Source organism: Saimiri boliviensis, chromosome 3 (assembly GCF_048565385.1).
Source record: "Saimiri boliviensis isolate mSaiBol1 chromosome 3, mSaiBol1.pri, whole genome shotgun sequence".
Lineage (NCBI taxonomy): Eukaryota > Metazoa > Chordata > Mammalia > Primates > Cebidae > Saimiri > Saimiri boliviensis.
This window is the reverse complement of record NC_133451.1, coordinates 164,894,275-164,966,363: the sequence shown is the minus strand read 5'-3', so window position 1 is coordinate 164,966,363 and position 72,089 is coordinate 164,894,275. Positions and strand designations below refer to the sequence as shown.

At 40.2% G+C, this 72,089-nt stretch overlaps 1 long non-coding RNA gene across 1 annotated transcript; it reads left to right on the top strand.

Annotated features, from left to right (window-relative positions):
* The first annotated feature begins 22,076 nt into the window (after positions 1-22,076).
* On the top strand, positions 22,077-51,361 carry LOC141583939 (uncharacterized). Its single transcript, XR_012516769.1, has 3 exons — positions 22,077-22,269; positions 49,555-49,775; positions 49,928-51,361. It is a non-coding gene; the product is annotated as an uncharacterized LOC141583939 (long non-coding RNA).
* Positions 51,362-72,089: the final 20,728 nt, after the last annotated feature.

The following is a 72,089-nucleotide window of genomic DNA, read 5'->3' as shown; positions in this document are numbered from 1 at the left end:
GTGGTATTCACGAATAAAATTCACTACCTTCTTAATTAAAACAACTAAACTTTCTCCACTGCCTTGTCCCTCCCAGTTCCTTACGATCTTGCTCTGCAGGATGGTGCTGCTCAGATATTTTACTGGTGACCAAAAGAAAACATCCCTGAAATGAAACCTTATCTCCCATGAGAACCTATTCTTAACCACTATCATTGTTTATTGACTGACTTTGCAAAGGGTATTTAATAACTTGCTGAGTAGAGGTAGAATTTTGAAAGAACCAACACAAACTTGTCTAACTGTTAATGAACCAGCCTCAAAAGACTGCAGTGGACTTTGTAGGTGATAAAACCTAGGGATAGTGAAGGAAAGATAGTTCCTCTATGGAGCTTGTTCCAAGCTATATCCTTTCATCAAATGGAAAGAATACAAGATGAGGGTCAGGGGAAATCAGATTTATTTTGTTGAAGCTCTGGTTGGACCACTGACCTTGTAAAGCTCTCTGAATCTTAGTTTCCTGTTTGTCAAGGCTTTTACTTCCTAACTTTAGTGGTTAACATGAAAATGCCACAAAGTACTAAGCCATATAAATAGAAGGTAATTATACTACAATGATCATGTTGGGAATTTGTGGTTGCTGTAATCACAATGAGAACATACATACCACAGTTGCAGTTAAGTGTTTATTTGCTTGTTCACTTGTTTATTGCCTTTCTCTCTTCTAAATTGTACATTCCATTAGGGTAATGACCATATTTGTTTTACTAATCATTGTAATCCTGTTATATATTAGTTTCTGACTCTGGGAGGCACTCTAAATATTATGTGGATGGATGGAATATGATTAATAGCTTCAAGAATACTGGCTTTGTGAAGTCCAAAGGCTGTCAGAAAATCCGTGTGCCATGGCTTATGAACATTTGTTGAGAAATGCTGAGTGTATGATAAAATTATATTGTTTGCTAAATTCTTTAAGCACGGGAAGTGTGACCCTGCCCCGGTGGCTCCCTTAGGGAGAAAGAATACTTTCTAGTTTGTCCTTGATCAGTGGTAAGCAGGCACCAGCCGCCTACCTAGTTCTATGAGAAAACACAGAACGCCTACTGTTAATAATAATCACCTGTTCAGAGAGAATAACTACGTGCGTCAGAGTCTTCTCGAGGCCCTCAGCCTGGAATGCTGTCAGTCCCCTGAGGCTCTCAGCTCGAAAGGCTGTTGGCCCCCAGAGAGTCCAACTTTGCTGTTATTTCTGGGTATCTGCTTCTTAATGCCTTCAGCGCCGCCTGGGTGGGGGCCTCTACCGCCTAGCTGGTCTTGGTAAACATTAATATTTATAGAATTTCCCAAAGCTTCACTTCAATTCTAAGTTCATTTAGAAATAGTTTTGTTTGTTTATTTTACAGACAGGGTCTTTACTCTGTGGTTCAGGCTGGAATGCAGTGATGAGACCACCTGCAGGAATTTGAGGCTGCAGATGAGACCGTGGCTCACTGCAGCCTCGAATTCCTGGACTCAAGGATTTCTCCTGCCTCAGCCTCTGAGTAGCTGGGAATACAAGTGCATGCCATCACACCTGGCTAATTTTACTTTTTTATAGAGATGGGGTCTTGCTGGGTTGCCCAGGCTGTTCTCAAACTCCTAGCTTCAAGTGATCCTCCCTCCTCAGCCTTCCAAAGTTCTGGGATTATAGGCATGGGCCACTCTGCCCAGCCTATTTTAGAGACAGTTTTAACAAATTTGGTTATCTCCTGTTTCAAGTTATATAAAACTGGAGACTGATAATCAGAAGTCTTTAGGGAGGAACCCAAAGAGGCACTGTTAGCTGCAAACAGTGACAGCCAAACAACCTGAAAGGGAATTAGATTGTAGAACAACTGCTGAAAGTAAATAGTATGGCAGTCTGGAACCACTTAATACAAATTAAATGCACCGATGTGTTCATAAGCGTTCTATGAACTGTGTCATATCACACACATACATGTTTTAGAAGGGAGAAGCAGCCTACCTGCTCCGAGTCCTGCTGCCATTGTAGTGAAATTGCGTAGTGATGGAGGCTCATGAGGAAATCTCTGAGCTGTCAGGAAAATTAAATTACGTTCACTTTCCTTATCAAGCTAGGGAAGTATGTAGGTCACTTTAGATTTAGATTTAGCAAGAGTTATCTCAAAATATATAAAATTGAAATCTCTTGTTTCTGATACTACTAGGTAAATGAGATATTATTTTATTCACTAAACCAATGACCTTTAAACATATATCCAAATCAACCAAAATCTAAAAGTTAGGAAGTCACACTTGCTATGTATTAAGACACCCTTAAGGTCTGCATAGGTAGACGCTGAATAAATTAGAACAACAGTACTATAGTAAAATAATGGGCCATGTTACTTAGTCGAGCTGGTCAGCTCCTTTATTGGCCTAAATTAATAAGATTTTATTTTTGCTCCAACACTATATTCCCTTGGTATCTGAGTTATGCCTTAAATAATAAATCGGGTATTTAAGATGTTAATATATTTTGGTGATGCTAGGTGCTTGGGTTTCCATTGTCATAGGGAGAACGGGGTTTTATTTTTGTTGTTGTTTTTTTTTAGTCTGCTATTCACAAGTGGCAAATTTTGAGAGCTTAAAGTTGATTTTAAATTTCATTTGGGCTGGTCATGGTGGCTCACTCCTGTAATCCCAATGCTTTGGGAGGTCAAAGCAAGAGGATGGCGTGAGCTCCAGAATTTGAGACCAGCCTGGGCAATATAAAGACTACAAAAACATTTTAAAATTAGCTGCGCATGGTGGTGCACACCTATGATCCCAGCTACTTGGGGGGCTGAGGTGGGAGGATCAGTTGAGCCCAGGAGATTGGGACTACAGTGAGCCATGATCATACCACTGTACTCCAGACTCGGTGACAGAGCAAGACCCTGTCTTTAAAAAAAATTTCATTTGATTTCAAAAAACATTTATTGACCACCCACTTTGAACTAGGTGGTACTGGAGACAGATAATGAGTGAGACAATATCCCCTCTCTCAGGGAGCAAATAGTTTTGGTATTTTCAAATAGAGAAAAAAGCCCTGTCTGGACTGGGTGCGGTGGCTCACGCCTATAATTCCACCACTTTGGGAGGCTGAGGTGGGCGGGATCATCCGAGATCAGGAGTTCAAGACCAGCCTGACCAACATGGAGAAACCCTGTCTCTACTAAAAATATGAAGTTAGCCGGGTGTGGTGGCACATGCTTGTAATCTCAGCTACTTGGGAGGCTGAAGCAGGAGAATCGCTTGAACCTGGGAGGCGGAGGTTGCGGTGAGGCAAGATCCTGCCATTGCACTCCAGCCTGGGTAACAAACTCGGTTTCAAAAAAACAGAAAAACCAAACCCTGTCTGAATCACTAGAATTTTAAAGTCTAATGATGTTTGGAGAGGCAGAAGAAAATGATGGCAGCTACTATTAGTTACACTGAACAAAGAGTAATTTTTAAATATTCAAAATTTATAGGCTAAAATAAATAAATAAATAAATTTATTTTTTAATTTTTTTTGAGATGGAGTTTCACTCTTATTACCCAGGCTGGAGTGCAATGGCACAATCTCAGCTCACTGCAACCTCCGCCTCCTGGGTTCAAGCAATTTTCCTGCTTCAGCCTCCCTAGTAGCTGGGACTATAGGCGTGTGCCACCATGCCCAGCTAATTTTTTTTGTATTTTTAGTAGAGACGGGGTTTCATCATGTTGACCAGGATGGTCTCGATCTCTCGACCTCGTTATCCACCTGCCTCGGCCTCCCAAAGTGCTGGGATTATAGGCGTGAGCCACCATGCCCAGCTAATTTTTGTATTTTTAGTAGAGACGGGGTTTCACTGTGTTGACCAGGATGGTCTCGATCTCTTGACCTCGTGATCCACCCGCCTCGGCCTCCCAAAGTGCTGGGATTATAGGCGTGAGCCACCACGCCCAGCTAATTTTTGTATTTTTAGTAGAGACGGGGTTTCATCATGTTGACCAGGATGGTCTCGATCTCTTGACCTCGTGATCCACCCGTCTCAGCCTCCCAAAGTGCTGGGATTATAGGCGTGAGCCACCGTGCCCGGCCAAAAATAAATTAATTTAAACTGTATATCACGTTAATTGTTAAACATGTTGGAGAAGTAACATTGATCTTTTAGAAAATATTTCAGTTCTATTTGCTGGTGGATTTTTTCCCCCTGATTATTTTCAATTACAATTACTTTTTTAAAACGGAAGAAAAATTCATAGCTTTTAATTACTAAACTCTCCTAAATTAAAAAAAAAAAAAAAGAATCTATGTATAGTTCAGTGGAAAAAAACTTAGATGAAAGTAACTGCAGAAAAGAATTTTTATATATCTTTACTTTTCATACTTAATATTTATTTTCCTTTGTTTTAAATTTTTAAAGTAGGTACATTCAAAGTAGGTGAAAGTTTTTTGAAGGTCCTTAAGAGTAAGCAATTCTAAATCTCCTCACGGGTTAGGTTTTGATGTCCTGGGTTTTTCTAATGAACTCAACCAAGAACAGAATGGAACGAACTGTGTCTGATTAAATGATAATTTCCTAAATTAAAAAAAGTTTGGCTACATCAGATAGTAGTTGATACCCATACTACTCACGATCAGATAGAGGAACTCACACATGTGCCATTCTGGGAAAGTTGCCAATGCTGCTGTCATCACTGGTAGCTAGAAAAAGGCATGATTAAAAGATTTGCTTGTAGTGTTGCTCATCATTAGTAATTTGTATATCCGGTGAGTAGACGTAAACAGAAGCAACTCTTTCACTGGTATTTTCATCCTCCATTCTCTCTGATCCCTTCATTACTGGGGCTCTGCTCAGAGGTGTGCTGGCCTGTTGGAGCTTCTATTTCAGCCTTTGCAGTTGTTACGCATTTTTGGATGCTTGATTTAAGCACACACCATAAGCCCATCCACCCCTCCACGACCATGTAAGCTAAAACAAACAAAAGCTTACTTCTAGCCTATATCACAATCTCCAGTTGTCTCCACCTAGAATGTATAATGTAATTTAGGTGTTATAGTGTTTTTCAGTCATAAGGCAGATGGAATAGATGACCACAGTGAGAAGGTCAGCTCTGCTGACAGTGACAAACATCACCCTAGAGGAGAGTGTTATGAGTAATTGAAGGGGAGAAACCTACGAGAAAGAAAATGGCCTTATTAAACATGAGAATGGAGAGACTGTGGTGACTTTAGAATGGCAAAAGTACACTATGACTTTTTTAAAAAAGGCATCCTAATGAAATTGAAAAAAAACTTATTGAGGAAATATGAGAAAAAGTTAAATGAACACACTGAAGAAGGAATCCAGCTTACACACAGCTTAGAGGATGAGGAATGAGCTAATGAACCATTCATTGCTACATGTAAAATGCTGTGTGTCGCACCAGGGAACTGCTGTTAGTCACAAAAGGGAAATTATGGTACATCTTTCAGGCTCTGAGGGTCCTGCTGGAGCCCATTAGCTGTGTGCCAGGCTCCCTTGTGGGAGGCAGGAGGCAAACGTATTTAGAATCTTTTTTTTTTATTTTTTTATTTGAGAAATTGGCCCTTGGGACAAGGAGTCTCAGCTCCTCCTAGGCACAGTGGGGATGGACAGGAAGGCGTTGCCTGGCAGTGGAGCACCTTGTGTATTTACTTCCAACACTGCTTTCTGACACAAAAGGCAGTTGGGGTACTTCTCTGAGTCCACCTAAAATCTAAGTTCTTAGGAGGATATCTGAATGAAGATAAATAAGTGTAAATTTAGTAACAGTAGCTTCAGTAGCTCAGGTTCCTTCCTCAGCAAAATAAGGCAACCAGCACGAGGAGACTTGCTTTCTATACCTTTTATATATGTATATATATTTAACTTCGAAAAGGTCAAAGTCCTTTTCAGAATACTGTAGCCCATTGTTTGAAACCATTGTACCTCCATAATCCGCATATATATATATATATATCTATATCTATATATATATATATATATTTTTTTTTTTTTTGAGACGGAGTTTCGCTCTTGTTACCCAAGCTGGAGTGCGGCTCACCGCAACCTCCGCCTCCTGGGTTCAGGCAATTCTCCTGCCTCAGCCTCCTGAGTAGCTGGGATTACAGGCATGTGCCACCATGCCCAGCTAATTTTTTGTATTTTTAGTAGAGACGGGGTTTCACCATGTTGACCAGGATGGTCTCGATCTCTCGACCTTGTGATCCACCCGCCTCGGCCTCCCAAAGTGCTGTGATTACAGGCGTGAGCCACCGCGCCCGGCTTCTAATCCGCATATATTAAAGTACTAAAGTTAGAAAGGATGGACTTATGATTGGACAAATACAGGTTCAAGGCCAGTCTCTGACACTGGCAGGGAACACGATCTTCTTCTAGTATCCCGTTTAGACCTAGGCAACCAGGCTTTATCCTGGTGCATTGACCCTCCCTGCTTTAGAGGACCCTGTGCTCCCCTTTTCTGACTTTATCTTTCCTATGGGGCTGGGAGTCTGCAAGTCCAAGGTGACATGGTCCGCCCTCCCAGGCCTGTGCCTCCCCATGTTCTAGGGATCCTGGAACCCAGAATTTTAGATCCAAACAGCAGGGCCCGCTTTCAGGGCCAGTACAGGACTGTCTCTCAGATTTGTCTTCATGGCGGGGACCGTGGTGCCGTCATGCTGCCACTGACAGAAGGGATCGGCAAAGGAGGATGGAAACCAGACGGAGCAGGGCTGCTGAGGGCTGTAGCGTTCCCTCCTGTGTGGGAGATGCCCGCGGCACTGGACAGTGCTGGATGTGGGAACGGGCCCTCCATTTGTGCAGTGGCTCCCACCTGCAGATGTTAGAAGCACACCTGTCCCTCTAATGAAGTGATCGAGATGTTTAAATAAGCTGATGTTTGGAAAGTGCTCAACGCAGAGATGGGTAGATTGCAGGCATTCTGCATGTTTTTGTTCTGGGGTGGCTTCTGTTTCAAATTAAATTTGACTTAGCCTCTTCTAAATTTCCATGAAAAACATGTACCCAGAGGCCCCAAATAAAATGAAACCTCTTTAGCAATACTGAAAAATAAGACTAATAGCCATCCTCTTGCCAGAATATGAGAGGAATTTACAAATACCACAAAACTTATAGAGCAAAAAGAAGGAATCAAATTGATGTTTGGGGTCATTTTACATTGATAAAAAGCACTGCCTATGCTATGGAAAAAGAATCCATAAATTTGCATAAACTGAATAATATATAGGTATTATAATAATAGGAATCAAACTCAGTATACGTAAAGAAAAAACTGGAAATGCATAGAGCAGTGGACACATATAAATCGTTGTGGAATATAATACTATTCCACAGCTTTTTTCAGCTTTTGACACATCAAGTAGGTAATATATAGACATGGAAATTTTGCATGTAATCAAGTTGAGTTTACAATTGTTGAACTTTGTATAATCAAAGAACACACTTTTTTAATGCTTGTGAAATATTTTCCAAAATCGATTGCATTGAGAAAAGAGAATCTCATTAAGTTCTTCCCAGGTAGAAGCTGAATAGACTGGATTGTCTAACCTCAATGCCATAAAATAAAAATGAAATACAAAACCTGAAACAATTGCTTGGTTGGGTGTGGTGGCTCACATTTATAATTTTGACACTCTGGGAGGCTGAGGTAGGTAGATAGCTTGAGCCTAGCAGTTCTGAGAACAGCCTGGGCAAAGTGGTGAAACCTTGTCTCTACAATAAATACAAAAAATTAGCTGGATGTGGTGGTGTGTGCCTGTAGTCCCAGCTATGGGGAAGGCTGAGGTGGAAGGATTGTTTGAGTCCAGGAGGAGCCAATATTGCATCACTGCACTCCAGTCTGGGCAAGAGAGTGAGATCCTACCTTGAAAAAAACCAACGACAAATGATTAATTGTAATGGCAATAAATATCTGGCATCTGTGAAATGGATACACCTTTGGTTTTCAGATGCATCTCAACTTCAGAGTTGTCAAATGTGCAAAAAAGTGTGTTTGACAATTCATGAAATGCTTTAACTCTGGGTAAAATGAAAATGAAAAATTTACCAATTTTTAGAAAAAGAAACAAAACTGCTATCAGGATGATGGTATATGAACAAAGCCATACAGTGAGGCATATTAACAATCTTAAATTGCTTTTGTATCAACAAGAAAGAAAATAAATGAATTTTAATAAATACTTTATTCAAGACTAGTTTCATTTTTGTGGTGGAACCACAATTCCTTTTCCTCAGATACTGTGATTAAATCCGGCCCCGGCCGGGCGCGGTGGCTCAAGCCTGTAATCCCAGCACTTTGGGAGGCCGAGGCGGGTGGATCACGAGGTCAAGAGATCGAGACCATCTTGGTCAACATGGTGAAACCCCGTCTCTACTAAAAATACAAAAAAATTAGCTGGGCATGGCGGCGCGTGCCTGTAATCCCAGCTACTCAGGAGGCTGAGGCAGGAGAATTGCCTGAACCCAGGAGGTGGAGGTTGTGGTGAGCCGAGATCACGCCATTGCACTCCAGCCTGGGTAACAAGAGCGAAACTCCGTCTCAAAAAAAAAAAAAAAAAAAAAAAAAAAAAAAAAAAAAAAAAAAAATCCGGCCCCATTCTTTCTCTTTGTGAGTTCCTTTTTCTTTTTCTTTCTTTTTTTTTTTTTTGAGATGGAGTCTCACTCTGTTGCCCAAGCTAGAGTGCAGTGGTGCCATCTCGGCTCACTGCAACCTCCTCCTCTTTGGTTCAAGTGATTCTCCTGCCTCTGCCTCCAATGTAGCTGGGATTACAGGTGCCCACCACCGCACTTGCCTAATTTTTGTATTTTTAGTAGAAATGGGATTAAACCATATTGGTCAGGCTTGTCTCGAACTCCTGACTTCAGGCGATCCACCTGCCTTGGCCTCCAAAATGCAGGGGTTACAGGTGTGAGGCACGGCACCCAGCCTAGTTTATTTAATCTCAGGGCTCCTACTTTCTCTTCCAGAAATTGAGTTTCTGTTGTTTAAGTTTTGCTCCTCCCAATCCAGTCCTTCAAGCATATTTGTATATGGTTAGTCTTAATTATATAAATGGTTTAGTTTTTTAAATGAGGTTTCTAGGCCTGATATAAATCAGACAGTGAGGTTGGATACCATCATAGAATGACTATTGTTTAATACCACATGAACGACTTTTCTGAGTTTTGGTCCTGAATCTGTCAGAAACCCTAAATGATAAAGAATATCCATTCTAACTTAAAATCAAGATTGAATTTAATAAACCACTGGGGAGAAAATCAGGAATAATATAAGGATTGCATCTATAACTCACTATTTAACATTATTTCATCTGAAGTAGAAATGGGAAGTATAATAAATAGAAAAGAAAGAGGCCAAATTATTATTATTTATGATGATAATTCTTATAGTAATCATATTAATTATTATTATAAGAAATAATACTAATTCCTGACCTGGCATGGTGGCTCATGCCTGTGATCCCAGCACTTTAGGAGGCTGATGTGGGCAGATTGCCTGAGCTCAGGAGTTTGAGACCAGCCTGGACAACATGGTGACCTGTTTTTACTAAAACTTAAAAAAGTTAGCCAGGCTTGGTGGTGTGTGCCTATAATCTCAGCTACTTGGGAGGCTGAGGCATAAGAGTCACTTGAACCCGGGAGGTGAAGTTTGCAGTGAGTTGAGATAGTGCCACTGCACTCCAGTCTAGGTGACAGAGCAAGACTGTCTTAAATAATAATAATAATTTCTTATATCTAGAAAAATACAGAGTATCAACTTAGAAACATTTAATATAGGAAATTTCCATAAAGTGGCCAGGTAATGAATCAATCCAAAATCAATAGAATTCGTATTCGGTGGCAATAACCGCCAAGGAGGAAGAACGGGGGAAAAGATTTAATCAATAATAATAATAATAAATATTTACTTGAATGTTATAGAAACATAAAGATGCACTTTGCTTCTGATGGAAAGACTGAATGTGATCAAGTCGACAGTCATTTCTGAATTACTTTATAGATCTAACGCATTCCTAATCACAGTATCAATAGTTTCCTGTAGGAACTTGACCAAAATTATTCCAAAGTTTGTCTAGAAGACTAAACATGAAAATGTCATGACTTATTTTTTTCTGAAAACAGTGACTAATGACTTTATAATTCTCCCAAGTGACAAAAATTAAACTGTGTGGTACCAAAATAAGAATAAACAAGGCAATAGTAAGGTAGACAGCTCTGAAGAAGTTCTTCATATTTATAATGATAGTTTATATATATATATATATATATATATATATATATATATATATATATATATATATAAAGCCTTGAAGGCTGGTCACAGTGGCTCACACCTGTAATCCCAGCACTTTGGGAGGCCAAGGTGGGTGGATCCCCTGGGGTCAGGAGTTACAGACCAGCCTGGCCAACATGGTGAAACCCTGTCTCTACTAAAAATACAAAACTTAGCTGGGCGTGGTGGCAGGCGCCTGTAGTCCCAGCTAGTTGGGAGGCTGAGACAGGAGAATTGCTTGAACCCAGGAGGCAGAGGCTGCTGTGAGCCAGCATCATGCCATTGCATGCACTCCAGTCTGGGCGACAAGAGTGATACTCCATCTCAGAAAAAAATAGAAAATAAAAGTAAAAAAGCCTTGGCTAAAGGGCAAGTTGGTTGAGATACCTGACCAAGTAGTTGTAGAAAAAGAGTTTCACTCTTTTACTATACAGTATAATAAATATTAGATTAAAACTCTAAAAATTCCAGAAAAAAATATGTGTTTCTCACATTTTGAGACGGAGATGAACTTTCTTTTCTTTTCCTTTTTTGAGACTGGATCTTGTCTTCCTCTTTTGCCCCGTTTAATATAAAGTCAATTTCTCACTTTTTTCAGTGGTGTCCATTACGGTTACTATTCGTAGAAGCTGAATATCAAGTAGTTAAAAAGATAGCAACTGTGACTTTAAAACTGATCTTTAATAAAAGATATTTTCCTCTATGACAAGTTCTTGGATTTCATTAAGGATGAGGGACAATTTAGATATCAGCCACGTGATGCATAATGACACTTCAATGTGGGACCACATGTATGACGGTGGTTCCATACATAAGATTGTGATGGAACAGGAACACATGGCTGAAGAAGAGGCAAGAGAAAAGAAAACTGCAGGAGAAGAAAAAGAAAAACCCACTTGAAAATTCACAGTGAAGCCTTTAGCAGAAGCTTTTGCAGACCTCAACAAACTCCTTTAAGCATTTGAAAACATAGCCCCCCACCCAATGCTGGAAGGTTTTCATTCGTAGAGAAGAATGTTCATGGTGCATCATTATCTGTTTACAAGCAAATCTATCGTGAAAAAATGAAACAAACCAAGCAAACCACAATGGATGTATGTCTGAAAAGAGTGACACCACAAGAAGAGCCTCAGGCGGGTCCCTCGGGAGGTATTCCAAAAGAAGGCATAGTTATTATAGGAGACGATGGCTCCATGCGTGTTATTGCCCCTGAAGAACTTGCAGTGGAACAGCATGTGGACGTGGAAAATAGTGATATTGATGATCTTGTTCCTGTGTAGGCTTAGGCTAATATGTATGTTTGTGTCTTCGTTTTTAACAAAAAAAGTTTAAAAAGGAAAAAAAAAGAAATAGAAAAAATCTTACAGAATAAGGATATAAAGAGAGAAAATAGTTTATGACACTGTACAATATGTTTGTGTTTTAAACTAAGTGTCATTACCGAGAAGTCAGAAATTTAATAATTTAAAACGTTTATAAAGTAAAGAAGTTATGGTAGGCTAATGTTAAATTTATTATTAAAGAAAAATATTTTTTATAAATTTAGTGTAGCCTAAGTGTACAGTGTTTATGAAGTCTACAGTAGTGTACAGTAATGTCCTAGGCCTGCATATTTACTCACCACACATTGATTCACCCGTAGCAACTTCCAGTCCTGCAAGCTCCATTCATGGTAACGGTCCTATACATGTGTACCTATTTTTATTTGAGGCAGGCTGGAGTGCAATGACATGATCTCAACTCACTGCAACCTCTACCTCCCAGGCTCAAGCCTTCCCACCTCAGCCTCCTGCGTAGCTGGGATTATAGGCACCACCATGCCTGGCTAATTTTTTGTATTTTTTGTAGAGGCGGGGTTTCACCATGTCGCCCAGGCTGAACTTGAACTCCTGGGCTCAAGAGATCCACCTCCTTTGGCCTCCCAAAATGCTAGGATTACAAGCATGAGCCACCAGACCAAATGTACTATCCATTTTATACTGTTTATTTTGTTTGTTTGTTCTTTGAGATGGAGTCTTGCTCTGTCACCAGGCTGGAGTACAGTGGCACTATCTCAGCTCACTGCAACCTCCACCTCCTGGATTCAAGAGTTTCTCCTGCCTCGGCCTCTGGAGTAGCTGGCACTACAGGCATGTGCCACCATGCCCAGCTAATTTTTTTCTGTATTTTTAGTAGAGACAGTGTTTTGCCATGTTGGCCAGGCTGGTCTTGATCTCCTGACCTCATGATCCACCTGCCTTACCATCCCAAAGTGCTGGGATTATAGGCACCCAGCCTGTTTTTTTTGTTGTTTTTATTTAACACTGTATACTTTTATAGTTATTTTTACTGTACTTTTTCTATATTTAGTTACATTTAGATATACAAATACTATTATGTTACAACTGCCTACAGTACAGTCACATGCTGTATAGGTGTGTAGCCTAGGAGCAGTAGGCTATCTCATATAGCTTAGGTGTGTAGAGGGCGTACGCTAGGTTTGGGTAAGGACACTATGATGTTTATGCAACCACAAGGTAGCCTCATGACACGTCTTTCCAGACATATCCCTGTTGTAAGGCAGTGCATGACTATATTACACTTAATTTGTGAGAATAGAATGTGGTGAAGCATGTTCTGGGCTCAATGCAGCCAAACTTTGTGGGTTCCGCTTCAGTTTACAGAAGCTCTATCAAGTTCAGATATGGGGCTCCTAGGTGCTTGAATACGTAGGTATTTATGACGGTCTTTGAATTTGTTGCAATAATTTCAGATAAGTTAATGGAATCATACATTTCCTCAGGGGAGGGTTGCTTTTTTTTCCCTCTGCTTTTGCTTTTGGTTAAAACTCAAGATAATCTTATACTAGACACTCTGACAACTTTGGGTGACTGTGATTAATAAAAGACTAAACTACATCATTTCAATGTGGTAGGCAGTTTTAAAACCTGTAGTCATTGGAGGAGAGTCAAGAAGAATCTACTACCTTCACCCCAAACCTCATGTCCCACCATAGCATTTCAGGACAATTCTTCACTTAAAGAGTTTTAGCTTCTCTAGGGTAGGTTTGATTTTGATTTTTTCCATGGTCAAATGTTCAAGAATCTTAACAAACAATTTGTGTAGAGATGAACCTCCCTTTATGTATGTCTAATGTATTAAAATTGGAATCTATGCGGCAGATATGTTTTCCTTGGACTTCTTTGAATAACCGTATGCATGCAGGCCTCTAGAACTTACTTATGCCTCTAAGAATTCTTTGTTTTGGAATAAACCTGTGTTGGTCTAGCTTACTTTGGGAATGTTGTTAATAGACATACACGTCTCAGCTGTATCAATGAAGGCACAAAATTTTGGAGCTGGAAGGCTCATGAATTTTCAGAATTATGCAATGGGCTCGCAGGCAGTCTCCTTTTTGATGAATGATGTGGAAATCTTCAAGAGGTATTGGTGGATACTGAAGCAGCTTGTGACAGATTTCCTCTTCCAGGTGCCTCCAAATTTTACTTTGGTATCAGATGCTTTGGTCAGCTCGTTTAATTTTTAATTTTTATTTTTTCGAGACAGGATTTTGCTCTGTTGCCCAGGCTGGAGTTCAGTGACACAATCATGGCTCACTGCAGCCTCGACCTCCCAAGATGAAGTGATCCTCCCTCCTCAGCCCCCTGAGTAGCTGGGACCACAGGTGTACACCACAACCCCTGGCTAATGTTTTATTTTTTTGTAGAGGTCTCACTTCTTTGCCTAAGTTGATCGTGAACTCATGGGCTCAAGCAGTTCTCCAGCCTTGGCCTCCCAAAATGTCAGGATTACAAGTGTGAACCACTGAACCTGGCCAATTACTTTAATATGAAATGAAAAATTGGAAGAGAAAATGTTATCATTATTCTATTATTAATTATTCAGGAGACAGATGGGACAATTTGTAAGTAGAAATGCCGATGACAGTGATTAGGGACTAAGTTTTAAAAAATATTGAGAATTTGTATATATCAAAATCAGCATGTCCAGATCTTTATGTTACTTCCCCCATCAACTGCATCCTTGGTTTTCTTCCTATGACAAAATAATGTAATGAATCCTTAAAAATAACAAACAATAGAAGACATTTCTCGTGATTTTTTGACTCACTTCTTGCCATTATTATTGTGCCCTATTTCCAATAGTTGCTTCTTTAAGCTTTTAAGAAAATAATTCATTGAAATTTATCATTTTTTCTTAAACCAGTTCAAAATGTGTGTGTGTGTGTGTGTGTGTGTGTGTGTGTGTGTGTGTGTGAAAAATGTCCCTAGGATCAGCTCTATTTGCATTGGTATTTCCAGTGGAAATGTCAAGTGTGACCTTTTCCTTGTTTGGGTGTCTAATCCTATTTTAAAGCCCTGTCACGCCCCTGCCGAGGGTCAGTGCCCTTGTGAATAGAACTTCAGCACCTGCTCCCCCTTTCTTCTCCTCTTCTTCCCCTCTGAGTAGAACTGTAGGATGTTCCGGATGGCAAACAAAACAATACTATGCCTCAATGACTGCAGTGACAGAAAATAATTCCAGACTTGGGAATTTGGTAGGGTAAGTTTTGAAACCATGAGAAAATAAACACAAAAATGCAGGAACATTGCATTTCATTGCTGCAAATATCAGGGCTAACACACCCTTGAACTTTTCAATTGATGAGACAAAGGCTCTGAAAAAAGACAGGCTCTAGCAAATACGGGCTGCTAAAATAAATCAGTGTCATCGACATTTCACCTTTGGAAAAAGTTATAAACAAAAAAAATTGTAGGAAACGTAATGGAGGAAATCCAGATTACCATGGTAACTGGGTTAGGGTTCTCCATTTCCTAAAGTAGAATTTTGAAAAATGATGCTTAGCAGAGCTGAAGTAAGCAGTAAATGAATGTCGACAATTTGAACAGAAAAGGGATTGTATGTTCGTTCTTGCTATCATTTAATGATGGTGTTCTATAAAAATCGGCTCTTTGCCAGTGCTTCAGTTGAATTATAATTTCCCGTCACAGAAATTATTAGGAAATTAACGAATTTTGTGTTGGAATATAACCATATTTAAACGTGTACTTTCCATTATCAACTGTTTTATCTGACAACATATCGCCACAAAATTCCTAAGGGAACAGTCTTTTCTGTCCTCATTAATGTTCTCACTGTTTTTCCTAAAATCATGCTAATTTGCACTTTTCCACGTGAAATAAAGCCTTAGTAATGTTTTCTCAGATTGAAATTCAAGTGAATTTTCTCTTTGACTTTGTACCATAATACACATGGCTGCTTTTCCTTCATCACCTAATGTCTTGACCCTGCAATAGTTTCTGCTGTGCCACCACGAGAGTAACTGTCCGAAGAGATCATATGACACACATCCTCAAATACCTCCAAACCCGACAGTTAAATATAAACATGTAATTGATTTCATAAGGCATACTCAAGCTAGTTTGAAGGGAATTGCTTAGAGATAGGGAGTACCGTGACCCAGAAAGCTCAAGAAGCACGGGATGTGGGAATGACCTAGAACTGGGGTGAGGTGGGGCTTGAAACAAGCCTTGAAGAAATGGGAGTATATTCGGTGAGAAGTGACGAGGGAGCATGTGTCCTCTTTTAGGGAACAGTGACCAAAGACATATAAGTATTTTCAAGCAGGGCTGATACAGCAGTTTGGCTGGCACGGCGTGTCGTAGGAGATGAATCTAAAACGTAGGTTAGGATTTGCTTGTGGCTGGACATCATTATCCGTTTACACATCTTTGCCCTCTAGATTTTGGGAAGCCGTGAAAGACATTTGGGCAGGGTAGTGATATTATCATCTAGGAAGTTTCACTTACTGGAAATGTGCAGGACAGACTGGCTGGGGATGGAATGCCCGAGGCATAGAAACTGGTTAGAAGATGGTTGCTGTAATCTAGGTGTGTGTATTCAGGTCCTGATTAGGGTGAAGGCAACAAGAAAAGTGGAGATCCTGGGAAGAAAGTACTTAGAGAATTGGGAAATTAAATAGGTATGAGGGGAAGGATTAAAAACTTACTCTAGAATTTCAAGTTTGAAGACTGGGAGAAAGAGAGCAGCCAGGAGAAGAATCTGGGGTTTTAGATATGGTGTTTGAAATATCTGTAGTTCGTTTTCTTGAAAATGTCACGTATGTAGTTTGGAATGCAAGATTGGAGTTCCAGAGAGAGTCCTGGCTAGAAATGTACATTTAAGGGCCACATTAATTGAGTGCTAGTTGAAACCTTGGAAATGAATAAAACTACTCAACAAGAACTAGATTTTGCCTAGTACTCTTATTTACAAGATGAGGGAGGAAAAGGAGAAAGCAAGGAAAGATGAGTCAGGTGCAACCCAGGTGAGAATTGTTTCATAAAAGCAAAGGGGGAGACAGTGCCAGGAAGGAGGATAACACCAGCAAAGAACGCAAATCTACAGAGGAGTTCACAGCAAAGCAGATGAAGCCTGAGACTAGCCTGCTGGGTTTGTAAAGTGCAAGACTATAGTTGGCTTTTGAAAGCATGGGGCCTGATGCCACATTACACATTGTTGAGGAGAGAATGTGTCATGTGAAAGTAAAGGGGGTTATAGTAAACTCTTGTGAGCTTTTGTGCTAAATGGAAGGAGAAAAATGGGGGTGGGCGGGACACCCAGCCTGTGTGAAGGACATCAGATGCGACAGGCATGTTTCTGTTAAAAGGCAGAGAATCAAAAGCCAGGAGAAGTGAAGGACTGAAAGTGTTAGAGAGAGTCATGGGGTTGAGAAAGCAGGAATGAATAAATGACTGTTTACTGCATATGAGTAACTGAAAGAATGTGATGTTTGAGGTGACTATTGAAATTTGGCAGGACATGTCCTTGCAGGGGTGCATGGGTGTGTATTTTAGTAAAAGCATATAAAATTCATATTAAATTCAAGCAAATTATTTTATTCACTTGTTTTTTGAGACAGGGTCTCCCTCTGTTGTCCAGGCTGGAGTGCAGTCGTGTGATGATGTCTTCACTGCAGTGTTGACCTTCCAGACTCAAATGATCACCCCACCTCAGCCCCCCAGTAGCTGGGACTACAGGCATGTGCTACCATGCCCAGCTAATATAAATTTCCCCTTCTTCTCCTTCTTTTTTTTTTTTTTTTTTTTTTTTTTTTTTTTTATAGAGACAGGGTGTCCCTATGTTGCCAGGGCTGGTCTCAAACTTCTGGCCTCAAGTAATCCTCCTCCCTCAGCCTCCCAAAGTGCTGGTATTATAGGCATGAGCCACCATGCCTGGCCCAGGCACTTATTTTAAAATTCAGCTGAGACGGTAGCTCTTCTGAATAAATCATTGTGGAATGTTTAGTGATAGGTGGAGCAGGTGTCCTAAGCTTTGAAGAGAGACATCATTTGTAGCTACAGATGCCAGTCCTCAGTACCTTGTGACAATGGCAAGTCTGATGTGTCCTTAGGCTGCAAACAGAAGCTGAGTGAGTGGAGGACCCTCAAAGGGAAAAACTCATTTGTAAGTGATTTTGTTTTTTGGGTGTGATAAGATGAAAGGACAGAAAATCATATTGAATCTCGGTTTGCTTTTTGGTTCTCTTAGGCTCCCATACTTTCTTATGCACTTCACTGTGCGGTGCTGGTTCATTTCCTTGCCAATCTGATCTCCCCAAAATAACTGTGAGCTCCTCAAAGCCTAGGTCGCTCATTTCTGAATCAGAGCACATTATATGTTCCTGGCACATAATAAGCAATCAATATTGCCTTCGAAATAAATTAAGGAAGGAGTGGGGGGATTAGCTCTGGAGAGGAGGATAGCCCTGCCTTTTAGCAAAGCGGTAGAAGAGAGGGGTGTGGATTTATAATTTTAAAAACTCTAATCAAAGGAAGAGGCTATTCAGGCAAGATGATTTCTTTCTTTCTTTTTTTTTTTGAGTCAGTGTTTCACTCTTGTTGGTCACTGCAACCTCCACCTCCCAGGTTCAAGTGATTCTCCTGCCTCTCAGTCTCCCGAGTAGCTAGGATTACAGGCATGTGCCACCACATTGGGCTAATTTTTTTGTATTTTTAGTAGAGACAGGGGTTCTCCACGTTGGTCAGGCTGGTCTGGCACTCCCAACCTCAGGTGTTCTGCCTGCCTTGGCCTCCCAAAGTGCTGGGATTACAGGTGTGAGCCACCAGGCCCAGCCAATGATTTCTATATCTTTTCTTTTCTTTCTTTCTTTCTTTTTTATTTGAGACAGAGTCTCACTCTCTCACCAGGCTGGAGTGCAGTGGCACGATCTTGGCTCACTGCAACCTCCACCTCCTGGGTTCAAGTGATTCTTCTGCCTCAGCCTCCCAAGTAGCTGGGACTACAGGCATGCGCCACCATGCCCATCTAATTTTTATATTTTTAGTAGAGATAGGGTTTCACGATGTTGGCCAGGATGGTCTTGATCTCTTGACCTCATGATCCACCCTCCTCAGCCTCCCAAAGTGCTGGGATTACAGACATGAGCTACCGTGCCTGGCCGATTTCTATTTCTTTAATAAAGTAGTATGGAAGCAGATTTTCTGAGTAGGAGGGATGGCAGGGCCTGAAGAAAGCTGTTGAAAGTCTCCTATGAGCAAGGTACTGAACAGGCACTTTGCATACGCGTCCTTGAAACCTACAATAGCACTATGAAGTTGTTAAGATTATTTTCATTTTGCTATAGGAAAACTGAGGCTGAAATAGCTATACACTTACTTATAAGCCCATATTAAAATTCAAGTCTCTTGATTACAAAACCTATACTTCCTTCTGTATGCCCCATTATTGGAGTAGTTGTAGGAAGTGTTTAGAGGATTTGAGAGATGAAGACAAATATTTAGCAGCAGCAAGGGTCTAGTGAGGGTGAATGAACTTGAGTTTGCTTAAACCCAAGGTAGTAAGTTCTACAGCTCTGGGAAGAATAGAGCAAGCAAAAACAGTGGAAATCCAGGCTTTGTACCTGATACGATAGAGAAAGTTTAAGTGAGGAGCATATAACCAAGGCCTGTTGCATTGAAAGGGGCATTCATTAATTATTTCAGGTTACTAAATCTAGTCTCTTTAACAAGATTGGAAACCTCTCCCTGTGCCTTGCAAAGTGTTAAGGACTGATTCAACACTTAGTGACTGCTTGTGAACGGGCCAATACAAAACAATGTGGGAACTGACAGTAAAACGGAGATCTGTGCTAACTAAATCCAACATTGTATTGGTGTTGATGCACTTTGCCTATTAAGATGCTTTTAAGCCAAAGGAAGATTTAATTAATAATAATAATAATGATGATGATAAAGCTCTTTGTGAAGGAAAATCTGGCTTAATAGACATGCATGGATCCGTCAACTGCAGGAAATCAAATAGCCAGTCTTTGGTGAAACAAGACTTTTGGCTAATTTGTTCCTTTATATTGTGTTGCTCTAGGAAGGAAGATAATGATTATGAGCATTTTGGAGGACAGTACTTAGTTGTGCCAGGCAATGTTCTAAGTACTTCACATGCTCTAGTTCATTCAATCCTCTTAAGGACCCTAGAGGTAACATGATTCCTATTGCACAGACAAGGAACTGAGGAGAAAACAAGGTAGGTATTGTAGCGTGCCCAAGAGCAACAGCAAATTAGTGCACATTTTAAATTTACACATGATGGTTAACTCCCGAGTCCACATTTCTAACTATTTTGCCATTCTCCAAATTCTGACATTTTCCATGTTACAGTCTAGGTAGCTTCTTAGCGTTTGATGAGAAATATGAGTAACCCTTAACAAATCGGAAGTGCGTCCATTCTTGGTGGTCAGATACGTTTCCTTGTATTTGACACCTGTCCTGTCAATTGTGCTCAGAAGGAAATCCTCTTTCTTACTCATTTGTGTGACATTTGTACCTCAGTGGCTCTTTGGAAAAAATGTTCAAAACCTAAAGAAAACTACGATGACAAAGGCTGGCTTCATATGTGTTTTCATAAACAACAGTGAGGCTAAGTCTGCACACTGTCAGATTTCCCCCCTTTCAGCTTTGACCAGTTTCCCCTCATTTAGCTTTAGAAATGGCATTGGTGAAATCTTTAAGAAAGGAACTTAATCTGCTGACCATTGTAAAATAATTCCTTATCAAAAGAATAATGAAGCATGTCATGTTTATCTAGGACTTAAATTGGAAGAGATATTACAGTTGGATTATCTTTACATTTGTATACTCAAAGGCAGAAGACACACTGGAGTAGTTTTGAAGGAGCAATACTGTCTCATGTTTAGTTTCTCATATCAGTAAGTAGAGGCCAAGAAATAGCTCCTGATGTCTTCTTTCTGTCTTAAATATATTATTCAGAGACTAAGAGAGACTTAGATTCAGTATAGAACGTTCATGTTGAGTTTGTATTTTGTCATGATAACCTATGAAAGTTTGCCTTTATAGACTGGACAGTAGGAGGCATAATATTAATAAAATTTTTTTCTTAAAGAATAATTCTCTAGGACTTTTAAAAGCTATCATTTAAGTTTTATCAAATATTCTTAAATACCTAAGCCAGTGTTCACAATTCTGTTCATTCTGATTTAAGGACATTGATTTTAATTGTTCACACTACCTTACAGAATGATTGATACATATAAAAATGTATTCCGATTGTAATTTGCATGTTGAGTTTCCAAACCAGAGCATTACATCTGACATACATAAGGATTTGGTCAGCTGTTATCTAGTTAAGTATTTAGGGTGGTCCTGGTGACTCATGCCTATGATCCCAGCACTTTAGGAGGTCAAGGCTGGAGGATCAGTTGAGGCCAGGATTTCTAGACCAGCCTGGCCAACATGGCAAAACCCCATCTCTACAAAAATTAAAAAAAATTGTTAGGCATAGTGGTGTGAGTGTGCTTGTAGTCCCAGCTATTTAGGAGGCTATAGATGGGAGGCTAGTTTGAGCCTGGGAGGTCGAGGCTGCAGTGAGCTATGATTTATGCCACTGTACTCCAGCATGGGTGACAGTAAGACCCTGTCTCAAAAAAAAAAAGAATTTATAATACCCATAAAATTAAATTCTGTTGGCCAAATCATTGCCCAACAAAAAGTATCTTTTAAAGACATTTTAACATCTCTTGTTTTGTATTGGTAAGTTTGTACCCTTCTAGAGGAATAGTATAAGACAGGTCCTTTTAACGATGCAAATATCCTAGTCAATAAGCCCACATATGCACATATGTTGCTATATTTCCAATAGCTAGATGTGCACATGCATAATTCTCTCATTCTGCAGTGTTAATGCATACATTTATCATTTCTATTTGCCCATGTACTTACAATCTCACGGTGTAATCAATATAATACATCTATATGCTAAAGTTTTGTAATAAGCATTGTAAAGTTTAACATGTACTTAAAATTTTTCTTTTAAAATTTCTAAAAACACAAAATGTTTGACAAATGGTGCTAAGTAATAGATGGGTAAAGTAAACCTTGAGTTGCCTGACAAATAGGAATTCCCCACTTCAAGTTTCTGAATTTTATACTAGAATTATTTTAAACATATGTGGTTATAAGCTTATCAGATTTCCAAAAATGAACCTTCTATAAAAATCACACTGGGCCCCTCAGCTGTGTTTTCTTCCATTATGTACAGACAAATTAAAAACAAATGCTTTTTTCAAAGAAATACAATGAACTGAAAACAGCTTTCAGAACGTGCTTTTTCTCTAGAATTCATCTGTAATACAGAAGTGTAGTAAACCAGCACTTAAGTCTCCTGAAATCATGCCATATTTAATGGTTTTAGCATTAATTCAGAGATGTATTAATGCTTGCTGCAACAAGACCAAAGTGGCTCATTTAACTCAGTGAAGATTATGATTAAAGCAAGTGACATGGGGCAAAATGCAAGTATTTCATTTTGGAGTGTCTTAGTTGCAAATCTATTTTACAAAGAAGAGACTTTTTGAAAATTCTTTTGAAGTGTTTTAATGAGTATTGTAGAGATGCTTCTGGACATTTCTCTCCACAGCTACTGAAGCCTGGAGTGAATGCCTGACCACTATACAAGATCACAGAAAAGGTAATGAGCAGAAAAGCTCAGAAAATATATGCATAAAATGTTGCATGGCTTATTCATCTGCTGTAAACGTAAACATTTATTTTATTTCATAAAGACATTTCTCTTAATGTAGTAAAAACGTATTAAATAACTAAGAACTTATTTTAAAATTGAACACTTAGTCTATGAAGACACTATGAACTTTTTCTAACCTAAAATAAAATCATTATTTTTAAATGTGATACCTTAAGAAGGATGTTACATCACTTACATGGAATTATTGCCAGAAACGCATAATCTGAGTTTAATCAAAAGAAAATATCAGACAACTCTAAATGAGGAGTATTCCACTTAAAAAAGGAGAGAGAAAATGAATTCTTAAAAAATGTTCATACTGGTCAGGTGTGATGGCTCACACCCCTAATCCCAGAGCTTTGGGAGGCTAAGGTCAGAGGATTGCTTGAACTCACGAGTTTGAGATGAGCCTGGGCAACATAGGGAGACCTTGCTTCTATAAAAAAATACAAAAAATTAGCCAGGCATGGTGGTGCACACATGCAGTTTCAATTACTCAGGAGGCTGAGGCGGAAGGATTGCTTGAGCACAGGGGTTTGAACTGCAGGGAACTATGATTGCACTACTGTTCTCCAGTTTTGCACAACAGAGTGAGACTCTGTCTTAAAAAGAAAAAAAAATAAGTTAATGTCATGAAAGACAAAGAAAAGCTAAGGGAATTTTCAAAATCAAAGAACATTTAAGAAACATAACCACAAAATGTAATACATGATCTTAGACTAGATTTAATTCTGAAGGAAAAATGTTATAAAAGACATTGTTGGGTAAAGCGACAAATTTGGACTACACGTGACTGATTAGATAGAAGTATTGCATCAATGTAAAATTTACCGAAGTTGGTAATTGCCCTGTAGTTATGTAAGGGAATATCCTTATTCTTAGGAAATACACGCTGAAGTTGGGGTAAAGGGCCATGATGAATGCAACTTAGTCTCAAATCTTTCAGAATGATAAAGGAAATGAGGCAAAATGTTAACAAGATAATGTGGGTAAAAGGTGTATGGGTGTTCTTTGTACTACTGCAACTTTTCTGTAAGTCTGAACTTATTTCCAAACAATAATAAATAAGTCTGAATTTATTTTCCATTAAGTCTGAATTTATTTTCAAATATAAAATTTAGCTTCCTTGAGAAAAACTGATTTCTGGGGACCATAAACTCTTCTGAAATAAATGCTGTTATAGAAAAATTTTGCTAAAACCACTGGGCATTATTAAATATTAGTTGAATGATCTCTGACTGAATGAAAGAATACAACCGGTGTTTTGGATTACTTTAGATTTTGGTTTCAAATTCCATAGTAATGGATATGAAAAAATAAGCAGACTCATTGGCTAAGTCTTTCAGTGATGAAGCGTTTATTGTACTGTATACCTCATTTTATTGTGCTATGTTTCAAAGGGTTTCTTTTGTTTTGTGTTTTGTGTGTGTGTGTTTTGTTTTTTTGAGCTGGTGTTTTTCTCTTGTTGCCCAGGCTGGAGTGCAGTGGTGCAGATCTCAGCTCACTGAAAGCTCCACCTCCTGGGTTCAAGTGATTTTCCTGCCTCAGCCTCCTGAGTAATGCACCACCACCATACTCAGCTAATTTTTGTATTTTTAATAGAGACAGGGTTCACCATATTGGCCAGGCTGGTCTTGAACTCTTGACCTTGGGTGATCCACCTCCCTTGACCTCCCAAATTGCTGGGATTATAGGTGTGAGCCACTGTGCCTGGCTGGATTTTTCTTTTGTAGTCTCACTCAGTCTGTCATCAATCTTGAAAAAGTTTAGTAGCCCACAAATTTCTCTTCATGAGAAATGGGTAAATTTTTTCTTATGGTCACATCTTCTTTGCAATTTCATCAAAGTTGTCACCTGTAACATATCATGACAGCACATTTTAAATATTTTAAATTACTTTGGAATTGCCAATTGAGGAACCCAAAGTCTTTTACTTTACTCTCTCTTCCCCTAAAAAACATATAGCGTTGTTCTTATTAAACGATGCAAGAAGTGAAGCTGTCCGCCTAGCTTCCTTCTTTACCTTTGTGTTATCAATTGCTCCATGCTCACCTCTCTCCTTCCCATCTCTTTCCTATTTGTGATAAAATTGCTTATAAAGATTCAAGTGCATTAAACAGTATTTTATGCTTTTTATAAAATTAGCTTAAAATGAGTGATGAAAGGGCTATGGAATGGGAAAACGTTGTTGTTCTTGATCATGCAATTTTATTTTATTGTGTTTTTCTTGACTGGATGGGAAGATCATGATGACATGGTCTCTTCTAAAACTTGCTATACAAAATATGTCTATAGACTAGCAGTATCAGCATCATCTGGGACCTTTTTAGAAGTGCAGAATCTTAGGTCACAAGCCAGATGTAGTGAATAGGAGTCCACAGTTTAACAAGAGCCCTACATCTTCTGTATGTACATAAAGGTTGAGGAAGACTGATTAAACTTCAAAGATATTCTAAAACAGGTGTTTTAGAATCTAGAGGATTCAGTGGCCAAAATTGTCTCACTACTAAAATCAACTTTGAGAAGAATAAAAATAATGGGTGTTGTGCCTTGTAATACCTTACTTTCTGATTATTTGCTACATTTTTTTTCCATTTGAAGACACCCCAGTCTTTTTAGTTCTTTTTCTCCCCCCGCCTTTTATTGATTGTTTTTATTGTTTATCCTAATCTTGGTGTTGTGTTTTTCCTAGAAATTGTTGTCTTGGATTTTTTTCATCATCTGCCCAGATAATTACTCAATTTTTTCCCCATTGTAGTCACGAAACATGTGCTTTAAGATTTAAATCCTTTGAAATTTATTGAGTCATATTTATGGCTCAGCATACAGCCTATCTGGGTGACCATTCTGTGTGCACTGGAAAACAAATGTGTTTAACAGTTGTTGGGTGTGGTATTTGGTAAACATCAGTTAATTTGATCAGTTGTGTATTTAGATCGTTTTTATCTAGGATGATTTTTTATACTTGTTCTATAAAGTACATTTAGAGAGGGGTGTGAATTTGTCCTCCTTCGAGTCTTTGCTTCATGAATTTTGATATTCTCTTATTACATACAAACATATTTAGGATTGTTGTCTTTCTGACAGATTTCTTCTTTCATTACTACATATAATGTCTTTATTTCTTATGATACTTTTTTTTTAGTAGAAATCTACTTGGCCTGAAATAAACATAGCCACTCTTGCTTTTTTAGGCTCACTTTTGCATGGTATGTTTTGACCTCCTGTTGCTTCTAAGTCATCTGTTTCTTTATATTTATATTTAATATGTGTCGTTTGTAGATAGCATATAGTTGGGTCTTGCATTTTTATTTGGTTTGACATCTACCTTTAAATGGGGGTGCCTTGTCCATTCCATTTACGTGTAATATGATTATTGACATGTTGACATGATTAGGGTTAAGTCTATCATCTTTCTTTCTTTTTTTGAGATGGAGTCTCACTCTGTGGCCCGGGCTGGAGTGCAGTGGCATGATCTCACCTCACTGCAACCTCTGCCTCCTGGGTTCAAGCAATTCTTCTGCCTCAGCCTCCCTTGTAGCTGGGACTACAGGCATGCACCACCATGCCTCGCTAATTTTTGTATTTTTAGTAGAGACGGGGTTTCAGTATTAATCAGGCTGGTCTTGAACTTCTGAGCTCAGGCAATCTGCCTGCCTTGGCCTCCCAAGTGCTGGGATTCCAGGCATGAGCCACGGCACCCGGACTTGTCTTTCAATTTGTCCCTTCAGTGTTCTTCTGTTAGCCTTTTCCTACTTCTGTTTGGTTAGCCAGAATACCATGGTTGGCCTGGACCCTTTTTCTCTTCGCCTACATCAGGAAATTTTCCCTAGGCGAGAGCTCGGTGATCATAGGACTCATGCTGTAGGTTTCTATCCCCTCAGAGATCACTGTCTTGCACTGCTTGTTGACCATTTCCTGAAAACAAATTTTGTTCAATTTTCAGATCGTGTTCATAGGAGTTAAGGCTACTTTGGTTCCAGTTACTCCATCATGGCCGAAAGGTCCTGTAGTTTTTATACGGAGGAATAGAGAGAATGAGACACTTCTATTTTTATGCTTATTTAAGAATGAGTGACTAAAAACTGGCTGAAGAAGTTTGTTCATTAAAACTCTTATTTAATGTCTAGAGTTTAATAATTTCCTGTTATTACATATTTATACTCCACTTAGGATATGAGCTTTTCAAAATAATTATTTTATTATCATGTTGTTCTAATATAAATAATGTTCTATCTAGGTTATTTTTGCTGTTGTCCTCATTGTCTTCGAAATATTATTTAAGAAAAAGTAGTCAAATATTTTTCATTAAGCAATATTTGTTCTAATTTATTGATAGCAAATAAAAATATCACAGTTTAATGAGCTGTCATCGAATATTGTTAGAGGATAAAAAGAATGCTTGCAATTTGCATTTGTACTTCCTTGGGAAGCTGTCAATGGCTCTGCGAAGTCTAATGTCAATCTTACAACTCATTCTTTTATAAATAAAGAAGGGCTACAGTTGAATACATATATATTGCATAATGTTTGCAGTTGGGTAAGACACAGAATTTCTGATGCTAAAGTATCCTAAGTACTTCTCATCAAATTATTTTTCTTTTGTTTCTGGGAAAATTTGCAGCCTTACTGTAAAAATGAATCTCTTTAGTAAGCCATTTTTTCCCCCTGCCCCTCAACTTTCTCCAGAGAAAGGGAAGTCTTTTTATTTTTCTAAAAAACCTGAAATTTTGTGTTATGGACCTAGTATCAGGAGTTTTTAAATCTTAATGAAGTATGGCCTAACCTCGATTTGTAACAATTAGGTTTGAATTAGGACTATTGCCCCAGAGTCTCTTCAGAGATAGATGAAATAGAGGACTCCAGGGCAAGGCAGGCTCTTCCAGTAGTTTTTCAACCAGGTGTGGGAGATAAATCTATTGAAAAAGTGTTTAGCTTCACTAGTAGTCAAAGATATGCACATTAAAACAACAACGGAATACCCTTTCCCTGTAAAACACAAGGGCAAAAAGCTTTTAAATGCTAATACTCAAACCAGCTGAGGATAAAATGAATGGAGTAGCTCTGGCAGGCGTGCAACTTGGTATATATTTTCTGGCAAGCAATAGAGTTTCAAAAGTGTTTCTGTCTTGGTATGTTCACCACAGTTATTTATGGTAAAGAAAAATCAGAAACAACTAAATAACAAGGGAGCATTATATTTTCTGATATTTTATTTATTTTTTGAGACAGAGTCTTGCTTTGTTGGCCAGCCTGGAGTGCAGTGGCGCGATCTCGGCTCACTGCAACCTCCGCCTCCCAGGTTCAAGCGATTCTCTTGCCTCATCCTCCCAAGTAGCTGGGACTACAGGTGTGCGCCACAACGCCTGGCTAATTTTCTGTGTTTTTGTAGAGACAGGCTTTCATTGAGTTAGCCAGGATGGTCTCAATCTCTTGACCTTGTGATCCGCCCGCCATGGCCTCCCAAAGTGCTGGGACTACAGGCGTGAGCCACCACGCCCAGCCCTATTTTCAGAGAATTTTAAATAACATAGGAAAATGCTGTTGATAAAATACTCTGGTAAAAGCCAAAAACTGTATATTTAGAATTAGAATTTTAATAAAAATTCAAAGTAACATTTTAGACTATTATGTCATATATTGTAATAACCAAGCGAGTTAGAAGGAATGTGCCACGCACTGAGTTCCAAATTAAGATTCCTTTATTAATTAGCCGCCGACCCAGAGACGGCTAATGCTCAAAGTTCTCTCTGCCCCAAGGAAGGGGCTTGATTTTCCTTCATAGCTTGATTTAGGTAGGACGGTGCGGTGGGGAGCCTAACGGAAGCGGAATTTTACAGAAGCAGAACAGGCAAGTTAGCTAGTAACCCGGGGCAAAGAGGTTCCCAGGACTGTTGATTGCTAAGGGTATTTCCAAACAATCACCAAGATGGGTTCAAAGAGAGTTATACACAACAGCAGGTGCTCTTGCCAAGCGGGATGTAGTTACATCGGTTATATGGTAGGATAAGCACAGAGTCAGCGCGACATAAGCACAGCGTCAGTGTGGCCCAGTTATGCACCCAAAGGGGCTGTGGTAGGAAGGGGGAGGCTAGGTTGGAGTTTACAGCTAAGATGGAGTCAGTGATGCTAGCCCAGTGTAGGTTATTACGATATAGATATGCATAAATATGTAAAAGTAGATTTATAGATACATATTTTTTTCAGTCTTAAAATTTTGAAAATATTTGTTTGTTTAGCAAGAAATATTCCAAAATACATAGGACGAATAATTATCCATTTGAAGATCTACCAGGATGGAAATTCCAAAACTATTAAGAACAGTGTTTATAACTCTGGGGGCTAAGAATATGTTTTTCCTTAAGCTTAGTTGGAATCTTCCTAATTTCATTTATATCCATGTCTTCTTGTCTGGTCTTTAAAATTAAGAATAAGAATATTTTTCAACACTCTTTTCCTTAAAGAAAAATGTGAAGAAACTACTAAAACCACATTAGCCATATCTTTTATAAGATTAATATCTTTATTTTACTCTTATGAGTTACGATTTTACCAATTTTTAAATGTCATTTTCTCCTTTGAAAGTCTGCTGGTAACTGTACCTTAAGAAGCATCAGGAGGAACCTGCAGCAGAAAAAATTTCCTCTGTCATGAACCCCTTTCCCTGCTTATTCCCTCACATTTATTTCTCACCTTTGATCCAGTATTAAAGACTCTCAGGGGATCCCAGGATTAGCTGCAGTTTTCTGTTTATCTTGGGTGATTGAACTGTCAGAGAGAGACGAACATATTTACATATGCCCGGAACATGCCATGTGGTAGCACTGTCCAAGGTGCTTGACATGTATTACTTCATAGAATTATACAAAAACCCTGCCAAGAAGTGATCATTGTTCCTATATTAAGAAAAGGACGTTGAGACTTATACAAGTTAAGGAATTTAGCAAATTCCAATAGTGTGTATATATTAGCTTGATTCAACTCCTGATCTCTCTGAGCTCTTTCTGCCACACAATGTAGTTTTTAAAAAAGAATAAAAGCTCAATTGATTCTTTTTTAGCTTGATCAAGCGTATTAGAATTAGCATTTTTAGTATGTCATTAATGCTTTCACTTCAGCAGAATTTACTTTTCGTTGACTTGGATTATAATGAGTTAAAACTCTCAGAGCAATGACAGTTTTCTGTTTGTCTGTCATGGCAGTTACTTAAAATTCTGAGGTTCACACAGAGTTACCTACAGTCACCTTTCATGGCAAATGGAAAAAAATAGTGATCAACCAGTAGGATCTGAAATATGACTCCTAACCAGCCTGACTGCTGACCTACCAGGAAAGGTATGACTAAGTTCAAGGTCAAGGGTGTCACAGATACCAAAGCTCTAGAATCCCCCTGATTTTTCAGAAGGGGGTCATGGTGGTGGAGATAGCAGTGAACAGTGGGGTCCCTCCCAGGCCACAAGACCTGTTCCTTTTCTCTTTTTAATAATTGAGGATGACACTAACACTGCAGAAAAAGTGCCTTAAAATTATTTTTTAAAACTTACTGTGAAATGATGAGGCATCTAGAAAAGCATAGGTAACATAATAAATCAGGAGTGTCCAGTCTTTTGGCTTCCCTGGGGCACACTGGAAGAAGAATTGTCCTGGGCCACACATAAAATACACTAACACTAATAATAGCTGATGACCTAAAAATGAACACTTCACACAAAAAAATCTCATAATATTTTAAGAAAGTTTATGAATTTGCGTTTGGCTACCTTCAAAGTCATCCTGGGCTGCATGTGACCCACGGGCCATGGGTTGGATAAGCTTGCAATGAATGTTGGCATTCCAGAATTCTGCTTAAGAAATAAAGCATTAGAAATACAAATGAAACTTTTTCTATATCCACCCCAATCTTATTCTCATCTTCCCTCTTCCCCAGGGGTAATACGTATGTGAGATTTATGAATGTTAACAATCATGGTTTCAAGTCATTTATTTTCACTTCTGTGTAGCATTCCACTATATGAATATACTATAATTTATTTACTTACTTTCAAATTGATACGTGCTTAGAAGATGGGTGAGGTTGGTGGGGAATGTGTAATTAGATGTGAGTTATTTTCAGGTCCTTTTTTATCCTTGGGCGATAGGTACACAGATGTTTATAACATTATTAAATATAATTAAATATAAGTTGAACATTCATAGCCCAATGATAATAGGTGCCGTAAACCAATGAGCATGATTAATTGAATTAACATACAACAGACTGATACTAAAAATGGCAATTGTATTAGTTTGCCAGGACTGCTGCAACAAAGTACCACAGACTAGGTGGCTTAAACAACAGACATTTCTTTTCTCGTGATTCCGGAGGCTAGATGTCTGAGATCAAGATATTGGCAGGGTTGGTTTCTTCTGAGGCTTCTCATTGGCTTGTAGATGGCTGCGCCTCTTCCATGTGCCTTCCCACGGTCTTTCCTCCATGTCTGTGTCGCGATCTCCTCTTCTTATAAGGACAACACTGATACTGGATGAGGGCCCACCCTAATCACCTCATTTTAACTTACTTACCTTTTAAAGGCCCCATCTCCAAGTACAGTCACATTCTGATGTACTGGGAGTTGCGACTTCAACATACACATTTTTGGGGACCCATTTCAGCACATAGCTCTTATAAACAATGCTTCAGTGACATCCCTGTAAAGGTCTCCTTGTGCAAATAAGGGAAAGTTCCCTGGAGAATCCAGCTAAGTATGGAATTGCCAGATCATATAACAAAACACTATGAAGTGAATGATGATGTTGATGCTTACACAGTGCAAGTTTGAAGAAATAGCAATAGTAGTAGCTAGCACTTTTAAAGTGATGATAACTGATAGAGTTAGGATATCTCCTCCAAATCTCATGTTGAGATGTAATCCTCAATGTTGAAGGTGGGGCCTGGTGGGAGGTGTTTGGATCAAGGGAGCAGATCCTTCATGAATGGTCTGGGCCACCTCCTCGGTGGGAAGGGAGCTCTCGCCCTCAGAGCTGGCCATTTAAAAGTGCGTTGCACCCACTCCCACTCTGTCTTGCTCCTGCTTTCGCCATCATGATGTGCCTGCTCCTCCTTCGCCTTCTGCCATGAATAGAAGCTACTGGAGACCCCCAAAAGAAACATGCCACTATGCTTCCTGTACAGCCTGCAGAAACATCAGTCAATTAAACCTGATTTCTTTTTCTTTTTCTTTTTTTTTTTTTTTTTTGAGATAGAGTTTTGCTCTTGTTCCCCAGGCTGGAGTGCAATGGCATGATCTTGGCTCACTACAACCTTCGCCTTCTGGGTTCAAGCAATTCTCCTGCCTCAGTCTACCAAGTAGCTGGGATTACAGGCGCCTGCCACCATGCCCAGCTAATTTTTGTATTTTTAGTAGAGATGGGATTTCGCCATGTTGGCCAGGCTAGTCTTGAACTCTCGACCTCGTGATCTGCCTGCCTTTGCCTCCCAAAGTGCTGGGTTTACAGGCGTGAACCACCATGCCCAGCCAAACCTGTTTTCTTATATATTATCCAGTCTCAGGTATTTTTTTTATATCAATGCAAGAACGGCCTAATACAATAACACCATATACAATTATATTTAAAGTCTGTAACTTTTTGTGAGGTAGGTGTTACCATTGTTCTCATTTGACTGATAAGAAAACTGAGGCTAATGGAAGTCAGGTTGTCCTTCCCAGGGGCCCGAGGAACCAGTGATGAAGCTGAGATTATAGCCCAGAACTGTTGGATTCCAAAGCTCATGTTTTTATACATTATAGCAGCTTCTATAGTAGCTTTATTTGGAGAATGTGTGCATGCCTGTGTGCATGCGTGCTCGCGCGTGTGCACACACACGCGCGCGCGCACACACACACACACACACTTCCTATTTTTATAAAGTGCTGCCCTAGGGCACAATTAGCCAATAGTTTGAAAACTCATTCATCCAGCTGCAGTAGATACTAGATGTGGCTGGAAGATGAATGACAATAGTATGTGAGAACAGCCTAGGAAAAAAGGAAGGTCCAAATTCCCAGAAAAACAACTCCCAAAAAGGCAGCATCTGTGTTGACTTATAAAAATAGAAAAGTGGGGAAACCTTGTGGTTTAGAAGCAGAAACATGACATCCTGTGACGTGAAGAAGTGGTGGCTGACGTCCCTGTGAACAATGGCCACAGATGCCCAGCCACAGAGAGAACACTGCAGGAGGGAAGAGCCATGTATCACCAGCTGTGGGACGTGCACAGGAAGGAAGCGTGGGCCAACAGCTCGGCCTCCGAGGCTGCTGTGAGGCGTCAAGAATTTGATCAATGCAGGATGCATAAAGTGGCGCCTGGCACGTAGGGAGTGCTCGGTACAGGTTGTTACTACTGTGAGTATTCTCTTCATGTGGACCATTTCTCCCAGACACAGGAGACAGAAACAGTAGCTTTTTTGAAGGAGGAGGTAAGGATCAGATTAACAAGCCCTCCATTTATGGTGGAGGTGCCTGCTCCATTAATCCAATCAACTCAACCTTTAAATAACACTTGTGCAAATACGTCCTGGATGACATTCGTGAGGAAAATGTGGTATTCTTTCTGGACTTTTATAACACAAAAAATTAGAATGCATTTTATCACGCTAGAGCAGGCTGGAAAGGGTAATTTGGATTTCACTTGTGGCATGCTCCATGGTAATTTTCCGTAAATGAAGATCCAGGTTTTAGGGTGGGGACACTAAATATACAACATCCGATGACTTGAAAAGATGGTTTTTTTTTTTTTTCTCCACGCCTTCCATTTTTTCAGCCCCATGAGAATTTCTTCCCTTGAACTGTTCTGAAGAATCACAGCATTAGAAATAGAAATTATTAGGTTATTTAAACCATCTTTCTGCTGATGAGGGGATATTCCTGTAGTCCAGTTTATAATGCTATTCTGAGTGTGGCTTTGAACAATGTGGCTTTTATCAGATGAACTGTGGTGGAGGTGGAGGCCTCTGTTTGTGTTCAGAACAGGTCTCGCCCAGGGAGGAACGAGGGAGACCTCTCAAAGGCACACCTCCGCACAGCAGGCCTGATCAGCTGGCTGGAACTCAGAAGGGCAAAAGGGGAGTGAGGCCCCACTTTGATGTGGTTCGCTTGCAGCCCCGTTGCTGTGCTGTGGTGTGCATATGTTGGGGGCAGGGCAAGGGTAATAAATACCCAGGACAGTTTTGCAATGCGTGCCTGTCAGCTGAGCACTGGACAAACATTTTTTTACCACTGGCTATTTCCCTGAGGCTTCTGACAGTTTGTGCAACTTGTGTAAGACATTCCTGAAAGAGAGGAGCATTTGTTCAACTTATATAACTTCTTTTTACATCATAAGACTAAAGCAGTCCTTCCGGGCTCGTGTCCTGTTGAATGTGGTCCAATTGAAACTTCTTTCCTTTGTATACTCAGAAGCCAGACTACCTGTGTAAATTCCTCCTGATAGCATAGCTTTCTGTTTGCCCTCAGTCCTTCTCTGGCCCTTGCAGACACCCAGATTCGTAATGACATTCTTCCTCTTGTAATTCTATTGAATCGTTAAAAAAAAAAGGAGTAATAGCTGTGATTGCTTTCTACAATGTGTTCTTAAATTGTGTGTGTGTGTGTAAAATCGGTGTGTGTGTGTGTGTATATATATATATATATATATATATATTTTTTTTTTTTTTTTTTGAGAAGGAGTCTCAATCTGTCACCCAGGCTGGAGTGCAGTGGTGCAATCTCAGCTCATTGCAACCTCTGCCTCCTGGATTCAAGCAATTCTTCTGCCTCAGCCTCCTGACTAGCTGGAATTACAGGTGCACGCAAGCATGCCTGGCTGATTTTTTTGCATTTTTAGTAGAGACGGGGTTTCACAATATTGGTCAGGCTAGTCTCGAACTCCTGGCCTCGTGATCCGCCCCCACCCCCCCGACCTCCTAAAGTGCTGGGATTACAGGCATGAGCCACTGCATCTGCCCAAATGTATATATTTTTGCACTTGATCTTAGCCAAAAGCCAAGAAGTGACAAAAGGCATGTATTTTTGAATTGCTATATAGGAGCATAGGAGCTGCTGTGTGATTCTGGAATTTCAACAGAGGAGTAGCTAATGAAGTTTTGAGGGATATTATGATGTGCATGTAACTGCGGACAGTGGATGCTTGGGAGTGTGAACCTTCATTCACTCACTTCCTGCTCCCAGTAGGAGATTAAGAAGGCATGTGCAACTTCTTGTATTTGGTATAGCTTTTGTTTCCTGCCAAACTTTTTTTTTTTTTTTTTTTAATAAAAAGGCTGATTGGTTCTGCCTTGATTTATTTTTATTTAGAGGTTTTCCAAATGAGTTGGTTTAAGGCATTATGATTAAATACAAGTTAATTGATAATCACTATTCTACACCAGTTCTTCCTAATACTTTTTATCCTGTGGCCCTGTAAAATTTCCAGTTCACCAAAGCAAGCTTGGTTGGTTAAGGGAGTGACTCACACAGAATCTCTTTTGTTTAGGGGTTTGCAGCTTACAGTGCGCCTTCACGTGGGTCTTCCCATTTAACTTGCACAGTAGCCCATGAGTAAACAGGTGTTACTAGATTCAGCTGACAGATAAGGCCACCACAAGGGCTCAGAGAGGTAGTCACACAGCTAGGAAGTGGCATAGCAAGTCTACTTTTCTGTGAAAAGCATTTATTGCTTAATCATGATAGTTTCTGTTATTGTGGTTGGTTTTTGTGTTTGTTTTGCTTTTGGAGACAGGGTCTTGCTCTGTTGCCTAGTCTGCAATGCAGGGGTAAAAATATGGCTCATTGCAGCCTCCATCTCCCAGCTTAAGCAATCCTCCTGCCTCAGACTCCCAAGTAGCTGGGACTAAAAGCATGTGCCACCATGCCTGGCTGATTTTTAAATTTTTTTTTATAGAGACAGTATCTCACTTTGTTGCTCAGGCTGATCTCGAACACCTGGACTCAAGTGATCCTTACACCTTGGCCTCCCAAAATACTGGGATTACAGGTGTGAGCCACCACGCCCAGCTATTATGGTTGTAATCCACCTGTGCCAGCCACTGTGCTTGGTGTTTTATGTACATTATTTCAATTCATAGCCACCACTATTGTAAGAGTTGGCATAATTACAACAGAAGAGGAAACTGAGACTTAGGTCACCCGGACAGAATCTTCTCATTTGGAATTGGGGTCATCTAATGTAACTCTGATGCTTCATATGCTATACCACATTTAGGAACACCCATCTGCATCGTTCACGAAATGTTAGATGCCTTTCCTGGTTCTTAGATTGCCTGTTGGGACTGAAATGGGCTCTGCTTTAGCATAACAGAGATGGAAGAAAATGAAGAACATGGGCGTAACTCATCAGTGGTGGAGCCTTGGCTGTCACAGAGGTGCTTGGTAAGGAGCTCTGAATCATATGCACGGGGAAGAAACCACAGCAGAGCCTACAACAAGAAGGTGAGGAAGACAGCAGCTCCCTAGGAGAAGAGGCCAGTGCAGACTCCAGCAAAGCCAGGTTCTCAGTGCTGCACTGTTCTGTGTTTGTAACGCCCTGGTGTTCTTGACACACCACCTGGAGAAGCCTACTTCTGACATCCATGAAGGGAAGGCCATTCAGCTCTTAACTTGGGGCAAGATTTCTTTTTAATAAATTATTGTGACTGGGCGTGGTGGCTCAGGCCTGTAATCCCAGCACTTTGGGAGGCTGAAGCAGGACAATCACCTGGGGTCAGGAGTTCAAGACCAGCCTGGCCAACGTGGTGAAACCCTATCTCTACTAAAAATACAAAAATTAGCTGGGCGTGGTAGTACACATTTGTAGTCCTAACTACTCAGGAGACTGAGGCAGGAAAACTGCTTGAACCTAGGAGGTGGAGGTTGCAGTGAGACAAGATGATGCTACTGCACTCCAGCCTGGGCAACAGAGCAAGATTCTGTCTTAAAAAGAAAAAATTGTAGCTACTGCTGCACCTTTGGCATTATCTGTGAACAATCTTAGTGGACTTGGCAGAGATTAGGACCAACATGCATTGGGAAAAACCAGAAGTGGAAAATTTGAGTAAAAATCTTCAGGAAAATACAATAAAATGTTCCTGAAAGTTAGAATTAATCACTTGAATATGTGTGGCTTATATTTTTAAGTTTAAAGTTAAGTTTCAAGGTGTGGCCCCTTGTAACATTCATGAGGCTGGCTATAAAAAATTGCCATTATTTTTCAAACTTTCTATTTCAAATAATGTTGGTTTGTAAGTGTTATTCCAAAGTAAGGAATGTGATATATCAGACAGAGCTACTACTGGCTCTGACATGTCTAAGCTTTTCCATGGGAGGAAAAACGTACCTGCTAAGAGGTATCATTTTAAGTCATTGGAGATGCTCCAAAAGCCTATCATCTTAAAATTAAAATGCATGATTTTCAGAAGTATAGAATGTTTACAAACAGAACTAGCTTTATATCTTAAAGAATAATTGACTGAAAATCACTTGGCTTATGTAAAAATAAAAAGTCGCAGCCGGGCCCGGTGGCTCATGCCAGTAATCCCGGCTACTTTGGGAGGCCGAGGCAGGCGAAGCACTTGAGGTCAGGAGTTCTAGATCAGTTTGGCCAACATGATGAAACGCCCTCTCTACTAAAAATACAAAAATTAGTCAGGTATAGTGGCAGGTGCCAAGTAGCTGAGGCAGGAGAACTGCTTGAACTCAGCAGGGGAAGTTTGCAGTGAACCAAGATCAAGCCACTGCACTTCAGCCTGGGCAACGGAGTGAGACTCCATCTAAAAAAACCAAGCAAAAGAATAAAAAAGTATTTCTCTATGTCCAACTGGCATCTTTATGTACAAAAGGAAAGGTAATCTGAAATTGCTCAAATAAATTATCCCAGAGATAGAGATTATTCAGGTGAGTATGATCAGATGTAGGGACAGGGTAAACTCACACTCCCTAACTGAGTGGACAGATCAGGGCTTGCTCAGGAATATAGAAGCCACTCTATGCGTTCCAGATATAAAGAGTTTAATTCAGAATTAGGAATTTACACAACCTTTGGAGTAGCTGGGAGGGAGGGCTGCCCTGGTGCATGGGTCATAAAGCTACTCCTGAAGGTCAGGGGAATAGCCCCAAAGGTCAGAGTGGTTGGCACTGTAGCCCGCAGCTCCAAACACTTGGAGTAATTTTCCAGAGCGTGTCTGCAAGCTGCTGCACCTTTTGAGAACCTCTGGGAAGTTCTCACTAAATGTCGCAGCCTGCCATGCAAATTTGCCTGTGCATTTGTGTGCACATGCCTCCAGAGAATGAGCTTCACACCCGACATCTACCCCAAGTCCTCTCCCATGAAGTGATCCTGCAAGATGATTGTGTGGCAGGGGGTGGTGGTGCTGAGTTAGCAGCAGAAAATCAAGCAACAAGGCCTGCTTCTCTAAACTCTCACAGAAAAATGAAATGTGATATGATCACTGAACAAAAATAGACCCTGCCATAATTTCATTCCTTCACTCATTCATTCATTTAACAAAGTATCCTTTGAATAGCTAGGCTGTGTGGTATGCACTGGGAGAATGATTGTATACAGATAGAGTCATCCCTGCATATTCTACCTGGGGAGACAGTGAATGTACAAGTAACACCCACAAAAATAATGATAACTTTTGATGATAGGGAGGACAGAGGAGGTATGGGGAGCATTTTGGAAGGAGTGGCAGCTCTCTGGTATATATTTCTCATAGCGCCTTTTATTAAACTTATCTGGATGTGTTATCTCCTCTGTGAGGTTTTAAGCTCTTGGAGAACAGGAAAGATAGATCACTTATAACTATATATTTTTATAAGTCTTGTACAGAGTAAGACAGTAGGCACCGAGTACATATGAGTTGGACAGATGTGGCCCACAGTTCAGGATTCCATGCAGAGGCAGCTGCTTTCATATGAGTCCAGACTGTTTTAGTTTTGCATGTGATTCACTGCTCATGTAGACAAGGCTGCATTGTAGGGACTGGGCACAGATTCCTCTGATTCTTTTGTCTGATAGTTGGGATCTAGGCCTTGACACTCTGGTTCTAAGAGTTCTGATAAAGCCACCCTCCTTTGAGGGGATGGATTTCTCCAGTTGAACTGCCTGAAGAGGGCAGGGTCAGGGGTAACAGGACTATCAGAAGGGAAAACATGTCAATTAATATATGCAACTAGTATTACATTACGCTTGGCATCCATCCAATCTGCACAGAAAAGTTTTCTTCCCAGAGAGGCTTTCCCCAAGCAGCTTGCTCCTTGAAAAAGATACATGTGGAAAATTAAAGCTCATCACAAATTCCAGAGAATAAATATTCTGGTTCAAGTTATTCAAATTAAAGGTCTACATTGACTGCAGTAATTAATCTATTAGTGCAGTAGTTTCAGAAAATGACCCATAGGGTAAAAGTGATGAATAGAACAAATACGGATTTTTTCAAGGTTATCTTTTGGGGATGATGCTGGAAGTCCACATCTTCCTGAAAATCGGATCGTATAATGAATCACGTCAATCATATCTTCTTATGAGCTGTAAGAATCTGTACAGATGTAAATGAGATTTACTGTCTCTTACTATTCTCTTGTATTTTATCAAAATTGAAATAATCAGAAGGGAAACTATACCAACTGTTAAGTTTCTAGTATCGCTCCATTGAAACCTATCCCAAATTGGCTGGACACAGTGGCTCACACTTGTAAGCTCAGCACTTTGGGAGGCCGAGGTGGGCGAATCGCTTGAAGTCAGGAGTTCGAGACCAGCCTGGCCAACATGGACAAACCCCGTCTCTCCTGAAAATACAAAAGTTAGCCAGGTATGGTGGCATGTGCCTGTAATTCCAGCTACTCGGGAGGCTGAGGCAAGAGAACCGCTTGAACCCAGGAGGCAGAGATTGCAGTGAGCTGAGATCATGCCACTGCCCTCTAGCCTGGGCCGCAGAGTGAAACTCTATCTCTAAAAACAAAACAAAGCAAGAAACGTATCCCAAATTATGTGTTCTCCCTATGTTTGAGTCCTCTTGATAAGAAACAGTCCTGCCTGTAATCCCAGCACTTTGGGAGGCTGAGGCAGGTGGATCATGAGGTCAAGAGATCGAGACCATCCTGGTGAACATGGTGAAACCCCGTCTCTACTAAAAATACAAAAAATTAGCTGGGCATGGTGGCACGTGCCTGAAATCCCAGCTACTCAGGAGGCTGAGGCAGGAGAATTGCCTGAACCCAGGAGGCGGAGGTTGCGGTGAGCCGAGATCGTGCCATTGCACTCCAGCCTGGGTAACAAGAGCAAAACTCCGTCTCAAAAAAAAAAAAAAAGAAAAAAAAGAAAAAGAAACAGTCCTGGTCCCAGATTGACTGGAGAGTTGAGGTAGCAAATTTTGCTGCTGCCCGTCAACATACAGTTAAGTGTTAGTAGTCAGAAGGCAGCTAATTCTAGGGACCTTTCTATAGTTCTCCATTTCCCCTTCCTACTTCCCACCTCCCTAAAGCTGTTAATGGCACATTTTGCCCCAGCCTGTGCTGCAGCCAATGTTGAAGAGATGGATCCCAGCTGCAACCTGAAGACCGAAAATCTGTTTGGGCATAGGAGGGTTCAGATTCTTCCCCGGCTCCTGATTCCATCTTTATAAAGCCTGCTGAAAATTCAGGTCTTCTCATTATAATCTAGAGGATGTGTTCTTGGCTTTTTTGTTCCTTTCTTCCACTGTGGCTGTAAATTATTTTCCCATCAGTGATTTATGTAGTGTCTTTAAAGAAGAAAAATCTGTCCCAGACTGAAGAGACAGTCTGGGAGAGCCACAAGAGCTCCCTCTGTGCCACTAGGAGAGGGTCTTGGAGCATTAAACCATGGTTTTCTTTGATTTTTTGACTGTGAAAGAAAAAAAGCTTATTCCCTCTCCCACATCTTTCTCCCTACTTCAGTCCAAAGTGCGTTTAATTACCTCTTAGTGTCATGTTAAGACGTGCTGATAATTATGCTGAAAAAGATCAGCTTAGACACAAAAGCAGTATGTCACTTGAGTAGGCCCTTGCATCCCTGTGCTGTGTGTCTCATTAAACCACGACGAACCGTTTTGTCTATTCATTTGGCTTGACTTAATCTGTCTCTACCAGGCATATAATGGGGGTGATGGTAAGGACACATCCTGGGGAATTTTAATATAAAAAAATTATGGAGTGCTGGTTTTATGATGTTTGCCCTGACAACCAATTAATCAAAATATTTATCAGGCATCTACTCTAGGCAAAGCACACTGCCACATGCTGTAGTGAAAACAGCACCAACCCCCAGATCCCTGGAATGGCAGTGATCATTTCATTATTTAGTAGATTCTTTCCTTTTTCTCTATGACATGTAAAAACTCACACTCCCTGCACTCCCAACTTTGGAACAGGGTCTAGCACATAGTTAGCATTTTGATTGGAAAGTGCCATACAAGATGAAGAAATAATCTTCCTTTATGTAGATTAATATGGGAAGCTGAGTTTCAAATCAGAAGGACAATGACTAAGCATGGAATTGGCACAAGGGGAGTTAGTTTTAAAATGGGGGCTCAAAAGTGGGGAAGTAGAAGAGTAGCTTCCTGAAGAAGATCTAATGGCTGTCTGTCAAGTGGCCGCACAGGATGGTCTTTACTTTCATGAATTCGTATAAATTCATCATGACCTGATCTTGTAGGATCAGAAACTTAGATTTATCAGTGAGTAAAGTGGTTCCTTCTATAGGTGTTGACTCATTAGTCAAGATCATACAGATTGATGTATCACCACAGTGTCAGTTTATTAATTAACGTTAAGAAATAATTGCTGCTGGGCCCGGTGGCTCATGCCTGTATTCCTAGCACTTTTGGAGACTTGAGGTGGGAGAATCACTTGAGCCCAGGAGTTGGAGACCAGACTGGGCAGCATGGCAAAACTCCATCTCTACAAAAAATTTTGTAAAAATTAGTTGAGTGTGGTGCTACGCACCTATAGTTCCAGCTACTTGAGAGGCTGAGGCAGAAGGATAATTGGAGTCAGAAGGTTAAGGCTGCAGTAAGCGATGATTGCACCACTGTACTCCAGCCTGGGTAACAGAGTGAGACCCTGTCTCTACAGAAAAAAAAAAGCAAGAAAAAAAGAAATAATTAGCTGGGCATGGTGGCATGTGCCTGTGGATCTAGCTACTCAGGAGACTGAGGAAGGAGGATTGCTTGGGCCCAGTAGTTCAAGGCTGCAGTGAGCCATGATCACACCACTGCATGCCAGCATGGGTGACAGAATGATACCCTGTCTCTAAAAAATAAAACACAATAAAAATAAAAGAAATAATTGGTAGATAGAACAAACCCAAAAGGCAGGTAGAACAACGTATTTTTATCTTTTCTCATTATAGGCCAATGTTCGTTTTGTTACATGATGTCAATAATACCCTATTGTTTAAGCCATTGTAGATGATTTTTTTCTTTGTTACTCTGTAGCTGAACATAATTCTGATATTTTTCATGTTGTCTTTTGACTTAAAAATTTTTTTATTGGATCGTTGCTTTTCCAATGAAATTTAGTAACAACTTAAGAAGTTATACACATGTAGATCAAGGAAAAAAAAGAAAGAAAACCTATTTTTTTTTTTTTTTTGGAGATGGAATCTTGCTCTGTTGGCAGGCTGGAGTACAGTGGTGCGTTCTTGGCTCACTGCAACCTCCGACTCCCAGGTTCAAGTGATTCCCCTGCCTCAGCCTCCCGAGTAGCTGGGATTACAGGCAAGCCACCACAACCTGCTAATTTTTGTATTTTTAGTAGAGACAGGATTTCACCATGTTGGCCAGGATGGTCTCCATCTCCCAAAATATTTCAGGCCTGGTGTGGTGGCTCATGCCTGCAATATGAGACTGTATTTTATATATATGTATTTCTTGGGGTCTGTAATGCTAATTATCTATTGTGTCTAAGTTTTCAAATTGAGTTGTTCATATTATTTTCTTTCTTTTTTTTTTGAAACGGAGTTTCGCTCTTGTTACCCAGGCTGGAGTGCAATGGTGCGATCTCGGCTCACTGCAACCTCTGCCTCATGGGTTCAGGCAATTTTCCTGCCTCAGCCTCCTGAGTAGCTGGGATTTCAGGCACGCGCCACCATGCCCAGCTAATTTTTTGTATTTTTCGTAGAGACGGGGTTTCACCATGTTGACCAGGATGGTCTCGATCTCTTGACCTCGTGATCCACCTGCCTCGGTCTCCCAAAGTGCTAGGATTACAGGCTTGAGCCACCGCGCCGGGCCCATATTATTTTCTTAGGATTAAAACATTCCCATTGTATCTGTAGTCATATCCCCTTTTCATGTATTCCTAATATCAACATTTAAAAGTTGTTTGTCCTTTTAAGTACCAACCTCAGCTTATCCTACGTATTTTGATATAAATGACAGCACTTTTATTTTTCTGTCACTTCTAAGTATTTCCAAATTTACACTGTTATTTCTTCTTACACCCATTATTTAGAAATATTTTTAAATTTTCAGACATGAGTTCTAAAAATTATTTTTTAACCTTATTTTAATTAAATTATGTTCAGAGAATATGGTCTACCAGATATCAATTCTTTCTTTTCTTTTCTTTTCTTTCTTTCTTTTTGTTTGTTTGTTTGAGGCGGGGTCTGGTTCTGTCACCCCAGTTGGAGTACAGTGGCTCGATCTTGGCTCACTGCAGCCACGATCTCCTGGGCTCAGTTGATCCTCCTGCCTCAGCTGTCTGAGTAGCTGGGACTACTGGCACGCACCATCATGACTGGCTAGTTTTTGAATTTTTTGCAGAAATGGGGTTTCGTCATGTTGCCCAGGCTAATTCTTTCTTAGTAGTTGAGATTTACTTTGTGGTTTCATTTGAAGTCAAACTCTCTACACATTTCATTGGTGCTTGAGTTGAATCTTTTTTTCCTAATTAGCAGATTCAGGAAACTGTATAGGCTCACAAGGTTTTCTATGTCCTTTTAACACCTTTATTGAAGTATAATTTATATATTCTAAAATTCATTCATTTTAAATTGTGCACTTTAAGGCTTTTTAGTAAATGTACAGAGTTGTGCAATCATCACCACAGTACAGCTTTAGAACATTTGCCTCAAAGAGATCCCTCCTTCCTGTTTATGGTAATACTTTGTTTCCATCTTTTTAGTTGATTTTTATACGCTTGACTCACCAGTTTCATAAATATGCACCCACTGCTATTGTGGTTTTGTTGATTTCTCTTTGTAATGTGTAACATTTTGCTTTACACATTTTGTGGCTATTTTATTAAGTACATACAAGTTTGAAATTATGATATTTTAGAGGCAAATTATTCATTGCCTCATTAAAATGAGAAGGCTAAACCTGATTTTTGTCAATACGTGCTATCTATCTTTATATCTAAAAATGCCTTTGGTCTTAGTTTATTTCACTTGGTATTAATCTAGTTACAGGAGCTTCCTTTAGGTTAATAGTTACTTGATATATTTTTTCTATCATATTACTTAAAGTTTCCATGTCTTTAAATTATATTTATTTCTGTTGAAATCAGTGTATAATTAGATTGAGTCTTTTGTTTAATCTGAAAGTCTCTGTATTTTAATAGAGGAATTTAATCTATTTATATTCAATATGATTGTTGACATATTTGCCTTTATTTCTACCTATTATTTGGTGTTTTTTATTTGCTTTGCCTTTTTTTTCTTTCTTTTCTTTTCCTTCTCCTATCCTTTTCCTGCTCTTTTTACTTGATTGAATTTATTCCCCAATTCTCCACCAATTCTGGTTCGGAAATAATGCCTTCTGTCTTCTACACGCACACACACACACACACACACCACATTTACATTAGCATTTTATTTCTCTTACACAGCCACATGTTTTTAAGATTTACACACATATTTATCATCTCTTGGCGTAAATTATCTCTTGCATCTTATTTCTTCCTTCTGGGTTAAATGTATCTTCTTTCTGAAATACATATTTTAGAAGTTTTTCATTGAGAGCGTGTTGATATTAAGACTGATTTTCTTTGTGTCTGAAAATGTCATATCTTTATTGTTGAATAAAAATGTATTTGGGAATAGAATTCTGAGTTATCTAGTGTTTTTCTCTGCTTATTGAAATTATTTTAAATTGTCAAGTCATTTAATCAATAAGGCTGAGATAAGTTTGTTTATCATTGTTCTTAGGTAACTGGTTTTTATCTTTACTTGCTTTTATGAGTTCTGCTTTATTTATATTTATTTACACTGTTCACAGGACACCACATTCCTGAATCTGAGAATTCATGTCATTCATTCATTCTGGAAAAGCCTGAGCCCCTAGATCATTAAATTACTTCTCTTACATTCTCTTTATTTCTGGAAATCTTATGATGGGCTTTCTCATTCCACATGCTATGTCTCTTAGATGCTTTTTGATTTTTTAAAAAATCTCTTTCTCAGCCAGGTGCAGTAGCTCACACCTGTATCCCAGCACTTTGGGAGGTTGAGGCAGGTGTTCACAAGATCAGGAGTTCAAGACCAGCCTGGCCAAGACGGTGAAACCCTATTGCTACTAAAAATACAAAAATTAGTAGGGCCTGGTGGTGCACCGGTGCCTGTAATCCAAGTTAGTAGGGAGGCTGAGGCAGAGAATTGTTTGAACCTGGAAGGCAGAGGTTGCAGTGAGCCGAAACGGCGCCACTGCATCCAGCCGGGGGCGACAGAGCAAGACTCCCTCTCAAAAAACAAAACAAAACAAAACAAAACAAAACAAAAAACAAACTCTTTCTCTCTGTGTTGCATTTTGAGTAGTCTTCCATAAGGTGCTTTTAAATGTATTTAATCAATTTACATATACTTATTTGATATTATCTTAGAGTTTATAATTGTTTTAATTTTCTGCTTGATTTTGTTGTTTGTTGTGTTTGCCAACTCTCAAATATGGTAGATTCCTTATATAATTGTGAATTGTGTGAGACCATTTTCAGAAGGGCTGTATCTATGTGAAGTTTGTGCATCTCAAGTTGAATGTGTATTACTCCACAGATTTTATATTTATCCTGCCAGAAGTTCAAGGGATTTAAAGTCAGCGGTCTCATTTGTATGTTAATTTCATCGAATAATAAGACTATGTCAATAGCATATAAATCCCAATTGCTGGCTCTGTGTGGTATAGACCAATGGTATTAATATGTAGAATAGACTTTGACCCCAGGCTTAACTAGATGAGTATCTGCCATTTGGAGAATTTTTCAGTGCACCCAGACACTTTTTTTTTTTTTTTTTTTTCAGACAGAGTTTTGCTCTGTTGCCCAGGCTGGAGTGCAATAATAGCACGATCTCAGCTCACTGCAACCTCCACTTCCTGGGTTCAAGAGATTCTCCTGCCTCAGCCTCCTGAGTAGCTGGGATTACAAACATGCACCACCATGCCTGCCTAATTTTTGTATTTTCAGTAGAGATGGGGTTTCGCTATGTTGGCCAGGCTGCTCTTGAACTCCTGATCTCAAGTGATCCACTCACCTCACCCACCCAATGTACTGGGATTACAGGCATGAGCCACCGTGCCTGCCCCAGCCTACCCAGACTTTTTCAGCTACTTTTATTATCTTTTTTTTTTCCATCCTACAACACAAACTCACACTCACTGCTTCTACCTGGAGGCAGAAATCCTTGTCTCTGTTGCATACACATCCTTGTCTATGTTGTCTGAATGGGCCACTGCAGTGCCCAGTTGTTCATCACTGTGCAGGCTCACCCTTCTTCCTATACCTCCAACAGGAGGCTGCTGTTTCATTCCAAAGTAGTAGTTCCCTGACCACATTCTGGCCTGTGGCTTCCTTCTTCCATTCAATTTTGTGGCCTTCAGTTTCTGATTTACTGAGTTTCTCTTTGTTTTGTCTCTTAGCTATGCATGTTTATGTTAAAATGCATTGTATATGTTTTCTAGGGATTTGTAGTTCTAGCCCATCAATATAAAACAGAGCCGAACTAAACACTGTTGTGCAAAATCTTTGCCCATGTTTCTGACTCTTTCCCTGAGATAGGATTACAGAGAAAGAATCATTTGGTAAAAAAGTTATAGGAGCCGGCTAGGTACAATGGCTCACGCCTGTAACCCCAGCACTTTGGGAGGCTGAGGTGGGCGGATCACAAGGTCAAGAGTTCAGAACCAGCCTGGCCAACATAGTGAAACCCCATCTCTACTAAAAATACAAAAAATTAACTGGGTGTGGTGGCAGGTGCCTGCAATCCCAGCTACTCAGGAGGCTGAGGCAGGAGAATCACTTGAATTCGGGAGGTGGAGGTTGCAGTAAGCGGAGATTGTGCCACTGCACTCCAGCCTGGACAACACTGTGAGACTCCCTCTCAAAATAAAAAAAAAAAAATAAGTTTATAGGAAATGATCCACTGCTCATAATATATAGCAGCACACTTTTCTAGAAGGTGATAATTTAATTCCCACCAGTGAGTTCTTTTGATAACTGATGTATTTCAGACATAAATAGAGTGGGAGCTAGGGAGTACCTTATTTGGACTCGTTGGCATTGAGATAGAGGAAATTCTGTGTGATCTTTCAGTAAAGCTTTCTCAGAAGAAATGATGCCCAAGGTGAGTCTTCAAAGATGAGTAGTAGCTAGCTATGCCAGAAGTAGGGTAATCTTAGGGGAGAGGGAACAGATCCAAGGAAGAAGGACCTTGCAACAAGGTGGCAAACATACATGTTAATGATTCCAACCCAGTTATTCTCCAAGGGTTCTGCAGTCACTCTCCTGGGAAGACACACACTGAGGAAAGGGGAATACCTAACCTTTCAAGAGCTGTTTCATACAGGATCCAAGTTGACATTGATACCGAGAAATTCGAAGCATGGTCATGGCTTCCCTGTGAGACTGGAGGCACATGGAGACTCTGGCAGGGATGTCAGCTAATTGGCCTTGGTGGTCAATACATGGCAAATATGTTGGAAACCTTGAAAAGAAAAATTTCCTCTGGGAGGTAGAAAATAAACACCGTGATCATTCAGGGACCGGCCTTATGGGTTACATTTTTAGGAGTCTGGTGGTCTGGGACATGCTGAAACAACTTTCAGTTCTACCTACTACAAAGCAAAAAACAAACGACTCACACCTCCTATCACAAAGAAGGAAGCACAAAACTAGGTAGAACGCATTGGGTTTGGAAGCATCATATTCCACATCTGGCAATGTTGTTCTTATTTGGGGTGATTCCAAATGCTTCCAACTGTAAGTGGGATCTACAGCAGAAAAGGGCTTTGCAGTGTGTCCAGGCTGCAGGGCAAGTGGCCTTCTCATCTGGCGATATAGCCCAGCAAAACCTGTAATACTGGAGAAATCTGTGGTGGGAAAACGTGTTGTGAGGAGATGATAGTAAGGCCCAATAAGGGAATCACAATATAAACCTCTAGGATTCTGAAGCAAGAATTTTATAGCATTATAAAAACAGCTGCTGGCAACTAAGTCCCAGTAGAAATAGAACACTTGACCATGGGTCATCAAGTGATCATGAAGCCAGAGTTGCCTATCATCAACAGAGTTCTGCAAGAATTATGAGTTAGGCAAGACGAGCAGCAATCCATTTAAGACAGAAGTGGTATATTCAAGATCAGGCACATGAGGGCTAATGGGCACAAGGCAGTTGCATGAGCAGCTAGAATAGAACCCAGGGCATCTACCATATTACACTAGTGTCCCTCGCTTGGCTCACAACTGTGAACCTATGGCCGATTTGGGGATCTATACGGCCAGCTGAAGGAGGATAGAACTCAAGCTTGTTTATCTGAGTCACCCTGGAACGTGATGTAAACTGAAAATGTACAGTGGTTGCATTACGGCCAGTGATATGCCGAAGGTGGCTCACACAGGCTTGTGAGTGCTGAATGTATGCATCTCTACCCAAGCCTGCAACAGAGATACCCCATGGGGAGCTTGTAATGGCCATGGTAGGAGTATCGTCACTGCAGAAAGCAGCAAATGTTGTAAATCAGGACTCTTTTTTCCCCTGGAGAATTGGTTGTGGAATCAATTCTTTTTTAAAGAAAAAAAAGGACAAGAAAGAAAGAGAGAAAGAAAGAAAGAAAAAAGAATGAAGGAGAGGAAGAAAGAGGAAGAGGAAAAGGGAGAGAGAACGGAAGTGTTGCTTTATTGCCTGGGGTAGAATGCAGTCTAAAAATGGGTATTGAAAACCTCTTTTATGCCCATAATTGTGCTTAATAATGGAGACAGGAAAAAAAATGAGGGAAGAAAATAACAAACAAGCAGCCAACCAATATTTCATTTAAACCTGTGAGTAGGTGTGATGTGGTACTGATAAGAGTGTATATTTTGTGTATTTAAAGTGGAGAATTCTATAAATGTTTATTAAGTTTACTTGTTCCAGATCTGAGTTCAAGTCCTGGATATCCTTGTTAATTTTCTGTCTCATTGATCTGTCTAATATTGATGTTGAAGTCTCCCACTATTATTGTGTGGGAGCCTAAGTCTCTTTATAAGTCTTATGTATCAGGGTGTTCCTGTATTGGGTGCGTATATATTTAGGATCATTAGCTCTTCTTGTTGCATTGATCCTTTTGTCATTATGTAATATCCTTCTTTGCCTCTTTTGATCTTTGTTGCTTTAAAGTCTATTTTATCAGAGGCGAGAATTGCAATTCCTGCTTTTTATTTATTTATTTATTTTTGCTCTCCATTTGGTTGGTAAATCTTTCTCCATCCCTTTGTTTTGAGTCTTTGTGTATCCTTGCACGTGAAATGGGGCTGGATGCAGCATACCGATAGGTTTTGGCTGTGTCTTTTGATTGGGGGATTTAATCGATTTAAATTTAGGATTAATAATAATATATGTGAGTTTAATAGTGGCATTTGATGTTAGCTGGCTGTTCTGCCCATTAATTGATGTAAATTCTTCATTATGCTCTTTACTTTTGGTGTATTTTTGGAAAGTTTGATACTGGTTGTTCCTTTCTATGTGTAAGAAGCTCTTGTAAAGCAGGCCTGGTGGTGATGAAATCTCTGAGTATTCGCTTGTTCACAAAAGATTTTATTTTGTGGAACATTTTTCAGCAATCCACTGATGACAGCCCCATGCAACCAGACACTTTAGTCAAACCAGAAGAGCTACCTAAAGCTTAGAGAGATCTAGAATATGTAGAAGAGGAGAGATACGACAGGACCAACTTCAAAGGTGGGGACTTCAGCTTGCACCGCTAACCACCTTCTTACAATTTTGTCCCAGGAAAAGAGGCCACTGTAGTCCTGGAGGAGTTACTTCCAGAATGTATGTGAAACCTGTGGATCTAAGCAATGCAAAGGGTGTACTCTAGTGGATGTTGTGATATGCTACCTGGATCCTCTGGTCGGTTTGGAAGGACTTATTCCACCATCTGCTAGAAGTGCTGCCAGATGTATTGCTCAACTGTCAGCCCTGTCTGGAAATTACCTTTGCTCCAACTGAAGGTACCTAGCCCTCTTGTTTCAGCTGAGAACAATTCTCCAGGGCCGTCCCAGTTTTATAGCTTCCTATTGGGTCAGCTGAGGCCTTTGATGAGACTAAACTACGGTCCTAATTTGCTCTCTGCCCAATCCTACTGCTTTCCCTTCCTCCACAGGTGTTGATCCTGAGTGCTTTGTTAAAAACATTCTCCGTGCTGACCTCCGTCTCAGCGTTTGCTTCCTGGGGAAAACTGAAACAGGACTCGATGTTAGAAGCTACCCAGAAGAACCAGATTGGCCACTGTCCTTGCCAGAAGATCTGATCTCCTGTCTATGGCCACCACCTAACACTGCTCACTTCTACATCTAAACCTCAGGTAGGTGTGTCTGTTTGGAAGAACTGTAGGTAAATGAAGTCTTCAAAATTTAAAGATTAGTTTTCCAACCTTTATAATAGAGGATGTTGTGCTAGAAGAAGGTTTGGATGGGTGCAAATTGGATAAGACAACTTACAGTATCTGCCACAGTTGAACCCTACATCATTCAATGTTCATTTATTCTTGTCATACTGAAAATCCCAATAATAACAGAAAGAGCAACATGCGCCTGACAAACATAATGCAATGATTCTTCCTGCAAATACATTCTCACCCTCTCCCTAAAAAGGGAGTAAAAAAGTTAGTCACCGTATCTGTCTCTGAGTAATGCTCATTTCTACTCCAACTTAGTCACAATCCCATCTTCTTATCTTGTATCCTAGGGATTAAACGATAAAAGTAACACCAGCATTTTAAGATAATGAAAATTGATTTTAAAAATGAGGAAGAAAATGATGAGCAGCTGTAACCAATCATGTTCTTTTTTAATGTATCACAAGTTTATGGTGGACATTTATAGTTCCCTCCTCTACCCATTCAATGTTTATTATGGCTTCATTCAGCATCTCCGCTGGCCTGAGTTCTTTTCCTGATGAAACAGTAATCATTTTTGTGCCCAAGAGGTCTGAACCTTGGCAACCTTACTTGTACGAGGTTGCTATGGTTTCTGGGGGGATTTATTTATTTTTCAATTGTGGTAAAACATATACAACATAAAACGTACCATAGTTGCCATTTGTAAGTGTATGATTTAGTAACGTTAAGCATATTCACAATGTTCTGTAACCATTACCACTATCTATTTCTAGAACTTTTTCATCACATAAAACAGAAATTTTGTACTTATTAAGCAGTATCTTTCTCATTCCACCTCTCCCCAGCCTAGTCTCTGGTAACTTCTAGTCTACTTTCTGTCTATGAATTTGCATATTTTGGATTATTCATATAAGTGAAATTGTACAATACTTGCCCTTTTGTGTCTGGTTTATTAGCATAAGGTCTTCAAGGTTCATTTATGTTGTAGCATGGATCAGAATTTCACTCCTTTTTAAAACTGAATAATATTCCATTCCAGGCATATACCACATTTTGTTTCTCCATTCATCCATTGATGCATGCTTGAGCTGTTTCCATCTTTGGGTTACTGTGAATGTGGCTATGAATACTGGTATACAGTATCTCTTTGACCTTCGACTCTTTGCTTTCAATCTTTTGGATACACACACACACACCCCTTTGGATATATATACACATGTATACCTTTTGGATATATATACATATATATATGCACACACATATACCTTTTGGATATATATACGCCTTTTGTGTGTATATATATATATATATATATATATATATAAAACACACCTTTGGGTATATGTATATTGGATATATATTTTGGATATATATATATATATATATATATATAGGATATATGTTTTGGAGAGAGAGATATATAGGATATATGTTTTGGATATATATATCTCCACAGTATCTCCCAGCCACTACTGTAATGCAGTCTTTTTTTTAGGTGTGTGTGAGATGGAGTCTTCCTCTGTTACCAGGCTGGAGTGCAGTGATGCGATCTCAGCTCACTGTAACCTCTGCCTCCTGGGTTCAAGTGATTCTCCTGCCTCAGTCTCCCAAATAGCTGGGACTACAGGTGCGTGCCACCATGCCCAGCTAATTTTTGTATTTTTAGTAGAGACGGGGTTTCACCATGTTGACCAGGGTGGTCTCAATCTCTTGACCTCTTGATCTGCCCACCTCGGCCTCCCAAAGTGCTGGGATTACAGGCATGAGCCACTGCGCCTGGCTGAAGTCTTTAATAAGCCATTCCACAATTATTTTTATCAGGTTAACTATTTAGGGATGGAGTAGATAGTGAAACCAGTGAATTCTATGGGCATGTGACGATTGCCTTATGCATATTTTTCAGTACTTTTATCCTCTTGATTAGAAGCAGTGATGTGTGAAGTGGACCATGTTGGTGAATAAGACATTCATTTGACACATGTCAATTACTACATAAAGAAGCAACTGTAGTAGGATGGTCAAATCCATATCCAAAACAAACATCTGTGAGGACCATAACTATTCCCTCTGTGATGAGAAGATGAACGGGTCCAATATAAGTGACCTTACCCAATGACTGCCTAGTTCTTTTATGGTCAGGCTGCTCTATTAACGGCTCAGCATTGATTTTCTGCTGCTTGCAGATTAGAAACTTAGTAATAGCAGAAGACAGTTTAGCTGTGGTGGAGAAAAATCCATGTTGAGTCCATATAGAACCCCATACCTACAGTCTCTTAGTTCATAAGCCAATGAAACATAGCTAAATGAAGAGAACAAACCGATATTTAGAAAACAGGCAATCTTAATAACCTGATTATTTAAAGCTTCCTTTGCAGAGAAATCTTCACTACTTACCTTCATTACTGACCTACAAAGGAGAGCCACCGCTCTATTAAAGACCTGTTGGTACTTATCCCTTGCCAGTGTTTTATGTAATGTTAAAGGTCAGTGAGTGCCCTTTAGGCCCTCTTGGTAGATAATAGGAACTGGTAAGCAGACTGCACATGAAAATATGTCTCAACCTAGCTATTTCTTTAAGTCTTTAGGTTATTTCCTATACATTGTATCAAGAAATTTCTGGCTTCTGAACCACCTTGGAGTCTAGGTTTCAGAAAAGCAAGTGAACAAATGGAGTAAGCGCCAACTGTTTAAGATACAATCACTGATAAGTGCAGCCATGTTGATTAATTCAACCTGATCTGGAAATATTTACCCTCTCTTTTTGTCTAGAAACCTTAGAGTCTTTTACAACACATGTTATCTATGTTCTTGATGTTCTAAATTAGAAAAAGGATACAACTATGTTTATGTCTTTCTCCCTTTGGTTTAATTTTATAATCTAGTGAATGTTGGAATATGACTGTAGTTGTAAGTCTTGAGGCAATGAATGGTGGTAAGAGAGAAGAATAAGGAGAATTGGCACTCATTGCAAGTTATTTATGTGAAGTGAGATTGTTATAGACTCTTAAAGAAAGTTACATCTTCAACATATAGAAGAGGAGGGGCCGGTTAAGCTGAAGTACTGCAGTAGAGCTTGGCAATTCAGATGCACCTTGCAGCTAAATCCTCCTGGATATCTCTATTCTAGTTAAGGGTGGGGTTGGCAGTGTACCAAGCAATCCAAAGTTTCACATAAGAGACCTAATATGCATGTAAATTCATCTGTGTTATAATTCAGAGACTCATGGAATCAGACTTTATATCTTAGTTTTGGCTATGTCACACAAAAAAAGTTTTGGCTATCGGTGACAATAGATAAAATATCTTTAGGGTAATTACAGCAATTCCTTGGTCTCTGATCTGGCCTTAAACAAGAACTTAGAAACTTGATGTTATCCTTTTCTTTATTTAAATGCTCCAGTACCATTAGAAGTAGTCTGGCTTATGTTCTTCCATTCCGTTCTATAATGGTGGCCAGCTGGTCTGTAAAACCTTGTCTTCACTAAGCATCCTGGTGGTCCCAGTGACTGTATACAGGTGACTGCCAGTAAACGTTTAGGCAACCTCCATCACTGTGCCCCCTCCCAGTAGTAACCAGATCCTCAGTGCTTTCAAATCCAACCAAGTCAGACAACCAATCTCAGATTTCTATTTCCCTCACCTGAAGTACTTCTGTTACCACTTTATGCAGCAGGATTCACTCTAATTGTTTCAAGCAGATACTAGGTAGTTAAAGGTGGCTAGAGAACTATGCCCAAATGGTTGCTACAACAGCTAGGAATAGAGCAGCCCTGAGAAATTTGCTAAGTCTAACAAAAAAGTTTTTTGAGCAAAACACTCCTGGCATTGCCTCCGGTCACTTGGAACCTACAACTCCAGGAACTGAGCTTCAGAAACTCTGCCACAGCTGCCCAAGAAGAATTGGAGGTTTCTGCTTCCCGGGAGACTTGATCTTCTCACCTTGTTCACTTCTACCTTTGAGTTTTGTGTGGTCACGTTAGCTTGGCAGAAGCTAGATTTCATACAGACGTTCACTGCAAGGGAGTTCGAGAAGTGTGGAGTTCATCTTTTGGCCCGTATAGCACAGGAAGCCAAGCTACAAGAGGGTATAGAAATACTGAAGAACTTGCTGGGTGTGGTGGCTGATGCCTGTAATCCCAGTACTTTGGGAGGTTAAGATGGGTGGATCACCTGATCACCAGGAGTTCAAGACCAACCTGGCCAACACGGTGAAACCCCTCTCTCTACTAAAAAATACAAAAATTAGCTGGTTCTGGTGGCGCATGCCTGCAGTCCCAGCTACTCGGGAGGCTGAGGCAGGAGAATCGCTTGAAACTGGGAGGTGGAGGCAGAGGTTGCAGTGAGCCAAGATCGCACCACTGCACTCCAGCCTGGGTAGCAGAGTGAGACTCCATCTCAAAAAAAAAAAAAATAAAATGCTGAGGAACTCAATTCATTGTTCACACTTTTACAGGAGCTGCCAAACCTCTGGCCCTATTCTCCATTTAATTAAACTTAGCAAATAGTATAGGCAGGTCACAGGTGGGAGTCAGGGAGGCCGTTTCAGCTGTGGGTGATTTCTTCTTAAAGATGAGGAATTTCAGAGGAAGAGTGGAGCTATGGAAGAGGTACTCGTAATTACAACATAAAAATAGAAAGCAGATGGGTCAGATATTACAGCAAAAAAGGAAAAGAAGTCCGTATTTACAAAACAGAGAACTAATGGCATTTCTTTTCAATCTCCTAAGGTATGACAGTGGTGTAGCCAATAATAACAAAGAACACGAACTAGAAAAAATGAATTGCAGTTTCTCTTAATTTTCATTCATATCTAAATCCTCTGTTGCTGATATCCAATGATTACTGTTTTCTTTAAGTTTTGTAAATTATGTGATTTGTTCTTTTATAGTTTCAGATTTATTAGACTGCTCAATAGGTGGGAAAAGATTTTTAAAAGCCAATTCCACTTATAATCAGAGTTAAACCTATCAAGGGGATTAGTGCCTTGGGTAGTTTCCAACCTTTCTGTCTAAACATTGCATTTAGTATTCAAACTGTTTCAAACAATGGGCACTACCAAGAGAAAAGTATTCAAACCCCCAATGAAAATAAAATTCATTTATATATTTTATTTTAATGTATAATAAATTGAAGAACAAAAGGCAGGAGAAATAGAATCATTGTTTATAAAAGTTGACTTAAACTGATTTACCTGTTACTGAAATAATTATCAAGCACACTGATAGCAAACCCCAACATTAATTCAGTTACATACCTATTTACTGTGAGATCTACCTTTTCCTGCTGTGGCAATTTTATTGGTCAAGACTTTTTTGGATTGGAAATGACAGAAAAATCACTAAACTAGAAATGACAGAAAAATCACTTATTTATAAGAAGGAATTGGGCCAGGCGAGGTGGCTTATGCCTGTAATCCCAGCACTTTGGGAGGCTGAGGTGGGCAGATCACAAGGTCAGGAGTTTGAGACCAGCCTGGCCAACATGGTAAAACCCCGTCTCTACTAAAAATACAAAAAAAATTAGCCCAGTGTGGTGGCAGGCACCCAGCTGTAATCCCAGCTGTTCAGGAGGCTGAGGCAGAAGTGCTTGAACCCGGGAGGCAGAGGACTTCACTCCAGCATGGGCAGCAGAGTGAGACTCCATCTCAAGAAAAAAAAAAAAAAAGAAAGAAAAAAGAAATTTATTTGCTTACATAACTGAAAAGGTGATTGATTTAGATATGGCTGTATCTGGGTGCTCAAGTGATATGGTTATTAATCAGTCTCCTTTTCTTTCTCTCCTATGGATGACTGTTCCTCATTGATGACAGGATGATGGAGTGCAGTCCCAAGTCTGTATGTTACCACTTATTCCAGCAGCCCCTAATCTTTTTGGCACTAGCCAATTTTTCCACAGGCCTGGGAGTAGGGTATGATTCTGGGATGATTCAAGTGCATTACATTTATTGTCTACTTTATTTCTATTATGATTACATTGCCATATATAATGAAAGACTTAGGCAGTTCACCATAACGTAGAATCAGTGGGAGCCCTGAGCTTGTTTTCCTGCAACTAGATGGTCCCATCTTGGCATGATGGGAGACAGTGACAGATCATCAGGCTTTAGATTCTCAGAAAGAGCTGGCAACCTATATCCCTTGTGTGTGTAGTTCACAATAGGGTTCATTCTCCTATGAGAATCTAATGCCACAGCTGATCTGACAGGAGGTGGAGCTCAGTGGTAATGTGAGCAGTGCGGAGCAGCTGTCCTACTGTGTGGCCCAGTTCCTATCAGGCCACTGACCAGTTCCAGTATGTGGCCTGGGGGCTGGGGGACTCCTGAGTTATTCAGTGCAACTACAAAGCAAGAATGCCTTTATTCTAATAATTTTAGCAAAAGTTCTCTGGCTTTCAATGACATCAACTTGGTTCATAGGCCTGTTCCTGAAACTGACCATTACAGACTAAATAGGCTGATGGCAGTCACATGTTTACCTCTGGAAATAGGAAGGATTGCATATGATGTGAAGTGTACAAAGCCCCAGTGACAACGAAGTGCAACCCTGGCTATTTTCTGAGCAAGCCTGGTGCTCTGGTGCTGGGCTTCATTTGCCTGAAGGAAGGGGTGTATTTTTCTAATTTGTGCAAGGAGTTCCTATGGACTAGCTGTGGCCCTGGAGCCATATATGTGGATGGGGTCTGCCCCAATGAACCACTTGGACTGTGAGCGGGTGAGGGATAGTCCTCTGAATGAAAATTAGGTTCACTTTCTATAAGGGAGAATGGATGAGCAAGCAGAACTATCAGATAGATGTACATTACAGAAAGTAATGCCATTACTGTAATTCTGAATGTCTTGCCTTGTAGATCAACTCAACTCTTTAAGTCTACTCAATTCAATTTAAGTCAGCTCAACCCAATCCAATTTATTTTTTATAGGCCAAAATGTGTGTGTGTGTGTGTCTGTGTATGTGTTTGCACACACACCTGTGTGCTGGGTAGGGAGGTACTACCGAAAAAGAAAAAAAAAAAAAAAGACATCTTCAAAAATCGTATTCTGATTTTAAACCATGCCAACTATGAAAGTTTTTCTTAAATTAAATTCAACTATGTGATACCAAATAAATTAAAAATTATTCAAAATTAAAGATGGTAGCATGTTCCTTTAGTTGCTTTTTAAGCAAAATAATCTGTGTATTTAAGTGAATCACCCAACTATTAGATGTTCAAATATGATTATATTCTGGTAAACTTACAAAATTAGAGGTTGAAAAATTATTTGTTCTATTTGTTATAGTTATATCAGTCCTTATTTCCTAATAGTCTGAAATAGCAGCCAAATACAGCTCCTGTAGAGAGTCATCTTAGGTTTTCAGGTGACTTTTAAATACCATTTAGCTTTAGTTTTAAATTACTACTAGTAACTCATCGTTTAAAAAAATTTAATTAGCCTTTTATTTCTGCAAAGAAAAAACTCACCTTTACTCTCCCTTTACTGTAGGAGTTTTAACAGGGCATGCGTTAACTTTAGACCTTAGGGAAAGCACAAAATAAAAAGCAAACTGATAATATCATCTCGCCAAAGTAAAGCAAGGGATGGAGGCGTGGAGAGAGAGGACCGGTGGTAACCAAATGTCAAACGGGGTTTGTTTTTACTTAAACGTTTACAGAGCATCTACGAGAACTTCCTTCTAAGCTAAATACGTCATATAGCACCTGAAAAAATTTAAGTTGGTTCTTTCTGGATAAAAGAAAGAGCACAGGATTTAAGTGAGTAAATACTTCAGATTAAGTGAGTAAATTCTTAGGGAAAAAACAAAACTAACTGCCACAATTGGACTTTGGAACTTTTTTTTTCCGCTTAGCAGCAGGCTGAAATTTTCAGTTCCTCGGCCAGGGATCAGGGAATTCTGCGCTTCAGGCTGTGTCCACCCGCAGCTCTGGAAGGGTGATGATGACGATGCGATGAAGAGTTAGGGCAATTAGAACCACGGCAAAAAAAAAAAAAAAAGCTCGCAGCGACCGAACGCCACCGCCACCGCCGAGGCCGGGACCACGGCCCGAGCCGGCCACCGCGCGTCAAAAGAGCCATTCAGGGCCCGGCGCGGTGCGGGGGTTGAGAAGTTAAGGGGCGGGAGGTGGCGCGCGGGGGCTACGGCCGCGCCATTTGCATTTCAATGAGACCCGCTTGTTGACTCAGTGCCCGGCGCTTCCGCAGCTCCCACCAGAATCCGCCTTTGTTGGTTTTAGCTCCGGTCAAGTCCACTTCTTGCATCGGGGGAGCCGCGCGCATTGAGTTTGTGTAGTCAGGCAGAACGCTCGACAGGAAGGAAGGAGGAAGGGGCGCTCTGCGCGGCCATTGTCTGGGCAACCGGGCTTAGGCAGCCGAGTGACTATTTAATCTATAAGGTGCACTTGAATCCCTCGCAAATCCTCTCAGTGTGGAGCGGAGGCACCCAGACAGGGACAGATGGTGCAGAACCCCTTTGTTTAAGAAAATGGAAATGCGCTTTTCCCTTTCCTTACGGTGGTCCGCTCTTTTAACTGTTGCTATTCCCCCTTGCTGCATTGTCAAGGAGAGGGCATGAGAGACTCACGGGTCTGGCCAGCCCTGCCTAAGCGCCTCCGTATAAAGAAAAGTAATTGCTGGAAGGGAGTCCGCCTCTTTTGGTGAGCCATGAGGACACTGGAGATCCTGCGTACCCTTTTAGTGCCCTTTGCGCTTAGGCAGAGTAGCTGAAAAAAGTGTGTTCAGAATTCTTGCAGGATCTGTTTTTCGTAGGCTCCCTCTCTTTCCTTTTTTCATATTAAACATCAAGTTCAGAGGTCTTGGGGTGCTTCCTGTGCAACCAGGGGAAAAGGGAGACGTCTTGTCCTCAGGGGGCCCTGCAGCTTCGCAGTGACCTCTTGGGTCCGGAAGCGGAGAGATTGATGGGCAGGATGGCCGCTGCAGCTGGGCTGCACCTGTGTTTCTGCCTCCACAGCTGTAATTTAGAGTGTATTCAACATCGGGCTGGGGAAATGTACACATAGGTTTGGGGTATTGAAGAAAATTGGAAGACTCTGCCCGTAGAGCCTCGAGCATGGTGACATTTCACAAGATAGGTTTTCTGGTTTTCCTGAAAGCATCGATGACTCCACTTTTCAGCGGGGCTGGGGATACGCTAGGACCATCAGATCCCACCCTCGGTCAGTCTGAAATGAATTCAACCAACGATCCACACACATAAGTTTCAGTTTTTGTTTAAAACATGCAGTCAGGCCAGGCACGGTGGCTCAGGCTTCTAATCCCAGCACTTTGGGAGGCCAAGGGGGGCGGATCACTGGAGGAGTTCGAGACCAGCCTGGTCAACATGGTGAAACCCTGTCTCTACTCAAAAATACAAAAACTAGCCAGGCTTGGAACCCAGCTACTCAGGAGGCTGAGGTGGGAGGATCCCTTGAACTTGGAAGGCGGAGGTTGTGGTGAGCCCAGATTGTACCACTGCACTCTGGCTTGGGTGACAGTGAGCTGTCTCAAAAAAAACAAACAAAAAAAACCATGCAGTCCTGGGCCTGCTGGGTTGTTCTAGCCTTAGTAATCCAAATCAATTAAAGGAAAAGCCTGAATGACAGCTGTCCGGTAAAAATCAAATTCATTTCCATTTTCAGTACACATTAAACAGGAAGCAGATAATTATCTTGTGATTTTGAAGATAACATAAAGAAGACACATTAGAAAATAGATTGTTGAAGTATTTTAATGTAGGTGTTTCAGTCTCAGGCATGTTAATACATTTATATAAAGAGGTAGATGTCTGTTTGGTCTCTAACTCTAGTGCAAACACTTGACTATGTGAAATGCCCATATCTATTTTTTATTTTTCTTAAAAGGCACTTTCTCTTCCCAACCACGTGGCTGCAGACTTCTTGCTCTCAAGTTGTCCTGACATGCTCTGAGAGTAACACACAATACACATACAACACCTGGATTTGTGAATAATTAATTACTGCCTAGGCTACCACCAAGAAGCTTTCTGAGTGACCAAGCGCAAGGACCTTCTGTTTCTTATCCAAGTACATTCTTTCATCATGGCCTTGGTCCAAGAATTGACCCTTAACTATGAATTCCTGCTTCATTTCCATTTCAGTCAGCCATTTTAGAGCAGGAAAAAGCCAGAAGCAGGTGTCAGCCAGCAGGTGTGGCTCATAATTCATGTTTTTCCCAGAAGCATCATTTAGGGGGGAAAAAAAATCTGTCTAAGCTGGTTTCAAAGTTAACTTATTAGTATAAATTATTTTTAAAAGGTAGGCCAGCCTGGGCAACAAAGCGAGACCCCTGTCTCTATAGAAAAAAAAAAAATAGCTGGGTGTGGTGTTGCACACCTTTCGGCCCAACTACTCAGGAGGCTGAAGTGGGAGGAACAGTGGAACTCAGGAGGTTGAGGCTACATTGAGCTGTGATCAGACCACTGCACTTTAGCCTGGGCAACAGAGTAAGACTCCATCTCCAAAGAAAAAATAAAAATAAAATGAAAAATGTGGGAGTGAGGAGGGTCAGTGTTTTTTCTTATAATACATGCTTAAGCATTGCTTAGTAAACAATTTGCTTGGAAATCCAAATGTTAAAAGAAACAGAGCTTTGCTTGGAGTTTTAAAATTTTATAGGTTTTTCCTTCTGAATAGCGAAAAATGTTATTATTTTTCACTATTTAAAATACAGTGTTATTATTCCATGGACACGTGTGAGCTTGAGGGTATTACGTTCCTTGGCTTTCTTTTAATTTTATATAATGTGTCTTTGTTGGACTTCATTACAGTGATGCCCGCCCCGCCCCAAACTGTTTCTGATTAAATCATTAAACCTCACACACTCACTGATACTTGTAACTTTGTTTTGGTTAGTAAATAAATTTTGGTGATGAGACGATGAAACTACAAATTCCTAACAGCACTGGAATTTAGTTAAAAGGAAACTACTCCATCTAGCAAAGAGTTTTGGTTTTAGTTGAACCCGGAGCTTCATGTTCATTCATAGTTTATAAATGATGCCTGTTCTTCTAGCCCAGGGGTCCCCGAACTTTTTACACAAGGGGCCAGTTCACTGTCCCTCAGACCATTGGAGGGCTGGACTATGCAAGGTGTGACACCCTTCACAGCCAGCGCTGCTGCCTCCACTATCCCAGACAGCGGTATCTAGTGTCACAGGCCCAGCACCGCCTCCAGTGCTGTCTACAGGGATGGTGGTGATCAGCCTGTGACACTGTGTATACAGCATCCTGGACATCTGCAGCAGCGGTGGGCCTCTTCTGTGGGAAGCCCACTGCTGCATGTTTCCCCTATTATAAGACACCTCCTAAAAATAAGACAGCCCCCGTCGTTTGGGGGTAAAATTAATATAAGACAGGGTCTTATAATAGGGGAAACACGGTGTGTAGTAATGTGGGGATAATAGGGGAAACACGGTGTGTAGTAATGTGGGGGGAGACTTTTGGGCAAAGGGAGGTTATGGGGGCCATTATGTTGTTGTACATTTGGGGGAGAATGGGGGCCATTGTGCTGTGTAGTAATGGTTATAGTGCTTTGCCTTTCTTCCTACTTCTGCTGTTATTTCACACTGCTTCCAGTGATGTGGGGCGCCGCAGCTGCAGACCTGATGTGCGTCATATGACACACTTCCAGAGCCATGATGCATGCGTCCCGCGTCACCGGAAGTAGTACTGTACGTGAGCGACGCCGTGCTTTGCGGGGCCACCACATACAGTACCCCAGGAGTACTCCTCTCACTGACCACCAATGAAAGAGGTGCCCCTTCCTGAAGTGCGGCGGGGGCTGGATAAATGGCCTCAGGGGGCCGTAGTTTGGGGACCCCTGTTCTATCCCAAGGGGATGAGATTGGGGATGCTCACATTCTATTGGATGAAGAATTCCCAGACTGCCTAAGGCCAGTGTGTTATGTGGGACCTCTATTAAAGGTCAGAGAATGAGACTATGTATTCCCACAGGGAAGGGCTATGTCAGCAACTGACCCTACTTGTGAGAGAGGGCTCAGCCAGTTGGGACATGAATTCAAAGTCTTTAGTTATGAATCAGTTCCTATGAGACTATTATGTCTGGGTTGAAGGTGTTCAAATTGAACTGTAATTTTTAGTTTCTGCATTGCTTGCTTGAGTTTGAAATGGAAGTAATTATGGTGATCCTCCATACCAGAAAGAAGATTACTTACAAGTACACATCAAAATTTGCATTCAGGTGTGGAATTAGTTTAGGAAAGCTCTCCGAGTCAGAATCTGTTTTCCCCAAAGTCAGCACAGAGTCCCAGCTGCCGCCTCTGAAAGATTTCTGTCGCATCTTATCTGGTATCTGTGGTAGTTGCCAGTATCGACCGCTCCCTCTTTAGGAAGTGACTCGCTTGGCTTTGGTGACAGGACATACTCCTGGTTCTTCTCCTACTTCCATGGCCTGTCCTTCTTAGTCTTCTTTTTTGGCTTTTCCCCTGTGCCTGTCCCTTAATTGTGCTCTCTGAGAAGTTCTCTCATTCGGTGTCCTCTCTTTCGTACATTCTCCCTTGGTGAGCTTTCTGGGAAATCTTTCTTGAACACACTGTCTACCCTCCTGCCTCAGGGCCTTTGCACATATGATTTTCTGTTCTTAGAGTGTTCTTTCTCCACATACGGGGATATGTGGCTTTCTTCGTTATTTAGTTCTCCAGCGTCACCTTTAAATGAAGGCTTTCCTGGTTATCGATAGAAAATAGCAGATATTTTCATCAGGGCTGGGACGAGGAGGAGGCAAGCAAGATCTCCTGGGTACAAAATTTAAGGAGGCACCCACTCATGCAAGGGCAAGGTGAGCACCTGAGAATGAATGAGTGCCTCTCCACATTTAGTGTCCTGAGGGACTCGCTTGCCTAAGCCATCCAGGCCCTGTACCCAGTCACTCTGTAGTCTCCTTAGTTTTCTTCACAGAAGCTATCACCCACTAACATATGAACATAATTGATTACTGTCTGCTTCCCCACCCTTGCCCCACACACGCCATGACAGTGTGAACCCTGTGGGAGCAAGTCCTGGTCTATTTTAGTTTTTGCTGTATCCCTGGAGCCTAGAACAGCTCAGGACATGGTCAGTGTTCAGTATATGTTACTATTTAATTAAATATAATGTGTCAATGACTGCCATTCATATTATTGATGGCTCTCAAAGTTGCAAAAACAAGATTTGTAAATGGACCTCTCCCCTTGATGCCCCACAAGCTTTTTAAACTCAGCATATACAAAATTGCATTTAATACCTTCTGCTGCCAAACGTACCTCCTATTTGAATCCTCTTTTCAGATGAATAACACCTACATGCAGCTCACATCAAAATGCTAGAGATGTGGTAACAGGCTTGTCAGGTTCACTCCTGAAACAACTCCTGCCCTGGTCATCTCCGTCCCGAGGGCTCTGCCCTCTCATTCAGGCCCTCCTCCCTGCCTCCCTGCCTCCCTGCCTCTGCCTTCCAACTGATCTTGCAAATACTTTGCTTTTTTCTGTTGGGAACTTCCACCATGTTGTTGTGAAGGGAGCTCTCTAAACTGCCCATCTGATCATGCCAGTTCTTTACCTTATTCTCCTTACACATAGCCCCATGGGTTTGAAGATTCCATCCAAATTTTGTCGATGAGAAGGCCCTTATGATCTGCTGCTGAGCCTCCTGTGCCTACTTCCTGCCTTTTCCTGCCCCTGCATTCTACCTGCCTCCCTACCCCACACACAGTCTTTGTGCTCTCTTACAGAATACTCAGAATTGCTAGGAACATCTGTCTTCTTAAATGCTGCTGTACCCTACGATTGCCTGCCTAATTCCCTTTAGCCATTCAACTTCGGTGAAAGGAGCAATTTGAACTTCCTTGTAGATCAAGCTGTTTTGTAATTTTCTGTTTATTTTTCTCCCCCATGACACTGTGAGCACCTCTAAGGGCAAAAACTAGGTCTTTCATTTTGCATACCCAGTACAGAGCTGACGCTCCATGTTGTTTGCTGAATAAATGTATAAACTCATCTAAAGATTATTTTGTTATATAGGCTAGAGTATAGATCTTAAATGACTTCTTCCTTACTTGCCAACTATTTATTCCAAAATCATTAAAAAAAAAACAAAAAATCCTTCTGGCCAAGCTCGGTGACTCACGCCTGTAATTCCAGCACTTTGGGAAGCAGAGGCGGGTGGATTACAAGGTCAAGAGATCGAGACCATCTTGGCCAGCATAGTGAAACCCTGTCTCTACTAAAAAAATACAAAAATTAGCTGGGCGTGGTGGCGAATGCCTGTAGTCCCAGCTACTCAGGAAGCTGAGGTTGCAGTGAGGCAGGATCGTCCCACTGCACTCCAGCCTGGTGACAGAGCAAGACTCTGTTTCAAAAAAAAGAAAAAAAAAATCCTTCCAACAGGACGAGGTAACTCACATCTGTAATCCCAGCACTTTGGGAGGCTGAGGTGGGAGGACTGCTTGAGCCCAGGAGGTTGCGGCTGCAGTGAACTGTAATTGCACCACTGGACTCCAGCCTGGGTGACAGAGCGAGACTATAGCTATTAAAAAAAAAAAATCCTTTGTACGCCCTTTGTGAAAAGTTTACTTTGTCATATATTACATTTTAACAAACAGTTGGATGTACTTCCTGTTTTCTCTTTTGTTCTCTTGATTTACATATTCATTCTTGCACCAGTAACTCCCTCAGTTACACTCCCCGCAAATGCCCCCTGCCCGGAATGTTCTCTGAGCTTTGTCCATGATTATTTTCCTAAATAGGTTTTGATATCAAATGTTATATTGATTTTTAATATTAATAGAAAAATCGCTTTAAGAGTTTTAATTGGGGTAATTATGCAATATCTGAACATTATCTTTGAAAAAACAAGGTTTTTTAATTATAATTTTCGCATCTTGAAGTTGGTTAGTTGCTAGTTTAGGAGTAAACAGATAATGGAGAAACCACATCAAAAGCTGACACCAAGTGACAGTCACATTTTTAAGCTAATCACTCTAGTTTCTCAGGACAGAATTCTTAGACTCATGTTTCTTATGCCTGGTGAGTTCTTCCCTTCCCATGCATAGACTATCTATCTAACAAGCTAACATATTCATCTTTTAAAACTCTCTAATAGGGATAGACAGCATCTTTCATATGCCATTTCAGCAGTAGACGGAATATTATGCATGGAAAGTTCTTTCTTTTGTCCAACCCTAGTATTTAAACACAAATTCAACCTATTTTCTTGGTGGAGATGAATAAGAGCTGGCCACTATCCTTTTGCCACAAATTTTTCTTATATGTTCAACTCGTAATAGTGAAAAACATCTTCAGCTCAGTTTGACAAAAAATGTATTTTATGGGGCCTTCTAGACATCCATAAATTTTGCACAAAGCTTTCAAGCATTTTACACGGTTAATCGCCTATTATTATCTAATACAAGATGCTGCACACTGCCTGAAGCTCAGATTATGAAGAGAGGACTATAACCTTAGGAGCGTTTGTGTTGTATTCACTGCATTATCAGCCTTTCCCATCCTTTGTCTGTATTATGGGAGCAAAAATACAGTGATTTTGTTTTTTACCTTGTTTATTTTAAATCCCTAGTGTCTTTTGGCTGGGAATAGAGTCTAAACTTTCTAATTTAAGCAAAGGAGTTTATGAGCCCCTGGGGCAAAGATTTCATTCCATAGCCGGCAGCTGGAAGGAGGGAGATGATCTGGTTCATTGATTTCTCTTCTGAGTCCATTTATTTCCAGTTCTAGCCCCTGATCCCTATCTGCCAAGGGAGTAGTTAATCATTTTTCTCATATCCTCTGGCTCTCAATTAATAAGTGCTCAGGTGATCTGATTTAAGGTATGCCTTAAAAAGTTCATACAAGCCACTTGCATGAGCTCAGAGCTACAGTTTATTTCACGTAAAATTATTGGTAGTATATAAGGATGACACAACTTGGTTTACATTATTCTGAAATTTTATAATCTGATTAATTTTACACAAATAAATTTGTTTTTTTTTTTTTTTAATTGCCTAGAACCATAGCAATGAAGTTCACTCCCACTCCTACTTGCAGGCAATATTTTTATAAACTACTTGAGACATCCGAGTTTTAGGCCACACTGTCAATCAAACAAAAGAAAAGAAGAAAACACTGACAAACTTATCCACTTGGACGGCTGTTTACCTGCTTTTCCTCCATTTCTATGACAAGAGCCTATGCAGAACCATGAACAATACAGGTCAGCCTTTAAAAACAAACAACTTCATAAAGAAGTGAGCACATTCAGGATGTACATCCCTGGGCTGCAGGAGCTCAACCCAGCACACGTGGTGCAGAGTTTGTAGAAGACATAAGGGAGTGGAATGTGGTCTCCCACAGGAGTGACTTTGGGAAGGTCTCTTATTTCAGTGATGCTGCTAATACTCAAGATTCTTTTTGGAACTCCTCTTTAAGAAAGACCTTCAGATTTTCTATCCCAAAATACTTCCTATCAATTTTGTCATCCCTATGACCAATGCCCTAATTCAGATACTTAGCATCTCTTAATCCTGAATATGAAAACATCTTCTGAGTTTGTTTTTTTTTTTTTGTTTTTTTGTTTTTTTTTTTTTTTTTTTTTTTGAGAGGGAGTCTTGCTCTGTTGCTAGGCTGGAGTGCAGTGGTATGATCTCAGCTCACTGTAACCTCTGCTTCCTGGGTTGAAGGGATTCTCCTGCCTCAGCCCCCACCCCCCCAACCCCGGAGTAGCTGGGACTACAGGCATGCACCACCACACCCAGCTAATTTTTGTATTTTTGGTAGAGATGGGGTTTCACCATGTTGGCCAGGATGGGCTCGATCTCTTGACCTCATAATCTGCCCGCCATTGCCTCCCAAAGTGTTGGGATTACAGGTGTGAGCCACCGTGCCCGGACTTCTCACTGGTTTTATGCCCAGTATACACCCCTTTAGTTAATTTTTCTCATTGTTTCTAGAGGGATCTTTTTCCTGTGATCATATCCCTTAACATGACAGTCAATGCTTTCTACCATTCGGTCTTGTTCGACTTCTCTAGGCTTTTCTTCTCCCTATCCCCTCCATATGAATAATGCTGCTGTGAACATTAGAATGCAAGTCTTTGTGGGGCTGTATGTTTTTGTATCTCTTAGGTATATATCTAGGAGTGGAATTGCTTGGTTGCATGGTAACTGTGTATAACATTTTGAGGAACTGCCAAACTGTTTTCCAGAACAGCTGCACCATTTCACATTCCCACCAGTTAACACATGCGGGTTCCGGTTTCTCCACATTCTTATTAACACTGGTTATTGTTGGTCTTTTTGATTATAGCCGTCTCAGTGGGTGTGAAGTAGTATCTCACTATGGTTTTGATTTGCATTTCCCTAATAACTACTGATGTTGAGCATCTTTTTGTATGTTCATTAGCCATTCACGTATTTTTTAAGAGAGATGTTTATTTAAATCATTTGCCTATTTTTAAATTAGGCAATTTGTCTTTTCATTATTGTTTTAAAACTTCTTTACATATTGTGAGTATAAGTCTCTTATTGGATATATGATTTGCAAATATTTTTTTCCCACTCTGTGTGTTCTTTTCATTATTTTAGTGGTGTCATTTGAAGCACAGATCTTTTTCATTTTGATCTCGCCTGACTTGCTAATCTCTTGGTGGCTTGTACTTTTGGTGTTGTTTCTAAAAAATCATTGCCTAACTCAAGGTCACAAGGATTTACTCTTGAATTTTCTTCTAGGAGTTTTATAGTTGTAGATTTTTTACTTAGGTCTATGATCCACTTTGAGTTAATTTTGTATGTGGTGTGAAGTTAGGGGGTCCAAATTCACGATTGTCATGTTGATTTCCAGTTGTCTCAGCACCATTTGTTGAAAAGGCTATTCTTCCCCCATTAAATTGTCTCGCCCCTCTACCCCTATGTATTTTTATAGTTTAATGTCCTTATTATTACTTTGACTTAGAATTATTTTCTTTTCTATCATTCTTCCTTTCCTGTATAACCTTCATCTTACTCTATCAAGGTTATATTTAGATTTACCATCTCAATAAAACTTTTCTAACCACCCAAGCTAAATTATTGCTTCCTCCTTTGTGTTCCAGTAAATAGTATTTATTTTATATCTTGATTACTGCATGTGTCTTCTTGCACTCTAATTAGCTGTGTGCACTTCTATCTCTTCTACTGCTCTGTGTGTTCCTTTTGGAAGGACTTACTCATGTGTGTGTGCTCTGTACAATATGTGGAAACTGGTAGGCCTTCAGTAAATAGTTGCTGATTAGGTGAATGAAGAAATGAGTAAATGAACAAATAAGTGAATGTCCTACATGAGAATACATTTCTATACTTATGGCAGTAGGTTCTGTTTTTTTTTTTTTTTTTTTTTTTTTGTTTTGTTTTGTTTTGTTTTTTTTAAATAACCAAGAGTCTTAGGTGAATAAGGAAAATACTACAATGAATGGGGGTGAGTAATACCATTTCAGACCAAAGGCAAACTCTGATGATTGTTCCAAAGGACGAGATCCTCATTACTTAGTCTTAACGTTTCCCCTCAAATTTACCTTTCTGCTGTGTAATAAGAGGTATAACACCAGGATTGGGATTATGATCTGGGGAATGGTATAAACCTCTGCTTACCTGACAGCTCTCACATTCATTTAATGATTTGTCACAGTGCTTCCCTCTCCCACTCTATAACCCCCAAGTACACGATGAGTGTCAGTATTTCACATTATACTCCAGGAGCTGGGCACCACTTCTAGAAGGTCACATTTAGAAAGCCAAGCCATGCCACCTACTCTGGGAAAGCACATTCTGTTCAGGCTCTTCCACGGCTATTAGTAAAGCCTAGTCAACTTTACTTGGCTACCAAGTAAAGTCAACTTGGAGATGGATTGACAGAGGCAAGACCTGTTAGTGACAGAAACAGAGGTATTACTAACAGATATTGTCTCGTATTTGAATGTTATAGAAAACTACATTGCTCTTTTGCAGGCATATAGGGTCTTCTGCTGCGTAGATATGAAAGCAAGCCCAAAGAGCTAGTCGTCAGGAAAATCAGGCTCAGCTCTAAGCCTGTGCTTAACCAGGACTTCTAGTGTAAAGCAGCTAGTGCTGAGATAGTGGAATCCCATTGTAACCCGTCATCCAGAGATGAGAAAACACCCACATTATTGGCTTCCTGGATCACAATGAGAGGGCTCACTTTACATCACCATATACTTGGGGATGTGATTTGATTTGCAACATAACTGAATCCATGAGAAAGCCAGGTGTGGGACTCATCAAATTTTACTGTATTTCTTCCATGTCAAAGCAGCAAAAGTTAATAAGAATCTTTTGTGCATATCGAAAAAAGAGTCAAAGTATCAGCCCCGTATAAGCACGTTCTTCCCAATGTATACATGTAGGCTCTGAACATCTGCAAAGCAGCATTACCACTGAGGAGTTTGCTGGTGTTTTGGAACAAGTGAATAGCAGCCAGAGAGCATGAAGAGCAAGGAACACTTTCAGCTTGTAGACTCACAGATGGGCTTTCTGCTGAAATGATTAACAACTATGGTCAGATCTGCAAATAGTGACCACAGAACACCTGCACTTGTTTCATGTGTTTAAATTCACATTTATTAAAAGGGTCTGGGTGTGGAGGTGCCTGCCTGTAGTCCCAGCTACTTGGGGGGCTGAGGTCAGAGGATCACATGAGCTAAGGAAGTCAAGGCTGCAGTGAGCTGAGACTGTGCCACTGCATTCCAGCCTAGGTGACAAAGTGAGACCTTTCTCAAAAAAAACACACTCATTTATTAAAATAAACAATAGCTCATTTGCCTAACAAAAATGTAATTGACATAATAGTTTTCAGAATTCATACATGGTTTAACAAGGTCAAGAAGTACATTCAGTTATTAAACATAAACCTGTGCTAGAATTAAAGGCCGAATCCTAACAGTTATTCCCAGGTGAGATGATTCATTGAAAAATTCCCCATTTTTTTAGGCTTCTATTAGGCGAACTCACGTAAGTTAGAATATCTAAGTTGATTAGAAATGTGTGGTGAATAAAAGCTTGGGTGATTTTCATGGGTCTTGCTGTTTATCTAAGTATGGCATGCTTAGCAAACCTTAGTAACAGATGTGCTTTGAAAATCAAGATAAAACTGAAAGCAATTTATATATTTCCTACTTATTTAATACTTTTTTATTTGCTTAGTTATAGGAAAAAGGCATATGCAGCCGTTAGGCATATACATACATAGCAAGAAAGGCATATGTGCATGTTACTTTGTGAATCTCTGTTATTTACCAGCAGCTCAATATTATTTCACATTATTTGAAGCTGTTTGCCTGAGCCAATGGAGAATGGTTAGTGACTGTATGAGGTGCCTGTGTCATACAGAAACTCAGACTAGATAAGTAAGTCTCAGATGTTGGCGTACCACAGAATCACCTGGGGAGCTTGTTAAAAATACAGATATCTTGGCTCAGGAGTACCTGTATTTTGGCCAAGCTTACCTAGGTGGCTGGTGTATACCAATATTTGTAAAACATTGAGTTTGGTGACCTATAAAATCTTTTTAAACTCTAAGATTATATGAGCCTATAAAACAGGTATATATGTGTCTTGAAAGACCTCATGATATTAAAACTTAATCAATTAAAAGAAAACTTATTTTGAAAGCCTCTTATAAAGGAAACCAATGTTTTAGCCACTCTTCTTTCTTCCTAGTTGTCCCTCCAGTGAGTTTGTGTCACTCTTCACAATATATATTTCTCCTCCTCACATGTGATTCCCACATGTTCTATAGAGTCTAAAGGTGTATGAGGTAAGCTTTGTAAAATAGCTCAGTGTGTTAGTGCTAAGCGTTTCTCCCTTCCGTTGTGTCAACTCACCACCTGAAAAGGGACGAGGCAGATCCACTGACAACTAATCAGAAGGTTTTTGTGAAACAAAGAGAAAGTACTCCTTGCTTCAGAAAGTATTTGTTTTTTTTTTCTTGCTTAGTTCTAGTTACAACCAATAGCAAATGGCAGAGGATTTGATCCAGAGACCCTAGGAGGCTGCAGGGCTAAGCCTGAGCAAGTCCAGACTGTCCTGCCAAAGCCCGTGTGGAAGGAGATATAGCTCCTCTATTTGCTCCTTCCCAGAAGGCTAGGACCTCTTTTCTGTATTAGTGGAAATTAAATCCATACGACATGGTAATGTAAAGTAAAACTCCACGAGGGAGGGTCAAATGCTACTTAGGAAATACTTTTTCTTCTGATTTAAACTTCTACCGCCCTGGAAATAAGAACATAACCCCAATGAAGCTAATAATGCCTCTGGAATGAGATTCTTTCGTGAACCTTTAAGAAGAGAATATTCTATTTTTGTAATGTTGAATGTAAAGACATGTCTTTGCCACAAGAGTCAGAATTACACAGCCTCATTAGTAAGGAAGAGCTCTGTTGGTAGTTTTTAAAATTATTGGCCCATAGTAACTTAGGAGAACTTGCTGGCACAGGAAGAGAAACAGTTGATTCTGAACAGGCTATGGCTCTGATTGCTCACATACTGTAAAACAATTATTTCACTAGTAGAACCAGAATATTATGCCTGCCTTGCTCCTCATCTCCATCACAGTTTATCGTTCACCACTTATTGCATTTCTCTTAAAGCATTAGGGAGTCTTTTATGGCAGAAACATTTTATGCAGAAAGACAGGTTCCCAGAAAATAAAATCCTGTGTGTATATACTTGAGTACATGCAATTCCGAAAGGGAGAAAAACACGGCTGAAGTTTGCTGAAAGAGGATTATACTAGCTAAGTTTATCATCTTAATTACTGCAGCTGACTATGCAATCAACAACTTGGACTGATTAAAGTTATAACATTCATTATGGAGAGGAAATAAGTCTAGCCTGTGGCTGCTCAACTAATGAATAGTGAAAACAGGATAATTTC